The sequence below is a fragment of the Nicotiana sylvestris genome, chromosome 8, assembly GCF_000393655.2.
Source record: "Nicotiana sylvestris chromosome 8, ASM39365v2, whole genome shotgun sequence".
In the NCBI taxonomy this organism is placed as follows: domain Eukaryota; kingdom Viridiplantae; phylum Streptophyta; class Magnoliopsida; order Solanales; family Solanaceae; genus Nicotiana; species Nicotiana sylvestris.
Window position 1 is genome coordinate 173,359,155 of NC_091064.1, and position 72,089 is coordinate 173,431,243.

Consider the following 72,089-nt stretch of genomic DNA (forward strand, 5'->3'; position numbering starts at 1 on the left):
GCCACAGAATCAATTATACACCAATTAGTATAATTTTCCCTTAATTAAGGGTAATAAACTAACGGTAAAGGCAGAATATATTTAAGGAAAGAAATCAAACGAGCAATTAGGAGTAAATAGACAGAAGTTTAATTAAGGAAATGATCAGTAAAGAATCAGTGAATATCGCGGTTAATTGTATAAAAAATGTTTATGCATGCTTATAACTACATATTACTATTTTGAAAGAATATATATGTATTAAAAATATGAAGGGAAATTGGGTATCAACACCCGACCTTTGGGTCCTTTATACCGATGGCGTATCTAATGCGTCGGGGTCTGGACTAGGACTCGTAGTTGAAGTCCCAACAGGCGAAGTGATTTGCCAATCCATACGGTTCCCCTAAATGACTAAGAATGAGGCTGAGTATGAGGCCGTAATTGTAGGACTGAAACTGGCCCTCAAATATGGTGCACGAGTCATCCTCAAGTGCGACTCCCAACTCGTCGTTAACCAAGTTAATAGGACTTTCCAAATCAAGGAGCAAAGGCTACAGATATATTGGGCAAAAATCCATAAAATATTGCCAGAATTTGATGAATGCCGACTCGACCAGATACCCCGGGTGCAAAATATCGAAGCAGATGGCCTCGCTAAACTGGCAGCAGCAACCAAAAATATCATTAAGGAGAATGTGGTCACTCTCCTCCACTTGTCAATAGACCAAATTGAGGTACATTCTATAAACTTGACTTGGGATTGGCGCAACCGCATCATAACATATTTGCAAGAGGGAACACTCCCACAAGACAAAAAGGAAGCCAAAAAGCTTCAAATGCAGGCGGCTAGGTACAGCCTCAAAAATCACAACCTTTACAAAAGAACATTTGGCGGCCCCTTGGCAAAGTGCCTATAGCCAAACCAAACAAGGCGCGTGCTGAAAAAAGTACATGAGGGACACTACGGTGCACATACAGGAAACTGAGCCCTCGTCAGATGCCTCATTCGGGCAGGGTATTACTGGCCCACTATGAAAAGGGAATCCGTGGATTACGTCAAGAGATGCAAGCAGTAACATAAGTACGCACCTATGGTCACTTCACCTATGGTCACCAAGCGAGCGAACTCCTTCACTCCGTCACTTCACCATGGTCGTTCATCAAATGGGAAATGGACATTGTCGGACCCCTCCCAGCAGGGCAAGATAAGACATGTTTCGTTTTAGTTTAACTGACCACTTTTCCAAATGGGTGGAAGCAGGTGCGTTCGCCCAAATACGCGAACAGGAAGTCATCATATTCATATGGAAAAATATCGTATGCCGCTTCGACATCCCCAAAAAAATCAGCTGCGATAATGGACCTCAGTTCACTAGAAAAAAGACAACTGAGTTCTTCGAAAAATGGTGCATCAAGTGAATACTCGCCACGCCATACCATCCCGCTGGTAATGGTCAAGCCGAATCCTCAAACAAAACAATATTGAATATCCTAAAGAAAAAGCTTGAGGACGCCAAAGGGCTATGGCCGGAACTGCTACCAGAGGTATTATGGGCCTACCGCACCACGCCAAAATCAAGCACAGGCGAAACATCATATTCATTGGTCACCGAGACTGACACCATTATACCCGTTGAGGTCGAAGAACTTAGCCTGAGATACTCCAATGAAAGCGGACCAAACAACAATGATAACAGAAAACAAGACCTCGACGAAGTAGAAAAACGAAGAGACATGACTAATGTAAGGATGGAATCCCAAAAACAACAAGCGGAAAGGTACTACAATAAGAAGGCCAAAATACAACCACTTAAAGTCGGGGACTATGTCCTCAAGGCAAAAACACAAGAGACCAAAGATCCAAAAGAAGGAAAACTGGGAGCCAATTGGGACGGGCCGTACAAAATCATAGCAGCAGCAAGCAAAGGGGCATTCCAATTAGAAACAATGGAAGGAAAACTACTACAAAACAATTGGAAGGTCGGCCATCTCAAACACTTCAACTTCTGAAAAATGATGCCCCTCAAGTCGTACTCTTTTTCCCTCACCAGAATTTTGTCCCAATCGGGTTTTCTCGGGGCGGTTTTTAACGAGGCGATGAGGGGGACATATCGAAGTTCAAAGTATAAGTCATCGCCCCGCCTGCCGACGAGCTCTCTAGGTCGAACGATGAAGAGACTAGATACGGGGAAACTCCAATATATGTATGAAACCAACATGTACAATAATCCAGTAAATGAAATAAAGCAACATTTTAATCTCCATCGGTTTTCTTTTGCAATTTAATATTCGACCTTGCTCGAAATACAACGAGTTAACATTTTGACCAACTCAAAATAACACCCTTACAGCCAAAGGCCATCGCTAAATGAAAAATTTGACGTTGCTCAAATCATTTAATATTCGACCTCGCTCGAATTACAATGGGTTAACATTTCGACCAACTCAAAATAACACCCCTATGGCCAAAGGCCATTGCCAAATGAAAAATTCGACCTCGCTCGAATCATTTAATATTCGACCTTGCTCAAAATACAACGGGTTAACATTTCGACCAACTAGAAATAACACCCATACGGCCAAAGGCCATCGCCATATGAAAAATTCGACCCCGCTCGAATCATTTAATATTCGACCTCACTCGAATTACAATGAGTTAACATTTCGAGCAACTCGAAATAGCTCTCCTACGGCCAAAGGCCATCGCCAGATGAACATTTTGACCCCGCTCAAATCATTTAATATTCGACCTCGCTCGAATTACAACAGGTTAACATTTTGAGCAACTCAAAATAACTCTCCTACGGCCGAAGACCGTCGCCAAAAGAAAAAAAATTTGACCTCGGTCTAATCGTTTAATCTTCGACGTTATTTGAATTACTTGACATCCGACATCGTCCAAATTACTTTATACAACCTTGTTCGAGTTACTAAGATCTACGGTTGTCTACGACAAAACATCACACAAGGCTGAAAAACCAAAGACCCCCTCGCAACAAACAAAAATAATAATTCAGAGGTACACAACAAAAAAGTAATCGGTCCATTACAACTGGATATATTACAAAAGTTTTTCTTACAAAGGGCTCAAGGACGCCCTCACAAAAATAGCAAAGCAAAAAATGAATACAATAAAGTCCTATGCCACGTCATCCCCCGTGGCATACTCCTCATTATACCAAGAATTGGAGGCGAGCCTGTCCATATCATCATCATCAACATCGTCCCCGCTAGGCGTACCAGGGTCATAATTACAAGCCTTGTGAGTTGCGCGTGCTTTAACATACACATCCCGATGTTCTACCTCGAAAAACTTCCTATTGGCTTGCAGGGACTTGTACACGTCAAGTTGAGCCTCGGCATGGACTCACATCTCATATAATTCTCGCGACACAACGGGATCGGCCGAAGCATGAGATGTAGAGTGTTGCAACTGCCGTCGCACTTCCTCTGCCTTCAAAGCAGTAACTTGTTCATTCAACACGGACAACGCCACCTCTAAATCTTGGATACGTTCCTCAAACCTCGCTACCTTGAGCGCGGACGTCTCCATCTCATTGTCGTGTTTAGATCTACAAACGCGAACGTTGTCTTCCAAAGCTTCTACCTCAGAGATGGTATTCACCCTACCCCTTTCAACATGAGCTAATCCATCAGCCTTAACACTCAGCTCGCCCCTCATATCGACAGCCTCCGCCTCCCTTCAATCAAGATCAGCAGTTAAGGAGGTCATCCGCGCTTGAAGGTCGACATTCTCGGCCATCACCCCCTTGCTCACCTCAAACTCATCCTCCTTGGCCTTAAGAGTCTCCTCAAGTTCTCTATATCAGGCAATGGCCTTCATTAGCTCTTCGTCCCCCTCTTTCAGCTCTTCGACCTTTTGCGCCAACTCTTCTTCCTTCTACTTAAGCCCGTCACGGAATAGCTCAAAATTGCTATCCTGAGTGAAGACATCGGCCAATGCATGATGCTTAGTGCGGTACTCCTTGTATTTAGAGGACACTTTCCCAAAAACGGCCGTCCTCAGCTTATCCCTCTGATCGCGCTCGATCTCCATGATGAGAGTCAAACATGTAGAGGAAAGAAAGCCAGCTTAAGTAGATTACGTATACAATATGAATTCAAAAACAAAAAGAAGAGAGAAAAACACTTACCCACAAAGCCATGCCAGAAATACTCCACGATAGCTCTGCATCACTCATCGCCTTAAACATCGTACTCTCGGAAGCAGCAAACAAAGGGGCAAACGCCGACGATGCCTGCTTGGAATTAGCCAACAAGTCGTAATCCACGGGGATGACTATGTGTTGGTCAGGACCCTCTATCCTCACTTCCACGCGAGTATGTCGCTCTAAGAAAGCTTGCACATTTTCGGGATCGACGTCTGAACCTGAATCGTCATCCTCGGTATGCACCACTCCACCCCCTCCGATAGCAGATGACGCACCACCCTCAGCAGATCATACAGATCCATCACCTTTACATACCCCTTCGGCCCTAGGGGACCTCCCCGCCAAAATGGCGTCCACCATAAAAACGGCCTATATGCCTGACCTAGGCGAGGATGGCACTCCCAAAGCAATAACTCTTTTCTTTTCAAGATCGGTGGCGACGGCCTTCCCGAGCTCCACCATCCTCCTTTTTCTCGATGGTGATTCATCCCCGTTGGAAGGCTCATCTACAAGGTGGTAGATAGGCCGAGAAGAGATCTCATCCCGTATAACGACGTCATGAGGAGAGTCCCTTGTTGGTATAGTTTGAGTACGATCTCTTCGGACAGACTCAGCTAAGGTAAATTTCATCCCCGCCGATGCAATGGCCTGGAAAAATGCCGGGACCGGAGCCTTCTTCTTAGAATTCCTACGACCTATCACCACAAAGAGATCGTATAAATAAACGGCAAACAACCAAAGCTCAGAGCAAAAGGAACACTTACTAGACGGAACTTTTGGCCTAAAGCTTTTGAGGAAGGCGGGCCAATCTCGAGTCCCCACCACGTGAGGTAACAAGCGAGCTACCCAATCCTCAATGCCGACGACAGGGTAGGGTGCATTCCTCTCAGCTGCACAGAAAAGTCACGGGTAAATAAAAATTAGAAAGAACGAAAGTAAACAATAGGCGTATGCCACCAACACCTACGGTTATGATTCCACTGCTCTGGAAATCCAGCGGGGTCTGATACCAAGTGCTCCGTTTTGATGAAGAAATATTTATGCCAAAACTTTTTGGCTTTCCCTGTCGTCCGTTCCAACCACCAACCCCCTGGTCCCATGATGTCGCAGATGTATCATGGTACCCCTATGAAAACTCGAGGAAAATAAATGTAAAAGATGGTGAATGCCAACCTCACACCCAGCTAACTCCGCATACTTCGTCAGCACCAGAAAGATCTTATACGTATATGGAGATAGATGTGCCAGGCAAACTTTGTAGAATCGATAGAACTCCTTTACCAGCGGAAGAAGAGGGAGGGTATGACCAATCACAAAAGGATACACAGAAAAAGCACAGTATCCCGGTCTGTGGACCTCCATGGGGTCCCTCCCAACTGGAACCATCTCGACATGAGGAGGAATATTGTATGTAGACCGGAGTTTATTTATGTGAGTTGGCCCGGTCTTAGAGATCACCAGAACGAGGGAAGGAGAAGGCTCCTTGTGAAAATCTTTCCTTGACATAGGATTTCTGGGGAGTATCTCTTCTACTGTGGGGAAACTATCACCCTCCTCAACCCTACATCCTCGCTACCGGAAGGAGGGGCCATAGACAACAAAGTGGCGTTGGAAACATCATTATGTGCACGGTGGGTTCGGGGCATCTTGATAATAAAGGGTGTGCTGGTAAACCTAAAATGAGCAACGGTGACTGAACGGAAAGACAAGAAGTAGAGCTACAGGAACTAAGCTAAAGAACTGAGAAAGATAAAAAATGGAGGCAATATATACACAAGGAAGGAAATGGATAAGAGTTCCTGAAAAAACAAAACCTTCACCTATTTATAGGGTTGGATGACGTGAGAGTCGAAGCGGAAGACTGCCAATGGCCCTAAAACCAAAGCGACAAGCAATCAGACGCTATATCGGGAAGGTGCATAATGATGATGTGCGTGGGAATGACGTCACACCTTGATAAACTACATTAACCAGGATTTCGTGGAACGTGTCGCTCTCTCAGCCTTATCCAAACCAGTGCAATTCAACAGCCAAATTCTCCAACAAAAATGGATGATGTCCGCTTATCATAGACGTGCAGGGCCACGACCTCAACAAGCGGAGGGACTAACTGTATAATTCCAAATTTGATAAACATGGCAACGGATAAGCAAGACATGGGACGGGGTCACCACAACACAAGTCGTTGTGACAAAGGACGACGACCAAAAGCGGGCAGCTGAAATAAGATATCAACGGTAGTTTAAACGTAGGAAGAGAAAGGAAAAATATGCCTTTTGGATATTCCTTGTGTTGTACTTTTTAGAATTTATTGGGAAATGTCCCTTATAAATAGGAGGAGAAAGTGAACAAGAGTGGGGTCTGCCATTTCAAAGAAGAGAGAAGAACACATTGTAAAAAGAGAGGAATATACGAAAGAATTGTCTTATTCGCTTTACTCAAGCACATGTTGTTTAATTTTCATCCATAAATCTGAAGATTCCACAATCATATATGCTATATATCTTTACACGTCATCAGAAATAGTAGGCACCCAATCACACAATCATTGGGTGACAGTCCCTTGATACTATAACCATTGTCATTTCTTGCATTCATTGCATTTTTAGGATATTATATATTTTGTCAATCATAATGCATTGAACATATCACTTAACGCTCCTAAACAGTTCTCATTATATTATAATCTCGTTCCATTTGATCTAGAAATTATTAAGTTCAACTGAGATTCACTCCAGTAGTTTGTTACTAATTAGTTTAGCATTTATTTGCTCAAACAATGTTAAATATGTAATAGCCTGTTTGACCAAGCTTCTTTTTCACCAAAGCGTTTTTTATTTTATTTTCTAAATAAAGGTGCAAAGCTTTTAGAAGGAAAAAACTGCTTTTGAGCAGAAACAGTTTTCCCAAAAAAAAATTCAAATTATAATTTTGATAAAAATATACTTAGAAACATTATTTAAAAGCTTAGTTAAACATTAATTACTGCTCAAAATTATTTTTTAATTTGATTAGCCAAATACAAATCAAAAAGTACTTTTTAAAAAAATATTTTTAAAAATAAATTAATTTTAGAAGTTCGGCCAAATAGGATAGTAGTTTACAAAACGAAGAGCAAAGAGAGATAAAACAGACTTAAGACAAAGTTGAGCAATTTAATTGCAATGTTTTACGGCATAAAATTGCAGTGAGTGGTGACAAATTGCTGTTAGGCATAAAATATATCATCCATATCAAACTAAACTATAAAGCTTTTGCTAGAAACTTAACATTTCTAATTAACACTAAAGTGCTTCTTTGTTTAAACCACTATTTGGTAAATCCTAAGGAACCTTTATTGGAGTATCTCCCATTAAATCGTATTAAAAATACTCCCAAAAGGCACCTAAGATAATTTAACAATTAACCAAAAAGTAAGGATTTTTTTACATAAATAGCTGATTAAATTCACTACTTAGTTTTCTAGCCAGTATACTAGATTATACTGAAAACATTGATGCTATACGGTTATACAATTAAATAGTTTAACATGGTCCAAAAAAGAAACAGTTTAAAATTTACTCCTACTACATAAGGGCGGATTTATGTGGAGGGAGTGGGGTACATATATGTACCCATGCTTCCCTGTCTAGACTATGTATAAATAATATTAATTTTTTCAATTATATATTTAAATATATTTGTAGTCATTCATGCTAAAGTGACTACTCTAGTGCACTAGTGACTAAGTGCCTCTTTTGTCTCTCCGGTCAGGGGGTCGATCCCTATGTTCTTTTTAATTAATTTTTTTTATAATTTATAAATAAAAATATTCTTAATTTTTCATGTTCTTTTTAATTAATATAATGCTGCACTTATATTATTAAAATCCTAGATACGCATTGTTGAAAATGGCAAACTCCCACAACGGTGGGAGACTTAATTTGGGAAGAATTTCTCCCTATAAAAGAAGGCCTAATATTTAGGATTTAAATACACCTCTCATTTGCCTTCTTATCTTCTTAAGGCATTTGTATCTTCTCTATTTAGTATTATTTCACTTGTATTTTTGGAGTGGAATAAAATATTGGTTGTGTCCGAGGAAGTAGGCAAAATTGGCCGGACCTCGTAAATTCTGGTGTTTATTTTATTGTTGCTTTATTGTCTTATTTATTATTTGGTGGCTGTCATAATTTTTAGTATAGTAGTTGTGACACATTCACACTATATACATTTGGCTTCCGCAACAATTGGTATTAGAGTTAAGGTACTGTCTAAGTATGCTCTGTGGTTGCAGCATAGTCTGATCTTCCATATCAGAAAAGATTTATCTTGGTAACTGTGTTAAGGTTCTGTCTGAGTATGCTCTATGGTTGCAACTTAGTTTGATCTTCCACACCAGAAAGGAAATAATCTTGATTTGTGTCGTCAGCTATTAAATAATATTTGTGTCAAAAATGGGAGATAATAAACAAGAAGGATCTACATCAAGTGTCAACAATACGTCATCATTGGCATCTTCGCTTATGACAAGAATTGTGTCAAATGCGAAATTTGTGGTAGAAATTTTTGACGGGTCAGGACATTTTGGGATGTGGAAAGGCGAGGTTCTAGATGTCCTTTTTCAACAAGGGCTAGATCTTGCTATTGAAGAAAATAGATCAGATGTTATTGGAGAAGAAGATTGGAGAATTATCAACCATGTTGCTTGCGGTACCATTCGATCCTACCTTTCTAGAGAGCAAAAATATCCATACACAAAGGAAATTTCTACAAGTAAATTATGGAAAACACTGGAGGATAAATTTTTGAAGAAAAACAATCAAAACAAATTGTACATGAAGAAGAGACTGTTTTGCTTCACCTATGTTCCTGGCACCACGATGAATGAACATATCACCAGTTTCAATAAGTTGGTCACAGATTTGCAAAATATGGATGCAACTTTTGATGATGGTGACTTGGCGTTGATATTGTTAGGGTCACTTCCTAATGAGTACGAACACCTTGAAACTACTCTACTCCATGGAAATGACGAAATTTCTCTCAAAGGAGTTTGTTTGGCTTTGTACAGCTATGAACAAAGAAAGAGAGAAAAACAGAAGGGCGGAGAAGGAGAAGCACTGGTTGTGAGGGGTCTTCCTCAAAATCAAATGAGGACAAAGAAAGGAAGATCCAAGTCAAGATTTAGACCCAGCAAAGATGAATTTGCCTTTTGTCGAGAAAAGGGGCACTGGAAGAAAGACTGTCTGAAGTTGAAGAATAAGGCCAAACATAATAATGGAAAGGCCATTATGGATTCAAATGTAGTCGATGGTGATGATTCAGACTTCTCATTAGTTAGAATAGAGCCATCAACATTATCAGACATATGGATGATGGACTATGCTTGTAGCTATCATATGTGTCCCAACATGGACTGGTTCGTGGATTTTCAAGAAGGAGAATATGGATTCATCCACACAGCGGATAACAACCCTCTTACCTCATATGGCATTGGTTCAATACGATTAAGGAACCATGATGGAATGATCAGAACATTAACAGATGTTCGATATTTACCGGGTTTGAAGAAAAATCTTATCTCTGTGGGAGCCCTAGAATCAAAAGGGTTCAAAATCATTACAGAAAATGGAGTATTGAGAGTATGCTCCGGTGCACTAGTGGTAATGAAGGTCAATTGGAAGAACAATAACATGTACCGTTATTGCGGTAGTACAGTTATTGGGATAGCGATAGTAACATCCAGTGACAAAAAGGAGGCAAAAGCAACCAGGCTATGGCACATGCGCTTGGGACATGCTGGAGGAAAATCTTTGAAATCTTTATTAGATCAAGGATTTTTAAAAGGAGTAAAGGCTTGCAACTTGGAGTTTTGTGAGCATTGTGTCAAAGGAAATAGACAAGGGTTAAATTTGGTACAACGATCCATAATACTAAAGGCATTTTGTATTATGTACACTCTGATATTTGGGGTCCTTCCAAAACACCTTCATTGGGTGGGAAGCACTATTTTGTAACCTTTGTTGATGATTTTTCCCGAAGAGTGTGGGTGTATACAATGAAGAGCAAAGATGAAGTGTTGGGAATTTTTCTCAAATGGAAGACGATGGTGGAGAATCAAACAGGCAGGAGGATCAAGTGTATTCGCACGGACAATGGAGGTGAATACAAAAATGATCATTTCAATAAGGTCTGTGAAAATGGTGGCATCGTCCGACACTTCACTGTCATACATACACCACAACAGAATGGAGGGGCAGAACGTATGAACGGACCTTGCTGGAGAAGGTACGGTATATGTTGTCCAATGCTGGCTAGGGCAAAGAATTTTGGGTTGAGGCAGTTACATATGCATGCCACCTCATTAATCGTCTACCATCTGCTGCTATTGATGGCAAGACACCATTTGAAAAATGGTATGAAAAGCCTACTATAGATTATGACTCTTTGCACGTATTTGGCTTAACTGCATATTATCATGTGACAGAGTCAAAATTGGATCCAAGGGCAAAGAAGGCTATTTTTATGGGGTTTACTTTTGGAGTCAAAGGATATCACTTATGGTGTCCTATGACAAAGAAAGTAATATTCAGCAGGGATGTTACCTTTGATGAATCTGCTATGGTAAATAAGGTAACAGAAGATACCAAACAAAATGAGGGTGCTTCTAAGCAGGTGGAGTTTGAGGGAAAATTTATTTTTCATACACAAGAAGCAGAGGAGGAAACAAATGAAGATTATCTTCTGGAAGAAGAGCCAGTAGAGAGGGAGATTCCAACTCAGGAACCTCAACAACAACTTGAATCAATTGCAACTAGCATACCAAAAAGGACAATAACAAAACTTGTTCGTCTTATAGAGACGGTTGCTTGTGCCGCCTCAATTGTAGCTGATGATATTCCTACCACTTATAAAGACACAATCCAAAATTTAGAAGAATATAAGTGGAGGATTGCCATGAATGATGAAATACAATCCCTTCATCAGAATCATACATGGAGATTGGCCAATCTCCCGGAGGGAAAGAAAGCAATTGGGTGCAAATGGGTATTTGCAAAGAAAGAAGAATTTCCTAACCAAGAAGATGTTCACTACAAAGCAAGATTGGTGGTCAAAGGATATGCTCAAAAGGAGGAAATTGATTACAATGAAGTGTTTTCTCCAGTTGTAAAACATTCCTCCATTAGAATTATATTGGCTTTGGTAGCATAGTTGGATTTGGAACTAGTTCAGATGGATGTAAAAACTGCGTTTTTACATGAAAACTTGGAGGAGGAAATCTACATGACTCAGCCAGAAGGATTCAAAGTTGCTGGAAAAGAAAATATGGTGTGCAAACTTGAAAAATCATTGTACGGATTGAAACAATCTTCTAGAAAATAGTACAAGCGATTTGACGAGTTTATGTTGCGGCAAGGGTGCAAGAGAAGCAAATACGATCATTGTCTGTATTTGCGCAAGCTTAAAGATGATTCCTTTGTATATCTTCTCCTATATGTTGATGATATGTTGATAGCTTCCGAGAATTCGGAAGAAATTGATAAGTTGAAGATTCAACTGAAGAAGGAGTTCGAGATGAAGGATCTAGGTGAGGCAAAGAAAATTCTTGGCATAGAGATAATAAGAGATAGACGTTCAAAGAAACTCTGTTTATCTCAGAAAGAATATTTGAAGAGAGTATTGCAGCGTTTTGGCATAGATGAGAAGACTAAGCAGGTTAGTACTCCACTTTCTCCCCATTTTAAGCTAAGTACTACTATGTCGCCAAAAGATGAAGCTGAACATGAGTATATGTCAAGGGTACTATATGCAAATGTTGTTGGTAGCTTGATGTATGCAATGCTCTGTACGAGACCTGACATTTCACAAGTTGTTGGAGTTATTAGCAGATATATGCATAATCCAGGAAAGGAGCATTGGCAAGCTGTGAAGTGGATTCTACGGTATATTCACAATACTGTAGATGTTGGGTTAGTTTTTGAGCAGGAAGGAAACAGGTCTGTAGTTGGATATTGTGACTCAGATTTTGTGGGTGATCTGGACAAACGAAGATCAACTACTAGTTATGTGTTTACTTTTGCAAAGGCACCAGTTAGTTGGAAGTCTACTTTGCAGTCAACAGTTGCTTTGTCTACAACAGAGGCGGAGTACATGGCTATTACAGAGGCTGTGAAAGAGGCAATTTGGCTTCAGGGGTTGCTAAAAGAGCTTGGTGTTGAACAAAAAAGTATCACAATTTTTTGTGATAGTCAAAGTGCTATTCAATTAGCGAAGAACCAATTTTATCATGCAAGGACGAAGCACATTGATGTTCGGTATCATTTCGTACGAGAAATCATAAAAGAAGGTGGAGTCATGGTGAAGAAAATTCATACTACAGAGAATCCTACTGATATGCTGACAAAAGTGGTGACTGCGGTCAAGTTTCAACATTGTTTGGATTTGATCAACATTGTTGAACACTGAAGATTGAAGATGAAGACATAACCAAAATTTGTTACCGAGAGAAAATTGAAGATGTGGAATTTTGCCAAGGTGGAGATTTGTTGAAAATGGCAAACTCCCACATCGGTGGGAGACTTAATTTGGGAAGAATTTCTCCCTATAAAAGAAGGCCTAATGTTTAGGATTTAAATATACCTCTCATTTGTCTTCTTATCTTCTTAAGGTATTTGTATCTTCTCTCTTTAGTATTATTTCACTTGTATTTTTGGAGTGAAATAAAATATTAATTGTGTCCAAGGAAGTAGGCAAAATTGGCCGAACCTCATAAATTCTGGTATTCATTTTATTGTTGCTTTATTGTCTTATTTATTATTTAGTGGCTGTCATAATTTTTGGTATCGTAGCTGTGCCTCATTCACACTATATATAATTGGCTTCCGCAACATGCGCATTGCATTTGGGCCAATTGCTTAAGATCCTACGTAGTTTCTTTTGAAAACAAATGCCAATAGGATATGTTGCAACTTGCAAGCAAATGTAGTCCACTAGCAGTAATGATAATATAGGCTAAAAACCTAGCATAAATCAATTTTAGTTCTTCAAAATAATTCTGAACAAACAATGAATAAAACATCATGCCACATGGGAATTCACTATGTTCCACTTAGTAGTGTCCTTAAGTACAATTAATTCATTTTTAATGAAGATTAAGTAGGGATAGGATTGGTTGCAAAGCATGATGTGGGTTGGGAGGGAGGGATTTGATCATGTGTTGGTGAAAACTGCAACTTTAAACCATTGCGCGATCGTTAATTAACATACTAGTTATGCGGGGATTGTTGGATTATTATGCAGATGTTGCTTATTTTAAGGGCTCTTTGTGTTTCGTTTTTTATTCAATGGTGGTAAATAAATATATTCTTATTCTACATCCTATCCCGAATAAAAATAATACGTATATTCTCATATAAATTATGCAAGTATTAGCAATGCGAAGTTAAATAAGGCCAATCAAATATTGTATTAAGTTATGAGACAATTACTTAAAATTTTATTTATTTTTAAAATACTTCATATATATTTTATATATTATAATACCGTGATTATATGATACCTTGCATGGTACTAGTTCATATCATTTTTCTTACACAATTCCAATCAAACATTGCATAACTTGTATGAACTTTTATGTTGAGATTATTTTTGTTATAATATGATAAACCAAATGACCCCTGAGTGTCTAGAACAAACAAAGTCGAAATTATGTGGAACCCTAGAGGCCATAAAGAAATCAAAAGCTTCTACACATGAAGTCATCCCTATGAAAAGATTTAGTATAACCCACATACATGTTGAGTGCAAGGTAGCGGTAGCTGTAGCTTTCCTGGTCCTAAGCAACCTTTTTTTTTTTCTTTGGTGTCTTTAACAATTCAAGAACATTAAGTTTTATAAAAGCAATAAAGCCAAAAAAAAAGGTATAATAATGTTTTGGAACGTAAATATTAACTATCAAAATGTTCATATCTTTTTCAAAGTTACTATTCTACCCGTCACATTGTTGCTTTCGTTTATCAAGGATCCTCTTACCCAACTATGGAATTAAAACAGACAAAACCTTAGTATTAAGGGGAGGATTTTTTCCCCTCAAAGAAGAGGTGAATAAGGGGAGCCGTAGGTGTCTCAGTCGTTCGAGGGGTGCTTATCAGGCGGATCGGTCGGATATTTAGCTTAATAGTTCGGCTTATCGGTTATCGATTTAAAAATATAGTAATTCGCTAGTCAACCAATAAGACATCAGGCAGATTGATATCGGATTAACGATTATCGAACGGTTTATCAGCTATGCTATTCTACGGCTATTATGTCGAAGGAACTTTTGGCGCTAGTATCCTCTTTAATGGCCTCTTTTTCTGCGGTAAGAGAATTATCTAATATGTTCCTTTCGCCATTGTTTACCTTCTATATATTGTTTATATTACATCTCTCCCTGACTCCCTCAGCAGCAACTTTGGTTTGTTTACAACCATAAGGTTTAAAGATAATCAAACTTTTTAAGTTTACAATCACATATTCACAATCATAAGTTTGAGCAAGCTAAAGCACCCCAGTTCAATGGTTGCGTTGATCTAACAAAATTAACAAAGGGCCGACTTCATCTAACAAAACAACGTGCAGAGTTGATCAAACAAATTAACAAAGTGCATACCAAGCCTAAAAGTGTAAATATAAAAAAATTTAACGGGTTAGCAGTTTTTCTAATAAGGAAATTGAGTAATCCGTCTTCAAACCGTTAAGCCGTTAATTATAAAATTTCAATTCGTTCATCAACCATTACCCGAATAACCTGATACTAATAAGTCAATAAGACGTTTTGCGGTTCAATTAACGGTTACGGTTCGATTTTGAACTGCTGGAAGTCGTCGGAATAAGAAACACTAAAATATTTTAGCCAAACATTACGTTATTTGACTTTTGGGAAGTGATGAAAAGTGACAAATTTATCTTTGACTATCAATATTTACTTTTTTCTTAAATTCAGAACTGAATAGTACAAGTGAAAGCAAGCACCATATATGGAGGACGACAACTTGGATTTCGCGGTCAGACAGTTTTTCTACAAATATTCTGCATGAAAAGGTAAAGTAGAAACGAGTATGAAATCTGTAGTGAACTAATTTGAACACATTATATCATGTTCCAATTTGTTTCTTAAGACTCATCTTAGAACATAATATGATTATTTGAATTTTCAAAATGCATTATAAGTTGGTAGGGGTGAGGCGAATGTGGCGGAATGCAGCTCTTGAACAATGGGTTCATTCGAATCTAATTTTTTTTTATGCAGAGTATATTATATTTAAAAGTGTAACTAATTTTGAGCAAAAATATTTAAAGATTGAACCAATGGGGAAGGGAAAGGATCACAACTTCTGATGAAAATGTGATAACCAAGACTTGCCAATAAAGAAACATGGCAGTGGGGTACTAGAAAACATTAGGTTGTGATCGGTTCCCATTTCTTTTCTTGAAAAAGAATATAATAATTTTAAAATACTTGATAAAATTAATACTATAATGCATTAGACTATTCACTTTGAATGATTGAGTGCGTGTGGCACTTTAGTGGCTACTTTTTGAAAGATTCAATTGTAGATTCTCTTTGAGGTTGGGCTGTTCTAAAAGATACTTCAGAAATAAGAACAAAAGAGTGGGGCCTACAAATGAGCCAATGAGTTAGTGACACATAGGATTCCACATAGGTCAATCAGCAAAATTGGAGGGGTTATGTTGTTGTGGGAGCAGTATTTAAAGTATTATTAGTAGTGGGTGGTTGTGTTTTTTGCTATCGTATGTCATCATTCATCACTTATAGAGACCTACTATTACCCTTTTTTCCAAATCTATTTACTATTTAATTAGGTTCTCCTTTTACTCTAAATGGAAGAAAATCTTAGCACTTAGTCTTTCTCTTCATTTACCCTTTTGAGTATCAAGGGTCGAGCTAATATTGACATTATGGTTCCACCAAACCTAATAATTTTAGTTCAAATTTTATATATTTATCTGTGTACAAAATATGCCTCACGAGAGGATAAGCATATTCAATATCCTCATTTTCAACTTATGGTGAACTAGGGCAGTGGGACTTTTCCGTAAAAATAGCACGGTATAGTCAGTTTTCGGACTGGTCATTCAAAAATAGTCAGCGTTTACGAATTCAATGAAAAATAGCCACTATTTTGCTGCAACAGAGACCGGCTAGCATAATATACTGAGTTCGGTGCACCTGTGTATGAACTCAAGGATATTATGCTGGACCGGTATACTTTGTTGACTCCAGTATAATATACTGGAGACTGGAGCACTGGTGCTCCAAACTCCAGTATATTATACTAGACAACTATACTTGCTGGAACTCCAGTATATTATGCTGGAGTTCTAGTGTACTTATGCTGGAACTCCAGTATAATATACTGGCGTATTTTTCGGGTTTTGAACAGTGTTTTCGCTCAAATTTATCTTTACATGAAAAGTGGCTAAATTTCGATTACTTTTGAAACTGGGCTATTTTTGAATGACCAGTTATAAATTTGGCTATTTTTTAATCTCTCACGACTTTTCCGGGTAATAAGAAGCTTAAAAAATGAAGCCCATTTTTTTTGAAATCCCACTATATATAGTAATGCCAATAAAAATTGGAAATGAGAGACCCAAAGTAATGAGAAAATGACTTGTAACGAAAATTTCTTTTCTTAGTTTCACTTCCTTGAACTGGCTATTACCGCACAATGTTCCCTTGCTTGACAGGTCGTTAATTAATTAGTTTTAAATTAAAAAGAGGGATGGATTTCAATTAACTGTCCCGTAATAAAACCAATTATTGTTGATACCTTCTTCTCGGTTCCTTCTTCCATAACCAGAGCTTAGAGATGGGAGGGGGGAATTTTTGTTTAACATTTCCGAAAAGAGCACCTATTTGTGCGTTTACTGAATTCAGCCGACAAACGATTAAAAGAATAGTATTGTGAGATGGAGTTGAAATAATTACTAATTAATTTCACTTCGTCTAGACTTTTTGAGATTAGATATAATGCATGTCATAATATATATAGTTTGGCCCAATAAAAGAGGTCAATGAAGCTATATCAATCTAAACATTCATAAAATTTCAAATAACGATTCGTACAATCCCAATAATTATTAGATTTAATTTTTTTTCCTTCAATAAAAGACTATTGTTCATCAAGATTTCTAGCATTATGGTACCAGTAAGGACTTTTCTTTTGATATAACAATAACAACAACAATAACAACCCAGTGTAATCCCATAAGTGGGGTCTGGGGAGGGTAATATGTACGCAGACCTTACCTCTACCCGAGGGACAGAGAGGCTGTTTCCAGGAGACCCTCGGCTCAAAGAGGCAACAAGAGATCCTATCGAAAATGAGTGATCCTATCAACATCTGCTCACTATCAACTACCCTGTCGCTGTTGTCTTGCTATTAAATCAAAGCTCACTAAAGGCATGTTTGGTACAATTGAAGTCGTTCTCTAGTTATTTTCAAATATATATTTTTATTTTGAATTTCTTTTGTTTCTTGTTTTCTTTCACAAAATATCGAAAATGATCCAAACTAGAAATTCCTCGTGTTTTTGATTGGTTGACGTAGAGGCGGAGAATTTATATTTATGAGTTCTAAAGTTTATGATAGTGGCATCAGGTGTTAGCAAGTGAATTCTAAATTTAATTTTTATACATATATAATGAATTTTTTAAAATAGATATAGGGTATAGATAAAAATTATTGGGTTCGGCCAAATCGTAAGTAACATGTTGGCTCCGCCCCTAGTCGTATATTGGGCCACTTATTCTGCAATCTCTATGTCACTATACCATTCTCTTGATTGACTACAGCACCGGCCCAATAAATTGTGTTGCACTACTTTTGATCCAAAATGTCTTTGAAAGGTAGGATTTTTACACAAATAGACGGTCGATTCACTAATTACTTCTTCTGTTTGATTTACAATACGTCATTATATGTATTGTACATGAATTATGCATACATTATTAATTCCTGATTTTTTTTTTGTTTAAGATAATTGGTTAGCGAATATTTAGATTAATTCTTCTCCTTACGCTTTTGCACTCGCGTAGAAATTCAATTAATAACATTAATAATAAGGTTATTTGACAGAATTATTATTTATCTCTCTTAGTAAACACAATTAAGCATGGACCAATGATTGTTATATCATTTATTAGACAGCATATGTAACTTTGAAATATATAAAAAAAAATTAATATCTTCTTAATTTACACCTTTTAAATATTTTGAATTGTTAATACTTTTACGTAATTTTTAAATATATAGTTTTTATTTTAAAAAACTTAAATATTTTATTCTGAATTCATGGTCAAAGTTAAGAAATTTAGCTTTTAAAATTTAAAAAGGATCATCGTTTTTAGGACATATGGAGTACAACGTCTTTATTCCTTTCCATTATATTTTTAAGTTGGAATAGATAAAGAATATGAAATTTAAGGATAAAGTTGTTTTGAATTATTCAGTTTACCTCCGTTTGACTATTAAAGTTGGTATTGATTATTTAAAGTGAAGGTTGATGTTTTTTCCTATTAATACTAAAACAAATATATGCTATTTTATAAAATCATAAAGCACATGAGCTATAAAATTTAGAAGAAAAAAAACGGCATGATATTTTATTCAGTGAAGAACAAGTTTGCCAATTTTGTTAATGGGTTAACCGATAATCCAATAAGAATTAATAAAATTACGACTTTACCCTTAAGTATATACACACTTAATTCTATCATATTCTTTTTCAGTCGCACTCTTCAGTTGCTTCATTTTCATTCTTCATAGACCTTACTAGTTACTCCTAGCGTAAGTTTTTAGTCTTATACATTAGGCTTGTAATTTATATAACAAAATTCATCTTCATATAAGGATTGCTCTATGGTTTCTTTTTTCAATTAGGTATTTGACAAACAACATCCAGTTTATCTTGGACTGTTTGAGGGCATCAACTATTGTTGTTATCACATCAGAGGAGGCAGCTAATGCCTTGGAATATTTTGTGGGAATTGCTGCAGTTTGATAAGTATTTATCCACTGATTTTTTTATGAAACCTATAAGGATTGAGTAGTTGTTGTCTTGTTAACTTGAATTTGAACTATTAGTACTATATGTTTGGACTTGTTAATTTTAAGGTGAAATTGCTACTACTTTATATTATTATTAATGTATTTGGACAACTGTTGTTGAAGAATTAGTACTATTCCAGTTGTAGCCACTGGACAGAACGCAGAAATGGGTAGTATACTATATGTGAATTCTTCTCTTTTTTGCTTAACTCTAGTGAATTGTCTTCTCTTTTTTGCTTAACTCTAGATTGAGTTATTTTATCGGGTAAACCGATAACCGAACCGATAATGATCGATAACCGATTAACCGATACCCGATAACCGATATCTTGTCAGTTCTATTATCAGTTTATCAAATTTGTAAACCGATAATCGATATGCTAAACCGATAATATTCATAACCGAACCGAACCGACCGATGCCCTCCCCTAATTACTATGGTGTTATGTTGTGTATTTCAACTATTTTATTAAATACCTATTATTCTTCACAATTGCAAAAATTTATTTGCAAGTAAAAACATTACCATTTCACTTAATCTTTCTTTCCTGTAAATAAAATAAAAATGATTTTTGTTAAAATAACTTTCTACAAGTAAATAAGCTGCAAAACAAAACGAAAAAAATACTGAAATTGCTGACTATGTTAGGGGTCGTTTTGTTGGAATACGACTTATGCTGAGATAAGTTATGTTGGAATTAATTATGCTGTGATTAGTTATTTTAGTATTATTTTTTATCCACTGTTTAATATGTTGTATTAAAAATGACAATTGCAAAAATTTCTAAGAAGAAGGTATAAGTTATCCCGGCATTAATTACCTGTGACGACCCAAGGGGTCATCACCGTAATTCTTCCTTGTTCCGTGCTCCCGAGGCCTTGAAAATCTCGCTTTTAGTCGCCTCGATTGGCGTGCGCAGTTCGGGCGCGTAGCCGGAAAGTTTTTATGTTAGAATATGTGAATTATGTGAAACATTTGATGAATTTTGGTATTAATATGCATAATGTTGACTTCGGTCAACATTTTGGGTAAACGGACCCGGACCTGTGATTCGACGGTCCCGGAGGGTCCGTAGAAAAATATGGGACTTGGGCGTGTGCCCGGAATCAAATTCTGAGGTCCCAAGCCCGAGAAATGAATTTTTGAAAGAAATTGTTTTTCTGAAATTTGATATGAAAATTTGAAATGAAAAGGAGTTAGAAAATATAGGTATCGGGCTCGTATTTTGGTTCCGACGCCCGGTACAAGTCTTAAATATGTGTTAAGCACTATCGGTAAAGTTTGGCTAAAAACGAACGTCATATGACGTGTTTCGGACTTAAAATGGAGAATTTGAGTTATGAAAGTTGAAGAAAGAAAAATCATGTGTTTGAGGCTTGATCCTATGTATATGATGTTATTTTGGCGATTTGATCGCACGAGTAAGTCCGTAAGATATTTTAAGGTTGTGTGCATGTTGGGTTTAGAGCCCTGAGGTCTCGGGTGAGTTTTGAATGGGGCCCGGGAGGTCTTGGACTTAGAAAAAAATATACAGGTTCAGATGTTGCAGGCCCAGCGCGGCCGCGGCCATTTCCGCGCGGTCCGCGCTGGTAGCCACGCGGCCGCGGTGCTTTTCTGTGCGGTCCGCGTGGTGGGGTTCAGAGGGTCGATCAGCGCGGCCGCGCACCAAATCAGTGCGGTATGCGCTGGGTGGGTTCAGAGAGAGCCCACTTCTCCCCTCCCTCGGCGCAGTCGCGGTGCATTTCTGTGTGGTCCGCGCCAGCCCCTAGAAAAATGTATAAATTCGGGATTTTTAGTCATTTTTCCACTTTTCAAAAACCCAAAATCTAAGAGGCGATTTTCCAAACAACTTTTCTTCTTCAAAACGATTGGCAAGTGATTTCTAACTTAATTTCTTTATTCCTTAATATCTTTTAACATAATTTCAACTTCAAATCAAAGATTTTCATGGGGAAAATTGGGTGTTTTGGGTAGAACCTAGGTTTTCTACAAATTGAGAAGTTGGACCTCAATTTGGGGTCCCGATTTAAAAACAAATCATATATTTGGATTCATGGGGGAATGAGTAACCGGGTTTTGGTCCGAACCTCGAGTTTCGACCACGTGGGTCCGGGGGTATTTTTGACCTTTTTGGGAAAAACCTTGAAAAATCTATTTTCATGCATTGGGGATGATTCATTTAGTAATTATTAATGTGATTAAGTAACTTATGACTAGATTCGAGCGGATTGGTGGTGGAATCAAGAGGTAAAGCTATACTAGAAGCGTGAGTTGAGTTTGGAGCATTCGAGGTAAGTGTTTGTTCTAACTTTGGCTTGAGGGAATAGGATTAGGATGATATTTGCTACTTGCTAATGTGGAGTACGGTGTATAGGCATGGTGACGGTTATCTATGCACTGGAGTCTAGCATGACCGTGAGTCTTGATTGCTTTTAATTCGAATAATGTGATACAAGCTCCTTGTTTATTTGATGAGTTTCATATAATGTGAACGGTTGAGGTAAAATTGTGATTGGTGTACTTTTGGAGCGTTAGCTCGAACATGAAGGTGTTAGTTGAGGAAGAATGGATTTAAAAAGGAGAATGTATTGTGAATACTCCCTTGCCGGGATGTGTAGACTGATATATATATTCCCCCTTGTCGGGATATTTTGGGCTGTTAGTTGTACCCTTGCCGAGTTAAAGGTATTGAGTTGTCATTCTCCCCTGAAGGGATCTACTATATGAAGTCAGATATTATGAACTATATTATGGGATCGTGTGACACGTCGTCCACTTATATATGATATTATGGGATAGTGTGGCACGTCGTCCACTTAAATATGATATTATGGGATCATGTGACACGCCGTCCACTTATATATGATATTATGGGATCGTGTGGCACGTCGTCCTCTTATATATGATATTATGGGATCGTGTGGCACGCCGTCCACTTATATATGATATTATGGGATCGTGTGGCACGCCGTCCACTTATATATATATATATATATATATATATATATATATATATATATATATATATATATATATATATATCATGGGAACCGGAGTCTCTTCTGCTTATTTCCGATATTTCATTTTTATCTGTTACTCCCCGATAACATGTCCCCTCCCAGTTTTACTTTGTATTATCTTGTTATTGTTTTCTTGCACTTGTTGTATATATATCTGTACAGGTTAATTGTGGTAGGTACTGTCGAGCCTCGTCACTACTTCGCCGGGGTTAGGCCAGGCACTTACCAGCATATGGGGTCGGTTGTGCTGATGCTACACTATGTGCAAATTTTTGTGCACAGATCAGGGAGCAGCTTACGGACCACAGCAGTAGGATTTCTGGGAGCTGTCTTCAGTCCAGGGACTCTCGAGGTAGCCTAGCTGGCGTTCGCAGGCCAAAGTCCCTTTTCATGTTTTTCGTTTGTTCATCTTGTATCAGACAAACATGATGTATTTCCTTTTAGACATTGTTTGTAGTATTTTGTAGTAGTTCGTGAGCTAGTGATACCAGACCTTGGGTAGTGATGTGTATTAAACTTCCGCACTTTTGGTTTTCAGTTGCTTTAGATTTAAAGTCTCCCGCTTAAATTTTGTCTCGTTTATTATTTTGTTTGAAAGAAAGCAGGAAAGGTGTTTTAAATATTTGGCTTGCCTAGCTCCGATAGTAGGCGCCATCACGACACCCGATGGTGGGAAATATGGGTCGTGACAAGTTGGTATCAGAGCACTAGGTTACTTAGGTCTCACAACTCACGGACAAGCTCAGTAGAGTCTGAGGGATCGGTATGGAGACGTCTGTATTTATCCCGCAGAGGCTACTGAGTTAGGAAAACTTCACCTTGTTCATTCTTATCGTGCGATTTTGTTTCTCAAGTACTGATTGTCTTTCCACTCTGTTCTTTCACAGATGGCGAGGACACGTGCTTCCTCTTCTACCGCGCAATAGCCTGAGCCCCAAGCAGCAGCCCCTATTAGGGGCAGAGGGCGAGGCCGAGGCCGGGACAGAGCTCAGCCCCGAGCAGCATTTCCAGCGACGGAGCCTCAGGTCGATTTTGAGGAGGAGGTTCCGGCCCCAACTGTTCCAGTGGGCCCAGCTCAGGTCCCAGGGGGTTTTATAGCCACTCCAGTGCTTCAGGACGCTTTGGTCCGACTGGTAGGCTTCATGGAGGGCATTTCTAGAGCGGGTTTGCTTCCCGTAGCTCCAGCCACATCTCAGGCTGGGGGAGGAGTTCAGACTCTCGATACTCGTACTCCAGAGCCGATAGCTCCTCAGGCTCAGGTTCCAGCGGTTCATCCAGCCGTGGCAGTTCAACCAGCTGTGGCAGCCCAGCCAGGTATTGCGGCTTAGTCCAGCGATGGTGCGGCTATGTCCGCGGATGCTTTATGGAGGCTTGATCGTTTCACCAAGCTCTTCACAACCACATATAGTGTCACCCCCTCAGAGGATGCTCAGGATTTCATATTCAGCTGTCATGAGGTTCTACGAACTATGGGCATTGTAGAGACCAATGGGGTCGACTTCGCCACTTTTCGCCTGGCAGGATCCGCCAAGACTTGGTGGAGGGATTTCTGTTTAGCCAGGCCAGCAGGGTCGCCATCATTGACCTGGAATCAGTTTTCAGAGTTATTTCTGGGGAAGTTTCTCCTAGTTACTCAGCGAGATGCTCTTCGCAGGCAGTTTGAGCGTCTCCAGCAGGGTCCTATGACGGTTACCCAGTATGAGACCCGGTTCATTGATCTTGCTCGTCATGCCATTGTGATACTCCCTACCGATAGAGAGAGGGTGTGGAGGTTTATTGATGGGTTGGCCCAGCCGATCCGTGTTCAGATGGCCATGAGTGCCGGTAGTGAGATTTCATTTCAGGAGGCGGCAGATGGTGCCCGCCGGATAGAGATGGCACTTGCTCAGGGAGGTGGTCATGGGTCTGATAAGAGGCCCCGTCATTCGGGTAGATTCAATGGTACCTCGTCTGGAGGTAGGGATTCTTATGGTAGAGGCCATCCTTCGAGGCCCTTTCAGTCAGCTCTCCAGGTTTCTCATGGTACACCAGGTGGTCGCGGTTCTCAGCCGCAGTATTCTGACCAGTAGCTCTTCAGTTCACCATCAGCACCTATCAGTGCACCACCACTTCGTTATTCTCAGCAGCCGAGGGCTTGTTATACTTGCGGCAATGTGAGTCACATTGCCAGATATTGCCCTTGAGCTTCCAGTAGCTCGCAGCAGCAGGGTCCTTGCCCGATGATCCAGGCACCAGTTGCCCCACAGCCTGCCCAGACAGCTAGAGGCGGGGGTAGAGGACATAGAAGTGGAGGTAGAGGTCTTAGAGGTGGAGCTCAGACCGCTAGAGGTAGGGGTCAACCAGCAGCAGATCGTCCCAGGGATATGATTCAGGGAGGTGGGGCCCAGCCCCGTTGTTATGCTTTGCCAGCCAGGCCAGAGGCTGAGTATTCAGATGCTGTGATTACAGGTACTATTCTGGTCTGTGATAGGGATGCTTCTGTGCTATTTGACCCCGGATCTACGTATTCATATGTGTCGTCCTATTTTGCACCCTATTTGGTTATGCCTAGTGACTCGTTGAGTATTCCTGTTTATGTGTCAACACCGGTGGGTGATTATATTGTGGTCGACCAAGTTTATCGTTCTTGTATCGTAGTGTTTGGGGGTCTTGAGACCCGTGTTGATTTGATGCTTTTGGACATGGTCGACTTTGATGTTATATTGGGGATGGATTGGTTATCCCCGTACCATGCTATCTTGGATTGCCATGCCAAGACTGTGACCTTAGCCTTACCGGATTTACCCCGTTTAGAGTGGAGAGGGACTTCTGGTCATTGTACATGCAGTGTTATCTCGTATGTGAAAGCTCGGCGTATGGTCGAGAAGGGATGTTTGGCCTACTTGGCGTATGTTCGCGATTCTAGCGCGGAGGCCCCTTCTATTGATTCTGTGCCCGTTGTTCGGGAGTTTCCTGAGGTTTTCCCTTCAGACTTGCTGGGTATGCCGCCCGATAGGGATATCGACTTTTGTATTGATTTGGCCCCGGGCACTCAGCCCATTTCTATCCAGCCATATCGTATGGCCCCGCCGGAGTTGAAAGAGTTAAAGGAACAGCTGCAGGATTTGCTTGAGAAAGGTTTCATTAGACCCAGTGTTTCACCTTGGGGTGCGCCGGTGTTGTTTGTTAAGAAAAAGGATGGTTCGATGAGAATGTGCATCGATTACCGGCAATTGAACAAGGTTACAATTAAGAATAAGTATCCACTGCCGAGGATTGATGATTTATTCGACCAGCTTCAGGGTGCGAGGGTGTTCTCGAAGATAGACTTGAGATCTGGTTATCATCAACTGAGTATTAGGGCGTCTGATGTCTCCAAGACAACATTTCGCACTCGGTATGGGCACTATGAGTTTTTGGTCATGTCATTTGGATTGACTAATGCCCCAGCAGCGTTCATGGAGTTGATGAACCGAGTGTTCAGACCTTATTTGGACTTGTTCGTGATAGTCTTCATTGACGATATTCTTATATACTCCCGCAGTCAGGAGGAGCATGAGCAGCACCTCAGAGTGGTCCTTCAGACCCTAAAGGATAGTCAGTTGTATGCTAAGTTCTCAAAGTGCGAGTTTTGGTTGAGTTCGGTCGCATTCCTGGGTCATGTCGTATCAGCAGCAGGTATTCAGGTAGACCCGAAGAAGATAGAGGCAGTCAAGAACTGGCCTCGACCAGCTTCAGCTACGGATATTCGGAGTTTCCTGGGGTTAGCAGGTTACTACCGTCGGTTCGTGGAGGGGTTTTCATCCATTGCAGCCCCTATGTCCAGATTGACCCATAAGGGTGTCCAGTTCAGGTGGTCAGACGAGTGTGAGGCGAGCTTTCAGAAGCTCAAGATGGCTCTGACTACGGTACCAGTATTGGTTTTGCCCATAGGTTCAGGGCCATATACGGTCTATTGTGATGCGTCTCGTATTGGGCTTGGTGCAGTGTTGATGCAGGAAGGCAAAGTCATTGCCTATGCTTCGAGGCAGTTGAAGATCCACGAGAAGAATTATCCGGTTCATGATCTCGAGTTGGAAGCCATTGTTCATGCCTTGAAGATCTGGAGGCATTACTTATATGGCATGACGTGTGAGGTTTACACTGATCACAAGAGTCTTCAGTATATGTTCAAGCAGAAAGAGTTGAATTTGAGGCAGAAGAGGTGGTTAGAGTTGCTAAAGGATTATGATGTTACTATCTTATACCACCCGGGGAAGGCCAATGTGGTGGCCGATGCATTGAGCAGGAAGTCCGCCAGTATGGGTAGTCTTGCTTATATTCCAGTTAGCCAGAGATCGCTTGCTTTGGATGTTCAGGCCTTGACCAATCATCTTGTAAGGTTGGATATTTCTGAGCCTAGTAGAGTAGTAGCTTGCACGGTTGCTCGTCCCTCACTATTAGAGCGTATCCGCGAGCGGCAGTTTGAGGATCCCCATTTGTGTGTCTTGAGAGACACGGTGCAGCGTGGAGGTGCCAAGAAAGTAACCTTAGATGATGATGGTGTATTGAGATTGCAGGGGCGAGTTTGTGTGCCCAATGTTGATGGGATTCGAGAGTTGATCTTAGCGGAGGCCCACAGTTCTCGGTATTCTATTCACCCGGGCGCCGCGAAGATGTATCAGGATCTGAGGCAGCACTATTGGTGGCGTAAGATGAAGAAAGACATCGTTGCGCACGTGGCTCGGTGTTTGAATTGTCAGCAGGTTAAGTACGAGCATCAAAGACCCGGTGGTCTATTTCAGAGGATTGCACTTCCCGAGTGGAAGTGGGAGAGGATTACGATGGATTTCGTTACTGGACTTCCGATAACTCGGAAAAAGTTTGATGCAGTTTGGGTCATTGTTGATAGGCTGACCAAGTCAGCACATTTTATTCCTGTTGCAGCCACCTATTCGTCCGAAAGGTTAGCCGAGATTTATATCAGGGAGATTGTTCGCCTTCATGGGGTGCCGCTATCTATCATTTTAGATCGGGGTACGTAGTTTACCTCGCATTTCTGGAGAGCGGTTCAGCGAGAGTTGGGCACCGAGGTTGAGTTGAGTACAACATTTCATCCCCAGACGGACGGTCAGTCCGAGAGGACTATTCAGATTCTTGAGGACATGCTCCGAGCCTGTGTCATTGATTTTGGAGGCTCGTGGGACCAGTTTTTGCCTTTAGCAGAGTTCGCCTACAATAACAGCTACCAGTCCAGTATTCAGATGGCTCCGTATGAGGCGTTGTATGGTAGGCGATGTTGGTCTCCAGTTGGATGGTTTGAGCCGGGAGAGGCTCGATTATTGGGTACGGATCTAGTTCAGGAAGCCTTGGACAAGGTCAGGATTATTCAGGATAGATTTCGTACAGCTCAGTCCAGACAGAAGAGTTATGCAGACCGCAAGGTCAGAGATGTTGCTTTCATGGTTGGTGAGTGGGTATTGCTCCGTGTATCGTCTATGAAGGGCGTGATGAGATTTGGGAAGAAGGGCAAGCTCAGCCCTAGGTTCATCGGTCCTTTTGAGATTCTTGATCGTGTGGGAGAGGTGGCTTATAGACTTGCCTTGCCACCTAGCTTGTCAGTTGTGCATCCCGTGTTTCACGTATCTATGCTCCGGAAGTATCGCGGAGATCCATCGCACGTGTTAGATTTCAGCATTGTCCAATTGGACAAGGATCTGTCATATGAGGAGGAGCTGGTGGCTATTCTAGACCGGCAGGTTCGACAGTTGAGGTCGAAGAGTTTTCCTTCGGTGCGTGTTCAGTGGAGAGGTCAGCCTCCTGAGGCATCGACCTGGGAGTCCGAGTCCGATATGCGGAGCCGTTATCCTCATTTATTTCCCGACTCAGGTACTTCTTTCTTTTGTCCGTTCGAGGACGAACGGTTGTTTTAGAGGTGGAGAATGTGACGACCCAAGGGGTCATCACCGTAATTCTTCCTTGTTCCGTGCTCCTGAGGCCTTGAAAACCTCGCTTTTAGTTGCCTCGATTGGCGTGCGCAGTTCGGGCGCGTAGCCGGAAAGTTTTTATGTTAGAATATGTGAATTATGTGAAACATTTGATGAATTTTGGTATTAATATGCATAATGTTGACTTCGGTCAACATTTTGGGTAAACGGACCCGGACCTGTGATTCGACGGTCCCGGAGGGTCCGTAGAAAAATATGGGACTTGGGCGTGTGCCCGGAATCAAATTCTGAGGTCCCAAGCCCGAGAAATGAATTTTTGAAAGAAATTGTTTTTCTGAAATTTGATATGAAAATTTGAAATGAAAAGGAGTTAGAAAATATAGGTATCGGGCTCGTATTTTGGTTCCGACGCCCGGTACAAGTCTTAAATATGTGTTAAGCACTATCTGTAAAGTTTGGCTAAAAACGGACGTCATATGACGTGTTTCGGACTTAAAATGAAGAATTTGAGTTATGAAAGTTGAAGAAAGAAAAATCATGTGTTTGAGGCTTGATCCTATGTATATGATGTTATTTTGGCGATTTGATCGCACGAGTAAGTCCGTAAGATGTTTTTAAGGTTGTGTGCATGTTTGGTTTGGAGCCCCGAGGGCTCGGGTGAGTTTTGAATGGGGCCCGGGAGGTCTTAGACTTAGAAAAAAAATATACAGGTTCAGATGTTGCAGGGCCAGCGCGGCCGCGGCCATTTTCGCACGGTCCGCGCTGGTAGCCACGCGGCCGCGGTGCTTTTCTGTGCGGTCCGCGTGGTGGGGTTCAGAGGGTCGACCAGCGCAGCCGCGCACCAAATCAGTGCGGTCCGCGCTGGGTGGGTTCAGAGAGAGCCCACTTCTCCCCTCCCTCGGTGCGGCCGCGGTGCATTTCTGTGCGGTCCGCGCCAGCCCCCAGAAAAATGTATAAATTCGGGATTTTTAGTCATTTTTCCACTTTTCAAAAACCCAAAATCTAAGAGGCGATTTTCCAAACAACTTTTCTTCTTCAATTGGTAAGTGATTTCTAACTTATTTTATTTATTCCTTAATATCTTTTAACATAATTTCAACTTCAAATCAAAGATTTTCATGGGGAAAATTGGGTGTTTTGGGTAGAACCTAGGTTTTCTACAAATTGAGAAGTTGGACCTCAATTTGGGGTCCGATTTAAAAACAAATCATATATTTGGATTCATGGGGGAATGGGTAACCGGGTTTTGGTCCGAACCTCGAGTTTCGACCACGTGGGTCCGGGGGTATTTTTGACCTTTTTGGGAAAAACCTTGAAAAATCTATTTTCATGCATTGGGGATGATTCATTTAGTAATTATTAATGTGATTAAGTAACTTATGACTAGATTCGAGCGGATTGGTGGTGGAATCAAGAGGTAAAGCTATACTAGAAGCGTGAGTTGAGTTTGGAGCATTCGAGGTAAGTGTTTGTTCTAACTTTGGCTTGAGGGAATAGGATTAGGATGATATTTGCTACTTGCTAATGTGGAGTACGGTGTATAGGCATGGTGACGGTTATCTATGCACCGGAGTCTAGCATGACCGTGAGTCTTGATTGCTTTTAATTCGAATAATGTGACACAAGCTCCTTGTTTATTTGATGAGTTTCATATAATGTGAACGGTTGAGGTAAAATTGTGATTGGTGTACTTTTGGAGCGTTAGCTCGAACATGAATGTGTTAGTTGAGGAAGAATGGATTTAAAAAGGAGAATGTGTTGTGAATACTCCCTTGCCGGGATGTGTAGACTGATATATATATTCCCCCTTGTCAGGATATTTTGGGCTGTTAGCTGTACCCTTGCCGGGTTAAAGGTATTGAGTTGTCATTCTCCCCTGAAGGGGTCTACTATATGAAGTCAGATATTATGAACTATATTATGGGATCGTGTGGCACATCGTCCACTTATATATGATATTATGGGATCGTGTGGCACGCCGTCCACTTAAATATGATATTATGGGATCGTGTGGCACGCCGTCCACTTATATATGATATTATGGGATCGTGTGGCACGCCGTCCACTTATATATGATATTATGGGATCGTGTGGCACGCCGTCCACTTATATATATATATATATCATGGGAACCGGAGTCTCTTCTGCTTATTTCCGATATTTCATTTTTATCTGTTACTCCCCGATAGCATGTCCCCTCCCAGTTTTACTTTGTATTATCTTGTTATTGTTTTCTTGCACTTGTTGTATATATATCTGTACAGGTTAATTGTGGTAGGTACTGTCTAGCCTCGTCACTACTTCGCCGGGGTTAGGCCAGGCACTTACCAGCACATGGGGTCGGTTGTGCTGATGCTACACTATGTGCAAATTTTTGTGTATAGATCAGGGAGCAGCTTACGGACCACAGCAGTAGGGTTTCTGGGAGCTGTCTTCAGTCCAGGGACTCTCGAGGTAGCCTAGCTGGCGTTCGCAGGCCGAAGTCCTTTTCCATGTTTTTCGTTTGTTCATCTTGTATCAGACAAACATGATGTATTTCCTTTCAGACATTGTTTGTAATATTCTGTAGTAGTCCGTGAGCTAGTGACACCAGACCTTGGGTAGTGACGTATATTAAACTTTCGCACTTTTGGTTTTCAGTTGCTTTAAATTTAAAGTCTTCCGCTTAAATTTTGTCTCGTTTATTATTTTGTTTGAAAGAAAGCAGGAAAGGTGTTTTAAATATTTGACTTGCCTAGCTCCGATAGTAGGCGCCATCACGACACCCGATGGTGGAAAATCCGGGTCGTGACATTACCCAACCCCCTATAAGGTATAAGTTATCCCGGTACTAATTTTAATCCCGAAATAACTTATACCAGGTTTGCTAACCAAATAAAATATTAAGGTGATATTAAATTTTTATACCAGCACTATATCTACTTATACCTCGTAGCAAGCGACACCTTATATTTTCTTTTTGGAGAGCGGACTGTTATGCAGATTTACAGGATCAGTATAACTTTCACCATATACTATATAAAAAGCTGCTAAATTTCTCAGCGTTTATGTCTTGCGATTCATCATCTTTCTACTCTTATGTTTTACTACTTTTGTTTGCAGATATGTCTATTCAATTCCTTCTGTTTTCTTTATTTGTTCATCAGAGTATAATCCAAAAACATGCGTGTATGTGACAATTTGAGTTGACAGAACCTGACTTGTGTCTCGAACAATATTTTTTATGACACGTTCATGGTTATTATTATTAATAGAATAATATTTACAAACTTATAAATATCAAATTTGTCAGATTCTCCCACTTATAAATATATCGAAATTTATGCCACAAATAAATTACCTCACAAGTTACAGATCCACCTCCTTTTTCTCTCTTTTTCCCTTTTCTTTTCCTAGTCATTAAGGAATTGTTTGGTACGAGGTATAAGAAGTTATAATGCTGGTATAAAAATTTAATACCACCTTAATATTTCTTTTGGTTAGCAAATCAGGTATAAGTTATCCCAAGATTAAAATTAACAGCGGGATAATTTATACCTTATAGAGGGTGGGGTAATTAGCACCGATATAACTTATACATTCTTTTACAAATTATGCAATTGTCATATTTAATACAACATACCAAACAATGGATAAAAAACAATCTCAGTATAACTAATCGCAGCATAACTTATACCAGTATAACTTATCCCGACACAAGCCGTATTCAAACCAAACGGCCCCTAAAAGTAATCCTCCTGTGTTTTACACTATGCCATAGAATCTTGAAAATTTTGGTAAGTTTGATTTAGAACTTAGAAGATTCCTCAATTGTAGTTTATTAAGTGTTGCTCTGTGTACTGTAACACTGAATTTCGTTAGATTACGATATATTGGATTTTTATTTTTTTTTTCACTTTTCTTGAGGTTACTTTCAAAACCCAGCTTCTCAAGATTCTGATTCCTCAAACTGCAAATATAATTCTCCTCAGTGGTGGAGAAGTGGGGCCGTGGGGGGTTTGTTTCTTCCTCATGCCAAAGAACTTTTGTTTAGATATTTTGTTAACCTTTTCCCTTTTTGCTGTCAATGACGGAATCAATAATTCATTTATGAATTGATATAACTTCTTATTTCAGAGTTATATGTGCAAAAGATAAATATATAAAGTTAGATGAGTATATATTTCCGATTCATTATCTCAACTCACAAACCCCATATTCTAGCTCTAAATATGATATTTGGAGACTTACGGATTTCTCCTCGTGAAAGTAAATTTGCAGCAATTATGGTTTGAGTTATCGATCGGTAAAAATTACCACAAGACGAAATAATTCTTCCCTTGATGTAGAAAACTTAATCTAGCTGTCATTTGTTTCGCATAAAATATTAGGAAAATATAGTTTTTCTATGCTCATAATAATATATTATAGAGTATAAGTAGAATTTAGTAGGAGGATACAAATTAATGGAAAATAACACTGTATAGTCGCTATAAAAATAATAGCTGAAAAAATGTATAAAATTTATATCTATGTAAATTATGTATGTTATATACAAAAATTATATAAATTTTATACACTTTTTCGGCTACCGCCTACCAGATGTACATAGTGTCTGGCGCGTGCCAAAAATGATAATACCCCAAACTAATAGGCTAATTCGGGAGAAATTCAAAAATAGCCAGATTTACAAGTGGTCATTCAAAAATAGCCATAGTTTCAAAAGTAATCGAAACTTAGTCACTTTTCATGTAAAGATAAATGTGAACAAAAACACTGTTCAAAATTCGAAAAATACTCCACCATAATATATTGGAATTCCAGAGTTCCAGCATAAGTATACTGGAGTTCCAGTATAATACACTGGAGTTCCAGTATAATATGCTGGAAGTTCACACACAGGTGCTCCAATCTCTAGTATATTATGCTGGAACCTTCCGCGTGTTGGAGTTCCAGCATATTATGCTGGAAGTTCATACACAGGTGCATCGATCTCCAGTATATTATGCTGGAATTTTCTGTGTTGCAGTAAAATAATAACTATTTTTAATGGCTTTGCAAACGCTAATTATTTTTTATTGACCATTCCGAAAACCGGCTAATCCATACTATTTTTACGGCTAGTTCGCACCGACTATAAAGTAAAAATAGCACGGTATTGCCAGTTTTCGGACTGGTCATTCAAAAATAGCCAGCATTTACGAAGTCAATGAAAAATAGTCACTGTTTTGCTGCAACAGAGACCGGTCCAACATAATATACTGGAGTTCGGTGCACCTGTGTATGAACTCCAGCATATTATGCTGGACCGGTATACTTTGCTGACTCCAGTATAATATACTGGAGACTGGAGCACCGGTGCTCCAAACTCCAGTATATTATACTGGACAATTATACTTGCTGGAACTCCAGTATATTTATGCTGGAACTCCATCATATTATACTGGAGTTCCAGCATACTTATCTTGGAACTCCAGTATAATATGCTGGAGTTCAAGCATACTTATGCTGGAACTCCAGTATAATATACTGACGTATTATCCGGATTTTGAACAGTGTTTTCGCTCAGATTTATCTTTATATAAAAAGTGGCTAAATTTCGATTACTTTTGAAACTGAGCTATTTTTGAACGACCAGTTGTAAATCTGGCTATTTTTAAATTTCTCCCACTGTAAACGGACCCGACCCAATAGCTTTTTTCAACACAAATTATCATGAATGCGAATTTCGGTCACCAATAAATAAAGAAAACTACGTGATAGAAGGGAAAAGACGTCTGTCATCCAATGACAACAATAACAATACACGTAGAATCTTTTTAAAGCAGTGTATTTATGTCATTTGGCCATTCCCCATTTCATTTTCAATACTTCCCTACAATCTTCAATCAGCAGATAACACTTCCATAACTTTTCAAAATACTTAAAAGGCTAAAAGCACCAAAGCCAGCCAAAGCAATTGCTGCTTTGTTTTGCTTTACTCTCTTCCTTCTTTCTTTTCTTGCCCACCAATAATTTTTGAAGGTTCCCTTTTTTTCCTTTCTTCTTCTACTCCCTCTCTTCATCATTCAATTCTGTCAATATTCATTTGGGCTTTTATTCTTCTTTCTTTTTCTCACTTTTTCTTCTTCTGCTTATGGAATATTGTACTTTGAACCCTATTTTTCAGCAATTAAGTGTGGCTTAAGCAAGATAATAATTAACCCGGATTAAGGGATATAATATGTCATTCTTCCTTGCTTTCCAGCTAATCATGACTTACGTACTATTTTAAAAGTCAAAAAGATTTCATTTTGGTTTATCCGTCAAAAGACATCGTCTAGACGGAGATTAATTAATTAATCACATTGTATTAGACTATTAGCTCACATCTCAGGGACAGCTAGTACATTCTAATTCGACATTCACTATCCCTGTTAAATATGTGAATAAAACATCTACAACGTTATTCTTTAATTAATTTGACATTTGTTAATTTCTAGTTTAATACATGACAGGCAATCTACATCCACAAGTTTTATTTCCTAAAATATGATCTTATAAAATTGGTTTTTACGAAATGCAAATAAACTTATCCAGATTCTGGCTTTTTCTACTTAAAAGGCTGAAGAAAGATTGAAGATTTCACGCTAGCTAAAACACTAATCAAATGGTATTGTAAGTATGACGTATTACAACAACAATCCACTCAAATCCCACACGTACTGTGACACATATATCAGTAAAAAATTACTTGTTTGATTAAAACTGCAATTAACACAAGCGATTCCTCAAACAAAATCAAAAGTTTATCAGTCAAAATAAGAAGGTGAAAAGCAAAAGATTTAACTTTGATCCCAAGTCATTGAATATTTTTTTTAGCACTTGTAAATTATTAATTAAATAATTCAAGAATATTCCTCCTCAATGGTAGGGATATTCAAAGCAAACTAAGACTAAACTGGAAATAGTATTTAATAGCTGCCCCATTTAGTCATTTTGACGTTTCAATTAGTTTGAGGAAAAGTGAGTCCTAAAGTCCCCAATATGGAAAGAAAGAAAGAAAGAAGCAACACACCTTTTTTAAATATTAAAATACAGATATTATATAACACTTCATTACTGCACCAGAAAATAGAATAATTATCAAAGCTAATAGTAGTAATTAACTAAGAAAAGAACCAACTAATACTACTACTTAATTATTTTCTTTTCCTAAGGGAATATTTTTTTGTTTGTTTTTCACCATAATTGAATTACAAAATATAGCTTCATAAAAACACGAAATTAATTATCTTAATTTTACAATACCACATCAGTGATGACACCAACTTCCACAAGCCTCGGAACAAGACGGCCACTCAAGTGAAGTGCCACGAGGCTCTCTAACCCGCCGACACGTGTCCCGCCGATGAATACCGCCGGCGCTTCTCCGGGACCGGAACCATCGGAGATAACCTCATCGCCGGTGACGGCGGCGGTGGACGGAAGCGCGGCGATCTCATCCTCCTCTAGCTCAATCACAGTAGGGTGAACCCCTATAGCAGATAGCAATTTCTTCATGACGTGGCACATGCAGCAAGACGAACGGGTAAAGATGACGACAGGGTTTTCGGAGATGAGGCGTTGAATTCTCATCTCCGTCGACTCCGCCACGTCGATGGCGAGCGGTGAATTGGTGGTGGGAGTGAGTTCTAGCCGTACTCCGCCATCGGAAAACGGCCCGTAGAAGCTGTTGCCTCTCATGATAAAAGAGGAGGTGTAAATTGTAAGATGCAACAAACAAAGGGAGAAAGGAAAAAAGGGAAGGAATTTGGGAGATAGAGGTAAGGGAGAAGAGAGATTATATACTAAATGGAAGGGTGGCAATAATGTTACATCACAAAGTAACATACTACGTAAGTTATGCTGTGTCTATGGGGATTGCCACCTCCCACCCCTACCCCCACCAACCCTTCAATCAAGGGGTAGGTGGGGACAAGGGGGAGTATGTGAGAATCTCATATGACGCGCGAGAGTGGGAAGGGTGAATGAGGAGATAATTACGAGAGCTAGACGGCAAAAGAGAAAGATCTCAATGATCTATTTCTTGGCTTTTACATTAGTTTTTCCTTTTCTATTTTTGGGTCAAATTGTTCAGAACATTCTATATTTGAACAGGTGATTATGTACTCAACACCGAATTAAAAGCTTAATTTGGAATTCATTAGGAAGTCAGTCAGGAGCAGGGCAAGGAAAATATAACTTCTTTCTAATATCTTATTTTTGTTTTCATATTCACTATTTTCGTTGCGTAAGGTCCAATTAAAGGAGAAAATAACAAAATTTATTCTAAAAATTTGAATCTGTTATCTTTATTAAATAAGGGTAAAGAAACATTATTCATTTGACCAAACCTCTTTATGGTTATATTTTTTCAATATAGCTACATAAGCAACTCGGCAATTTTTTTTTTGTTTTTTTGTTTCCCGCCCGATATTCGATACCCATATTGGAGCCCGACTATATCCGGATTTGTGCTGTGTATGGCCCTATTCGGGAGGAAGCGCTCCTTACCAAGGATTTTTCCATACTCAAGGCTCGAACCCGAGATCTTTGGTTAAAGGAAGAACAGTCACATCAATGCACCACATCCTTTGGTGGTGGCAAAATAATAATAAAGGGGATAGTCATATATCGTTATTGGTCATATATTTTTATGTATAATAATGATATTGTCCTCAAGAACAAGTGTATCAGGTCACATTCGTCTTACTATCAATACAAAGTTTACATTAGATTCGAAATTATACTTTCTTTGAATCAAAATGGAGGAACGCTCATAGAAAACAAAGCATCCATTGGAATCGTGAGGTCGAAACCATGCGCTTCACCCAAACCATCAGTTTTTAGAGTCCATTACTCAAATGGTCATTCAACTATCCCAAATTATCACCTAAAGTCACTTTACTTTGTTTGTTACAACAAAGTCACTGAACTATACTTATTGCACTCAGTAGGTCACTCAACTAGATTTTTCAAATTTTGGATTGCCAAATACCTATTTTATCCTCTAAATTATAAACATTTATCTTCTTTTTATTTTTTCAAACTTTTTAATATTATGATTTTCTCTTTTTTAATTTATATTATGGACTTATCTATAGAATAAATAAATATTATTTATAAATTAAAAAAATAAAAAGTAAAGCATGTATAATGCTGGAATAACAAAATAACGAGCTTAGTAAAAAAAAGTTAATTAGAATAATTTGTTAATAATAATAATTTTAGTATTAACAACAAAACTTCAAAAATTTATTTACACAATTCAGAATGAAAGAAAATAAAAGTTGTAAAATATATATTCCATGCACGTAGTACAAAAATAATTATTTAAATAAAGATATTTTTATAATATACATTATATATTCTTGAAAATTATGCTCAATTATATTATTATGTTTCTATCAACTTTCCGACGACACAAAGTTATGTCACCGGAAAGTAGGGAGATTATCTGTATAGGGTAAAATATACTATGTTAAATCGTGCATGGAATATATATAATATAATTGAGCATAATTTTCAAGAATATATACATATATTATAAAAATATTTTTATTTAAATAATTATTTTTATATTACATGCATGAAATATATATTTTACAACCTTTACTTTCTTTCATTCTCAATTGTGTAAATAAATTTTTAAATTTTTGTTGTTAATACTAAATTATTGCGAACAAATTATTCTAATTAATATTACTATGCTCATTATTTTGTTATTCCAACATTATAGATTATAGATGCTTAAATACTTTTATTTTTTTAATTTATAAATAATATTTATTTATTCTATAGGTAAGTGCATAATATAAATTAAAAAGGGAAAATCATAATATTAAAAAGTTAAAAAAATAAAAGAAGATAAATATTTATAATTTAGAGGGTAAAGTAGGTATTTGGCAATCCAAAATTTAAAAAATCTAGTTGAGTGATCTTCTGAGTGCAATAGGCATAGTTCAGTGACTTTATTATTACAAACGAAAGAAAAATAACTTTAGGGGATAATTTGATAAAGTTGAGTGACCATTGACTTTCAGTTTTTACTCCACTTAATCTAAAAGCAAGTCATTCTTTTCCCTTTTTTAAAAAAAATGTGAGATATTGTGCAATAACCCAAAAGCAAAATCCAATTGAAATTTTTTGGGATGTAGTGCTTTAGTGTTTGTTTCTTTCTAACGGAGGCCAATATATTTTCACCCACAATTATTGAGTGGCTACAGAAAATTATTTGTTTAATATTAGTTACAAAATTGGCCACTTGACCCCGCGTTGCAATTTTAAACGTATCCAATCAAAAATTCCAACATATACACCTTTTATATGATATAATAAATAGTATTTGAATATAATGAAATTAATTAAATTTACATTATACAAAATTGTCAAACAAAATCTGAATAAATATATTCAATTTGTTTTATATTATATATCATGCTTTTTATATATTTTAAAAGATTATTACTTGTTTATATTGGAAAATCATTTAATTTCCTTAATCTCATGTTCTTTTCTATTTGATATATAATGTGTTGAAGCCCACGAGATAATATTGGTTCTTTGTTTATATATGTATTTAACTTTTGCATTTTCTAAAAATATATGGAGTATAAGAAAAGGAAAGAAGTGGAGGAGAGAAAACATATAGAGCGCGTGGGAGAAGTTAGAAATTAGGGGGTAGCAGGGTAGGTCGGGAATAGTGGAAAATAGTAGGGGGTACTATTGACTTTTCGAGTAAAATAGTAGGGGAAAATGGGCACAATCACATGGAGTGATGAGTGTGTGTGAATTAATTGCAAATTGACGTCATCTTGGCTTGGACGCCTTTTTTTACTCCCAATGGGTAGGCGCTCTTTGCTGACGTTATCACTTGCCCCCTTTTGCTACGTAGATTTTTAAACTTTGCTGACGTGTTCTTCTGTGGGCAATATGTCCATTGCAAGAAAGATGTATGGGTAATTTCCATATCAATTACCCTTCCTTTTTTTTTACCCCTCTCTAGGGTGTTTGTCGGTCGATATTGTACCGTATTTAAATATTTTGATTCAGTATTTTCGGTATTTGATTTTTTAAAATGCTATACTAATATTGTACCTAATTAAATTTAGTATGACTCAGTTTTTTTCTTTTCGGTTTCGATTTATTCGATTCAGTAACTTCACTTTAAATCCTAATTAGTGCGAAAAGTCATAGAATATAATATTCTTAATTAAATTAATCAAAAATACAAAACTAAAAACTGTTTGTTGACAAAAATTTTGTCCAAAACTAGCAAATATCAACCTAGAGAGAGAAAATTGTACATAAAATAATAAATTTGATCATAAGAAATGTCTTGTTACTTAGCTAGCGTTTGGCCGTAGATTCCCAAATTTGTTTTGAAAAATCTGATTTGGGTGAAGTTTGGTTTGAAATTGAAAATGTGTTTGGACATACATCTTCAAAATTGTTAGAAAACTAATTCAAAGTTGTAGTAGCAAACTTTAATTATTTAGGATTTGATCTATTTAATTCATGTCTAAATAGGATTTGCAGTTAGAATAAATATAGGAATAGACTTTCTTGTTTTTAGTTGAAATAGATTTCAAACTATTATAAAATAGGGGTGTTGATAGCTTATTTTATGTGTAGAGAAAATAAAGACTTGTAGAGATCTTTAAAGTGATTTCTAATAAAATATTTTTCCTTTATATTGGTATCAGAGCTTCTACGATCTTGTGGAGAATCAAGTAGCTTCCGCTGCCGGTGGGCTGTGCTAGGCAATGTGTGTTGCCCGTCTGGCCAAAAAATATTTTGACAAAATCATAAATAGTTATCAACAAAATTAGATTATTTGATGAAAAGTTTCAAGACAGATTCAAGAAAAAAAACAAGTTTAAAGATGTGCAAACAAATATGGCACAAGATGAAGAAACTCTTCTCTAAAAGTTAGAGAAAGGTTTAAAAAAGTTGGAAGTTGATTATGTATTTCAACAAAATTGAGTGTTGGTGACAGAGTGCATCAACGGGTGTTGAAGGCATGTGCTTCAACAAAATTGGGTGTTGGTGACAAAGTGTATCAATGGTTGGTGACAAAGTGCATCAACGTGAGTTGGAGACATGTGCTTCAACAAAATTGGGTTGGTGACAAAGTGCATCAACGAGAGTTGGAGGCAGGTGCTTCAACAAAACAGGTGTTGGTGACAAAGTGCATCAGCGGGAGTTGGGGACAGACGCTCCAATAAAATCCGGTATTGGTGACGAAGTGCATCAACGGTTGGAGACAAGTGCTTCAATAAAATTGGGTGTTGGTGACAAAGAGCATCAATGAGGGATGAAGACGTGCTTCATCAAAAGTGAAAGTTAGAGAAGTGCTCCAACATAACTGCACAACGAACAAGCCAGATTTATACAACTTTGAATTATGGGAGAATGTTGGAAAACTAATTCAAAGTTGTAGTAGGAAACCTTAATTATTTACGATTTGATTTATTTAATTCATGTCTAAAAAGGATTTACAATTAGAATAAATATAGGAATAGACTTTCATGTTTCTAGTTAAAATATGTTTCATACTATTATAAATAGGGTATAGATAGCTTATTTTATGTGTGGAGGAAATAAAGACTTGTAGAGATCTTTAGAGAGATTTCTAATAAAATATTTTTCCTTCAAAAATATATTTCCCAAAATTATTTTGGAAAAACATGTATATTATTAGTGTTTGTAAATATTTTGGCCCAAAACGAGCTATTGAGCTGGTTTTAGGATTTGGGATTTGGGACTTGGGATTTTCCAAAATATAGGCAAAATCTATGGCCAAAGATGTGTTTACCAAATAAAACCCAAATTATGGCCAAACGGGTCCTTACTTAGAGTTAATTGATGAACTTAGAAAATAAAGGAAAGCATAATTTTAATTTTTTTATTTATATTATAATTAATTATATGTGTATTATACAATATAATTTATATTTCGGTACGGTATCGGTATTTTATTTTAAAATATCAAATACCATACCTAATACAAGTTTTCTTTAAAATAATTAAACTAAATACTATGAGCACGTGATTTTTTTCCTATATGTACTACTCCAACAAATTTAAAACAAAATAATTTCTGTCAGTGTGTGCAATTTTGGGGATTTTCGTGGTATTTTCTGGTAATTGTTTGCATTTGTCTGTGCATTTTTTATTTTATTTAATTAATGAAAATTGCAAAATATATGTTGCATTTGCATTTAGGATTTAATTTTACATTTTAGGATTAATTGACAAATTAGTTATTTTATAAAATGGGAAAAATCATAAAAGAAGTTTATTTTACACTTTTAATTTTTATTTTGAATTTTGATAGTTTTTCCTTTAATTTGGTTTTTAATTATTTGTAGTAACAATTATTAGGGTTAATTAATTTAATTTGGTAGGATAATTTGGTTCAGGATTTAATTTAGGTTTTAATTTTAATTTTGGAAAAAAGAAAAAGATTTTTAAAAAAGAAAATGAATTGAAAATTAATGGAAAATTGGAAAAAGAATTGAAGAGATAGAATTGGGCTGCCTTCAGTTAAAAGTGCCCAGGCCCAAAGCCATTTTTCCCGTACCCGTCCGTTTGACACAGGCCCAGACCGTCCAACCCGGTCCAAATTCCCCAGTACCATACGACGTCGTTTTCTGGAATCCAATCTCAGCCGTTGATCCCATATGATAGGACGGCTGGGAACTGAGCCCTTACTTGATATATATATGTCCTAACGCCCTTATCCCCCCCTTCATTTCATCGTTCCAAACACCCCTATCAGAGAACCCAAGCCTAACCCTAGCTGAGCCGCCCCTAAATCCACCACCGTCCGGTGGTGACACCACCTCCAAACGCCACCAAAACAATACCCCATGACTCCCTCACTCCCCTTTTTCTAAATTCCGGACCAATTTCCTTCGAATCTGCCTGGAGCTCCGTGAATCTTGAATCTGAGGTCAACCCCAAAAGTTCAAAATCATTTTTTCTGTCAATCCTGGTAGCATGCAAGTCCGGGAAGTGCTGTTCTATCAAGCTTTGTGGTTCGGACTCGGCGAAACAGATGTCGCTCTGTTGTTCTTGACAAAGAACAAAGGATCGACATAAGTTTGGCTTAGTTCTTTGTGCCTGTCCGATTTCGAGTTCGATTGATGAGTTTCTATCCCTCTGCGTGACCAATTATGTTTTAGTTTACCTTTTCGTCCCTCTTCTTTTCTTCTCCTTTTCTCTGTTTGAAGGCTTGACCAATCTGCCGATGTTTTGAATTGTTTTCTGTTCCCTCTATTTTTTCTTTCAAGTCCCTTTAAAAAATATGTGTGTTCTTGATTTGTTGGGTTTTATTAAGGTTATAGTCAAGCCTCTGATTTTCTCCCGTTTTATGTTGGCCTCATTAGTCTAGTTTAATTAGTTTATTCTGGTCTATTCATTGGGTTATTTAATTCCTTGTTTGTTTGTACTGGTTAATCAACCAACCAGTTCAGTTTTAAGAAATCGTTTGTGTGTTATTTTTGTTGTTACAAATTTAGTTGGGTTCATTTAGCTATTTGGGCTTTGGGTCTGACCCATCTATAAAGGAAGGGCAACCCGTTCACTTGATTCAGCCGTGGGTTAATTTGACCCATGTCTCATTTGGAGTTTAAGGTAAATAACAGAGGTATGGGGGTTAGTTTGGGTAGTCTTAGTGAGGGAATCTATTTGTAACTGTCTGGGAAGCTTCTAGGAAGCTGGGGAAGGGACTACTTTGCAAAAAACTGAATTTAAATTAGGGGTGTTTAAGCTAAAATGGAAACTAAAAAGGGACTGAATGGCAAAAACGTATCTCCTTGAGTCTGCCCTATTTGCTTGCCTATAAAGGCATCTCTTCCTTGTCATTCAAGGCAGAATTAGAAGACCTAAGAGCTGAAATTCAGAAAAAAACCAAAACAGCTGAAAATCACTATTGCATTGAAATCCTGATTAGAACTTTTGGAGTTTGTTTCTTTTACTACTAAAAGAATACCTGATCCTATCTGAGGTTCAAAATGGTTTGAACATTGGGTAATGAAAGCCTTGCTTTGAGCTGAGGAATTGGTTCCTCTCTTCTGGACTGATTTCGTTGTTGTTTTGTTAAATCTGGGTGAATTCCTGTTGCTGCTGCCTACTGATCTTTACCCCTTCTCACTTTGTTCCCAGGTACTCATTCGACCTCAAATGACATGTTGAAATGGGAATGGGAATGTTGATGTTTTATGGAAGTCTATTTCTGATTATTAGGTTCTGTACTCATGTGTGCCTTGTTATAACTTGTGGCTATTTACCTCTTCCAGATTTTGGTTTAAGTGTTTGAACAAAGTCATTGCATGTTACTGTATTTTGTTAGCTGATTCGAATGGTTGTAATACTCTATTGAAGCCCCTATTTAGTTTCAATGTTGATTAGTAGTAATTCTGATTTAAAGATGTATAAGATTGGTTGTTCTTTGAGCATGAAGTGTGCTATGTTACAATACAGGAAAGTCTCTTACTTGATTTAAGTGAAATCAGCCTGTGTTTGTTTTCTTTTCCAAGTTTATAGTTAGGCAGCTCCAAGTCCATTGGTGACTTTAAATTGTTGATTAGTAATAAATGAAGTCTTCCTGAAACTTTAAATTATTTTCTTCTTGCTGGAAGTTCGATTTGGTGGTTTGCAATGATGAAATGACCTGCATATGAGCTGTTGATAATCAGGAACTGTAGCTTTATTTCAGCATGTATGTTAGCATCCAGAATGTGTTCTGTATTGGCTTAAGGACGTTGGTGTTTGCTCAAACTCTAAAATCTCCATAATAATGTATTTTATTTCAAGTCTTAGCTTCAGATCTTGAGATTGTGCTACCATCAGTGGCCCAGTCGTGATTGATTTCGCCTTCTAGACTATCGGTCTGGGCTTTAGGATTGAGCCCAGTTGTCTTGTGCTGGGCAGCCAGTCGTTGGGCTACGGCTATGCCCAGGCCTTTCAGCAATTTAGCATCGGCTTTGTCTATTGTTAGCTCATTAGCTATTAAAGTTTAACTCAAACATTGGCTTAAAATAAATAGAAACTCCCTTATGCCTTTTAATCAATTACTTACGCTCATTAATTAGTTGAGGTGTGCCAAATTAGCCAAACATACATTTTATGGCCCTCGAAAGAGTAGTTCAAACATCCTTTGAAATTAGAATCGAGGCGCACCATTTAGCGAACTTTCCATGGCCCTCGAAAAGTTAAAACACATAGTTACTTTAGGGAGCGTTATTTAATAATTTTACTTTCTTAAACTCGGGTGCGCATTTCATGTGACCCAAATCAAATCTTAAAACATTGAATGAAATATGTTTAGGATTGCGGGTGCATTTCATGTGGCGTGATCCAAAAACGTGTTTTAAATGACATTCAATCTTCTTTAAAAATTAATTAAAAGCGGTTAAAAGGTTAAATTTGCACATAGGTTCAAAATATCCTAAAATCAGATTATTAAGCCGAATATAACAGTTGAGCGACCGTGCTAGAACCACGGAACTCGGGAATGCCTAACACCTTCTCCCAGGTTAACAGAATTCCTTACTCGGATTTCTAGTTCGCGGACTGTTAAATAGAGTCATATTTTCCTCGATTCGGGATTCAACCGGTGACTTGGGACACCATAAATATCCCAAGTGGCGACTCTGAATCTTTTAATAATAAATCCCGTTTCAATTGTCCATTAATTGGAAAAACTCCCTTATATATTATACCCTTCCGGGGTGTAGGTAAAAAAGGAGGTGTGACAGCTCTGGTGACTCTGTTGGGAATCGAACCCAGAATCTCTGGTTCAGGGTTCAAGAATTCGAGCTTAGAATAATTGTTATAGTTGGCTTTATCCATTATCTGATTTTGTTACATGATTTGAGCCTAATGTGCTAATTGATTGCTTTTACCGCTTTGATATTCCGTGAACTGTATATAAACTGTTGTGAAATCCCTCTTCTCTCTGAGTCTTCTAAATCATGAAGAAGTGTGCACTTCGTGTGACTTCTTTTCTGTTAGAGTCATATCCCAAATTTAGAACGAGGTTCGGACAAGTTGCAAAACCAGTGAAGCTTCTGTATTCCCGGTACGCTGCCCCCCACCCCCCCGGCTCAAGCTGTCTACTCGGGTAAGCCAGGTCTAGAACAAATACACCCAGGTTTTAAACCTAGTATAACAATACCTCATGCCGGATCCCTAGTAGGAACGTTTGTTTGCATCATGTGCATTTTGACTTTGGAGACTCAACACAGGGGTTGGGTCTGTCTAGGACAGGTGCACCCGAAATAAAATGACCATCCTGATGCATCTTACTTGCTACTTGTGCATTCATTTGCTTCAGACTTGCATGCTGACCGGCTTATGAATATTAGGAAAAGTTGAGGAAAGAGAAATAGCAGTATGAGAGTTGATCGCCTGTTCTGAAAAAAAACCAATGTCCAAATAGTGCCGAAACTCTGCCGAATTTTCGAGAACATAAAAAAGGAAGAGAAAAAAAAGGTTTTGTTTTCAAAATAGTTTGTTTTATTTACCAATGAAATGAAAAAAAGAAGAATAAAAAAGTCGTTATTTTCAAAAAATAGTTTTCTTTGCCAATGAAATGGAAAAAAAGAAAATCTTGCTTTCAAAAATAGTTTGTTTTGCTTGCCCGAACTACGCCAGTTTGATTCTCATAGGGTATGAGATACGTAAGCAACCCCCATCGGGTCCAACTTCCTTTTGCAAAAGTAGCCAGAAAAATTTTACTTTAATTTGAAATAATTAGGGTGATGTCATTCTTGTCAAAAATAGCCGAATGTCCCTAAAAGGGCGCCAGAAGGCTGTTTTTGCAAGAACAACCACTTTTGTCACTGTTAAAGGTTTTGGCTGGTTAGCTGACACAGCCTTAAAATCTTCATTTTGAAGTGCTGAAAGGTCGTGTTGGCAAGGCCGGATGTTTTGTGGAAATTTTGAAAAAATGGTCATTTCTCTTAAGTCAAAATGGGTCATAGTTTTCTTTTAATCACCTTAATAAATGTGCAGGATGAGCACAAATCAAAATGAACCTTTCTCAGTCCGTGAAGAGATCCCTTTGGAGCTACATATGTGGTGGCACGATTTGGGGGACGACAGCAGGAAAGTTATGACAAAAGCACTGGGCGGTCTTATTGGGCTTTTGAAGGTCAAGCCCAGAAAAGATATGATTAAGGCCCTGATACCGTTTTGGGACCCAACACATAATGTGTTCCACTTTGCGGATTTCGAGCTAACTCCTACGCTAGAAGAGATAGAAGGCTATGCCGATTTCAAAGGGAATCTCAGAAGTCAATACCCGGTAGCGCCAAGAGCAGTGACTCCCCACAAATTTTTGGACTTGTTAAGCATCAGTCGGGATGTCCGAGACGGAAATCTGGCCAAAGGATTTTGTGCCTTCTACTTTCTGTATCAACGTTACGGGAATTCTCGTGGCTTCGAAACACCAGACACTGGTCTTACTCATGTTGGGAATCAAGACAAGTGGGAAGCTCGGAGAGGATTAGCTTTCATAGTGGCGTTCTTGGGTATTTTGGTTTGCCCGAGAAAAGACGGGAACATAGAGATGGGGCTAGTAGGGATAGCTGACTTTATGATGAAAAGGGCAAAAGGGACTATAGTGCCGTTGATCTTGGTAGAAATTTACCGAGCTCTTACTCGTTGTCGAGAAGGAGCGAAATTCTTTGTAGGGTGCAATATGCTGTTACAAATATGGATGGAGGAACACATTTGCCACCGTCCCGGATACTTGAATTGCGGTATGACTGGCCTCGAGTGCATTAAAAAACATGAAAAGCGAGTAATGGGTTATGAGTTTCCAGATAGTACGGAAGCATGGCATGCTCGTCTGAGATCTTTGACCGCAAATAAGATCGAATGGACATTCGGTTGGCTTTGAGTCGACGAAGTAATCTATATGTCGGCTGAGGTGTGTTTTTTGCTATTGATGGGTCTTCGGAGTATCCAGCCTTATACTCCGCATAGAGTCCTACGTCAGTTTGGCCGATACCAGACCATTCCACACAATAAAGATTTGAGTCAGCAAGTCATTGAGTTAGATCCAAAAGCTACCTTCCCAGAAGAAAAAGTGCGTCGGGTTTGGCATCAGTGCAGAATCTTAGGGCCTAACACGCAAGTATGAGACCTATCCAGAGGCGAGGTGGAGCCCAGTTATATTGCTTGGTATGGTAAAAGATCCCGAGTTCAACATGAGCCTGACAGGCCCGCAAAGAGACCCCACATCCAGCAATTCACCGACGGAGCTCAGGTACAATGGGATTGGTTGACCAAAGAAAACGAGTACAGGGCTACTATAAGCAAGTTGGAAAAGCAAGTCAGAGAACTTCAATTCGAGAGTAGCTTGCAAGTGGCGGCGGATGAAGGAGAAAAGAAAAAGCTAGCCAAAGAAAATGAGGCCCTTCGAGCTCAAATTCAGAAATTGAAAGTAGCGGCAGAAAATCCAGTCTGAAGTGACAGAGATGAAAAACTCATAGCTAACCTGAGGCAGAAAGTAAATGACTATAGTTTTGATTTGAATAAAGTAGAAAGTGAATTAGCCAAGGATCGAAAGCAATTGGCTAAAAACGCAGATGAACCAGTACGCTTGGTTAAGCAATTGAGAGAAAGGTACGACGATGAGGTCGCAGGGTTAAAGAAAAGGGTCATCGCCACGGAAAAAAAATGATCAAACAGGCAAAAGACTTCAAAGTCAAAAGGGAACATTGTTATACCGCATTGGCACAATTAGAAATAGATTTGCAACAACTTCAGGAGCAAAATCATGCGGCTGAGCAAACTTTGGAAGCCCGGGCCCAGCAGATTGGGCGTTTGTTACAAGAAAAGGGCGCCATAAGAGAGAAAATTAGAAGCATTACCGACTACATCGTTATGAAGTGCCAGATTTGTGAGGATATGACCCGCACTACCTTCTTTGCAGCAGTAATGACGTTTGTCAAATAGATAATGAATAACTTGGATCGACTTCAAAGGGAGCTTGCATATAGGCCCGCGACGAGACCGAATGATGTACCGCGGGCACTAGGAGCATTGATGTATTCATGATTTTTTCGTTTGAGTCTGCATTTCCCTTTTGTTAAGCGTCTGTCAGTCATGTTGAGTTTTCCTTCTGCTAGGGTCCGTCGAGTTGTTTTCGAGTCTGTGTTTTCGTCTGTTGGAGTATGAGGTCTATTTTCGGAGTCTGTATTTCATCTTTGCATCGCAATCGGTTAGTCTTTTGGAATTAATTTTGAGTTTGTAATAGAAGCATCCGTTGTATTTTTACTTTATTTTATGAAAATTGAAAATCCCAAAATGTTTTATTTCGCACTTATCTACAAGAACTACGCTTGGTCTGATTCATGTGGGGTCATGATACGTAGGCAATCTCCATAGGATTCGACCGCAACCAAACAAAAAAAACCAAAAAAAAAGAAGAAGAGAAGAAAAGAGGGAAAGAGAATAAGAGGAAAAACAAGAGAGTAAAGAAAAGGAAAGAGCGGAAAAACAAGAAAGAAAAAAGAGAAAATAAGAGAGAGTAAAAACAAAGAGAGAACAGAGGCCAGAATGAAAGGAAAGAAAAGAAAAGAAAAGGGGATGTTTGCAACTAAAAGAAAGAAAAGGTCGGGATGACGCATGCAACCGATCAAATACATAATAGAGATGGTTAACAGTTTAGGTGCATTCATGCCCAATGTGCGGTTACCAATCTGTTAAAGCCTAATCACTAACAAGGTTGTTTGTTTGATGTATTAAGTTCAGGCAGGTGGTTAGTTGGCTGGCATTCTGGCAACTCACTCCTACAACACCCGATCGAAAGACAGGCTGAATATGGTCGACCAGGAACCGAAAACAAGTATTGTCGACCCATCGAAAGAGGTGGAAGAAATGGACGTTAATGTGATGAGGGAAGAAATGTATAAGCTGAAGCAGCAGATGGCTGAAATGTACCAAGCTTGGGCAAAGGGGCATCCACCACCGGTTTATCCCGCCAATCCTGCTTATGTCCCACCATCAGCCCAACCTCCAGAGCCTTCCACTATGAACTCATCTCCAGCCTTTCCCCTCTACCAACAATGTCATGGCGCCACTTCCCATACTTCTCAAGCTCCACCACCCAAACAAGTTTCATACCTTCCTCCACCAATTACACCTGTTTTTGTGGCACCTCCACCTGCTACATTACACAGATCTTCCAGTGAACCCCTATTCCAAACTCACAACAACCAGTACTATCCCCCTGAACCCACCTTCAAAGTTCCAGAACCATATCCTTATACTCCTCATCTTGATATCCCGGCAAAGACCGAGAAACCGCCCAAAAATCCCGAGCATGAAGAGATGATCAGAAATGTCAAAAGCTTAGAGCAATCGTTCCGAGATATGAGGGGGTTAGGGGGCCAAGTAAGTGTTGCCTACAAAGATTTATGTCTGTTCCCAGATGTTCAGTTGCCAGCGGGTTTCAAAATGCCCAAGTTTGATCTGTACGATGGGCATGGTGACCGGTAGCATACTTAGGAGGATTCTGTAGCAAGATGAGAGGAGCAGGTGGAAGAGACGAATTGCTGATGGCATATTTTAGCCAAAGTTTGAGTGGGTCGGCACTAGAATGGTACACGAGACAAGATCATAACAGGTGGTACACATGGGACGATTTGGCCCAAGCCTTCGCTTGTCATTTTCAGTATAATCTTGAAATTATCCTAGACCGTCTGTCATTGACGAAGATTGAGAAGAAGCCCGGTGAGAGTTTCCAAGAATATGGGTTCCGTTGGAGAGAGCAAGCAGTGAGGGTTGACCCCCCAATAAAAGAGAGTGAGATGGTTTATTATTTCTTGCAGGCTTTGGAACCCACTTATTTCGGTCATTTGGTGTCAGCAGTGGCAAGTCCTTTAATGAAGTTGTGAAAATGTGAGGCATGGTTGAGGAGAGACTCAAGTCCAATAAGATCATGAGTTATTCATCAATCAAAGCAACCACTCAGGCCATTCAAAACGGTACTGGGGGTGTGCTCGGAAAGAAGAAGAAAGAGGATGTTACAACGATCGAGTCGGCAGCTTGGGGTGGATCTAGGAACCTTCCACGTCTACAACCAGCCTCGACCCTATCCCCAAACATACCCCCATATTCCATATAGCCCACCACAACACTACTACCCACCGCCAGATCCCCATCTTTCTGTCTATCACGCACAAACCTATACCCAACCTCCTGCTCACGCACAATAGCGTGCGCCAGCTCCATAGAGTCCCTACCAAGCTCCACAAAATACCCATCCACCCCTAAAAGCCTACAAAAACCCTCCTGGAATAGGTTTTCGACCCAATGAAGCCTTTAATAATGAGAGGTTGCAGAAGCAAAAGACTTTCACTCCATTGGGAGAATCATATACCAGCCTATTCCACAGACTGAGACAGTTGGGTATGTTGAGTCTGATCGAGGCCAAAATGCCGAATCCCCTTCCCAGAAATCTGGATCGCTCGGTGAGTTGTGAGTATTGTTCAGGGGCCCTGGGCCATGACACAGAGAAATGCTGAAAACTAAAATCAGTTGTACAAGAGATCATTGATACTCATCGGATCGAGGTTCAGGCCCCAGAAACACCAAATATCAACCAGAATCCGCTACCAGCTCACCATGAGACCCATATAATTGAGTTGATACACCAGGGAGGGGAGGCTAAGAAACCCTCGCAGACGGTGATGATGATCCGCTCTAGTGAAACCAATTCAAAGGAAAAGGTAACCAGTGGGGAATCAGTGGTCCAGTTGAAAGGGGTAGACAATAAGCCAGTTGTGGTAGCCGGGAAAGGGTCGTCAAGCGCTGTCACAGTGAAACCAGAAAAAGCTAAAGTGGTGGTACCTCGGGTTACAAGTAAACCTTTTGTGGTCGTGAAGGGTGCTCGCACAAAGCCTGTTATTATAAAACCAGTAACTCAGCTTCCAGTGATCAACAACAAGGCGGTCCCGTGGAATTATGAACGAATGATAGTAACTTACCAGGGGAAAGAGGTTAAAGAAGAAGTGTGTGAGACTCATGGTTTGACTCGATCGGGGAGATGCCTTTCCCCCCGAAGAGTTGAGAAAAGCTAAGACCTCAAAAGATAATCCAGTGTTGGTGAAGAAAGTAGTAACTGAGGAAGAAGCAGAAAAATTTCTGAGAAAGATGAAAGCACAAGACTATTCCATTGTGGAACAGTTAAGGAAGACACCATCTCAGATCTCGCTCTTGTCATTATTGATCCATTCAGACGAACACCATCGTGCTTTGATGAAGATATTGAACGAGGCTTACGTTCCTGACAAAATCTTAGTAAACCACTTGGAAAAGATATCTAACAAGATATTTGAGGTAAACCGAGTCACTTTTTCCGATGATGAGTTGCCCTTGGAGGGTACCGAGCATAATAGGGCCCTCTATCTGAAGGTGAAATGTGAAGACTCCGTGGTTACTCGAGTACTGGTTGACAACGGGTCTAGCGCGAACATCTGTCCTCTCTCCACATTGAACAAGCTGCAAGTGGAGGACGAAAGAATTCACAACAACAGTATTTGCGTTCGGGGATTCGACGGTGGAGGGAAAGATTCAGTCGGGGACATAGTGCTTGAGCTCACAATAGGGCCAGTTGAATTTACTATGGAATTCTAGGTGCTCGATGTGGCTGTTTCGTACAATCTGCTGTTGGGACGACCCTGAATCCAAACGGCCAAAGCAGTTCCGTCTACTCTACATCAAATGGTCAAGTTTGAATGGGATCGACAGGATATTGTTGTACATGGCGAAGATAATTTGTGTGTGCCCAATGGTGCCATCGTTCCGTTCATAGAGGTTGACGTTGACAAGGGACCATGGGTTTATCAGGTTTCCGACACAGTATCGGTAGAGAAAATTCCGGAAGGAAAGTGCGTGCCAACTCCAAAGTTGGCTGCGGCATCAGTTATGGTAGCTGTTGAAATGTAAAAAATGGTTTCGTACCGGGCAAGGGTTTAGGTGCATCTCTGCAAGGTATTGTGCCGCCAGTTTCTCTTCCAAAGAATCTGGATACTTTTGTTCTTGGGTTCAAGCCTACCGTTGCAGACGTGAGAAGATCTAGAAAAATGAAAAAGAAAGCATGGGCGTTGCCAAAGCCAATCCCGCGTCTGTCTAGGTCATTCGTCAGGCCGGGTATCAGAAAGCAACTGTTGTCAAAGGTCCCTGGACCACTGATTGGTGTCGATGGGGACTTGGAGAAGGGGTTCGAAAGGTTATTCGCTGAGGTCAATATGGTTCAGGTTGGGGAAGGGTCCAGCAAGGCAGATGTGCAATTTGTGGGACCACGTGCAAAATTCAACAACTGGGAAGCTACTCCTCTTCCTACCCTGAGGGAGTCTTGGTAGTGGGTTTTGATTTTCTTTTAGTTATCTGGATTATTCCAGGGTCTGTAATTTAGATATTATGTTCCGTCCAGTTGGATGTGTTAAAACCATGTTATCTTTATATTCAATGAAATGCAATTGTTCCTTTTCCTTTATTTCTTCTAATTTTATTTTTGTTTTCTTCTTTTGTACAGTTCTTTTTATGCTGATATCAATGACATGACATGCATGAGGAATCTTCGGCCCAGTTTTAAAAGCCAATCTAACTCTGAAATAACAATACAAGAAATTGAGTGCGATGACGAGTTGGAATTTGAGGATGATGAGGCCTATGAAGAAATTAGTAAGGAACTAAGTCATTTTGAGAAAAAGCCCAAACCTAATTTGAATGACACAAAAGCAATTAATCTAGGGGACTAAGGAAATGTCCGTGAAACTAAAATAAGTGTCCATCTGGAACCTCAACTCAGGGAAGAGATAATTAAAGCATTGTTCGAATACAAAGACATTTTTCCATCGTCCTATGACGACATGCCGAGTCTGAGAACTGATTTAGTGGTTCACAAGTTGCTCACTGACCCGGCATTCCCTCCTGTCAAATAGAAGCTGAGAAAATTCAAAACGGATATGAGTGTAAAGATCAAGGAAGAGGTCACCAAGCAGTTGGATGCCAAAGTCATTCGGATCACCCAGTATCCCACCTGGTTAGCCAATATTGTGCCTGTACCGAAGAAGGATGGCAAGGCCAGGGTGTGTGTTGACTATCGGGATCTCAACATGGCAAGTCCAAAAGACAATTTCCCGTTGCCGAACATCCATATCTTGATTGACAATTGCGCCAAACATGAGATTGGTTCTTTTGTGGATTGTTACGCGGGTTATCATTAGATCTTAATGGACGAGGAAGATGTAGAAAAGACGGCATTCATCACGCCGTGGGGAACGTACTGCTATCGGGTCATACCATTCGGTTTGAAAAATGCTGGGGCAACCTACATAAAGGCAATGACAACAATATTCCATGATATGATACACAAGGAAATCGAGGTGTACATGGATGATATGATCGTGAAGTCTAGAAAGCCGTCTGACCATGTCAGGGATCTGAAGAAGTTCTTCCGAAGGCTTCGCAGGTACAATCTCAAGCTTAATCCTGCAAAGTGTGCTTTTGGGGTGCCGTCTGGAAAGTTGTTGGGGTTCGTAGTCAGCCGCCGGGGTATTGAATTGGACCCATCAAAAATCAAGGTCATCCAGGAATTGCCACCTCCGAAGAACAAGACCGAGGTTATGAGTTTATTGGGGAGATTGAATTATATCAGCAGGTTCATCGCTCAGCTCACGACAACTTGTGAGCCTATCTTCAAGCTGTTAAAGAAAGACGCTGCGGTCAAGTGGACAGATGAATGTCAGGAGGCGTTTGATAAGATAAAGGGGTATTTGTCAAATCCACCCATGTTGGTCCCGCCAGAACCAAGGCGACCTTTGATTCTATATTTGACGGTATTAGACAATTCATTCGGCTGTGTATTGGGTCAACATGATATTACTGGCAGGAAGGAGCAGGCCATATATTATCTCAGCAAGAAATTCACACCGTACGAGGTCAAGTACACTCAGCTTGAGAGGACATGTTGCGCCCTAACCTGGGTGGCGCAGAAGCTGAAACATTATTTGTCATCTTACACTACCTATCTCATATCTCGCTTGGATCCATTGAAGTATATCTTTCAGAAGCCTATGCCCATATGGAGGCTTGCAAAGCGGCAGATCCTTCTCACAGAGTTTGACATTGTCTACGTGACTGGAACTGCAATGAAAGCACAGGCCTTGGCGGACCATTTGACCGAGAACCCGGTCGATGAAGATTATGAACCTTTGAAAACTTATTTCCCTGATGAAGAGGTGATGCACATTGATGAGTTGGAACAAGTCGAGAAGCCTGGATGGAAACTTTTCTTTGATGAAGCCGCAAACATGAAGGGCGTGGGGATATGAGCAGTACTTATTTCTAAAACAGGGCAGCACTACCCTATTACGGCTCGGCTTCGTTTTTATTGTACCAACAACATGGCTGAGTACGAGGCATGTATTCTGGATTTGAGGTTAGCCGTGGATATGGGTGTCCAGGAAGTCTTGGTCTTGGGTGACTCGGACCTCCTGGTACACCAGATTCAGGGAGAATGGGAAATACGAGATTTGAAACTCATACCGTACAGACAATGTTTGCATGATCTTTGTCAACGATTTCAGTCAATAGAGTTCAGGCATATCCCAAGAATACATAATGAAGTCGCCGATGCTTTGGCCACTCTGGCGTCAATGTTACATCATCCAGATAAGGCTTATGTGGACCCTTTGCAGATTCAGGTCCATGATCAGCATGCTTAGTGTAATATGGTAGAAGAAGAACTTGATGGGGAGCCATGGTTCCATGATATCAAAGAATACCTCCGGATGGGGGTATATCCGGTACATGCCACTGGTGATCAAAAAAGAACAATTCAATAATTGGCAAGCGGATTTTTCTTCAGTGGAGAGGTGTTATACAAAAGAACTCCAGACCTTGGATTGCTAAGATGCATAGATGCCAGACAGGCCACAGTTATCATGACTGAGGTATACTCCGGAGTTTGTGGACCGCATATGAGTGGGTACGTTCTGGCAAAGAAAATTCTCCAAGCAAGTTATTACTGGCTCACTATGGAACGGGATTGCATCAGTTTTGTGCGTAAATGTCATCAGTGCCAAGTGCATGGAGATTTGATTCATTCTCTACCATCTGAATTACATATAATGTCTGCACCATGGCCTTTTATTACTTGGGGCATGGATGTCATTGGGCCAATCGAGCCGGCAACATCGAACGGACACAGGTTTATCCTAGTAGCCATTGATTATTTCACCAAGTGGGTTGAAGCGAAAACTTTCAAATCTGTGACCAAGAAAGCAGTGGTCGATTTTGTGCATTCAAATATCATCTGTCGGTTTGGGATTCCGAAGGTAATCATCACGGACAATGGCGCTAATCTCAACAGTCATCTGATGATAGAGACATGTCAGCAGTTTAAGATTATACATCGCAATTCCACCCCATATCGCCCTAAAGCGAATGGAGCAGTCGAGGCAGCCAATAAGAATATAAAGAAGATACTTCGAAAAATGGTGGAAGGTTCTAGACAGTGGCATGAAAAGTTGCCGTTTGCATTGCTGGGTTATCGCACTACTGTCCGTACTTCAGTAGGGGCCATTCCTTATTTGTTGGTGTATGGCACGGAGGCAGTAATACCCGCAGAAATTGAAATCCCATCCCTTCGGATTGTCGCTGAGGTAGATATTGATGACGTTGAATGGGTCAAAACCCGCTTGGAGCAATTAAGTCTGATTGATGAAAAGGGATTGTCGGCAGTATGTCACGGCCAATTGTACCAACAGAGAATGGCGAGAGCATATAACAAGAAGGTACGTCCACGGAAGTTTGAAGTGGGTCAGTTAGTGTTGAGATGTATCTTGCCTCATCAGGCTGAAGCAAAAGGGAAGTTCTCCCCAAACTGGCAGGGACCATTTGTTGTATCCAGAGTATTGTCCAATGGCGCGTTGTATTTGATAGATATAGAAGGGAAATGGGTAGAAATGGCTATCAATTCCGATGTAGTCAAAAGATACTATGTATGATTTTTTCCTTCAATTGTACTTGTTTGTATTTGGCATATTTTGAAGATTGAAATGACGAAGGCGTTTTGTTCTGCTATCTAAACAATTTATCCTTCGTTACCCCCTTTTTTGAGCCTTATTTATTTTCTTTCATACCTCTCTTTCAGAATCAGTAGCGAATATCAGAAACACAAACATTAAAGAGAAAGAAAAGGAAAGAAAAGAGGAAAGCAAAAGAAGAAAAAAAAGAAGAAAAGAAGAAAAAAAAAGAAAAAAAAGAAAGAGAAAAGCAAGAGAGAATAAAAAAAAGAGAAAAGAAAAATCACAACAACAAAGTAATTCCTATGACATGAACTACGTTCGACCTGATTCCTTTTAAGGATACGTAGGCAGCCTCACGGTTCGGTCCCATCAAAACAAAATCCAAAAGTCCCCATGCAAAAAATTGGGGCAGAAGTTGTGGTTGTTGTGAGAAATCTGATTCCGAAAGTTGTAATTTTAACCCAGTTGAATTGTTTTGAGCCTTTTATACCCTTTCTTCCTAACCCTGTCCAAAAGCCTGCATTACAGTCCAAAGAAGGACCTTCTGATCAGTCTTTGAGAAATGCCAAGTCGAGCAGGTAAAATGTAATTTATGTCAGGGGCAACACTCTGGCTCAAGCAGGAAAAATAAAATGAGAGAGTCTTATTGGTGAAAACCTTCACAGGCACTGTAAGGCGACGAGAGTTGAAAGAAAAATGAGAGAGTCTTATTGGTGAAAACCCTCACGGGTACCGTAAGGCGAAAGTGATTTGAGAGATGAACGAATGAAAGAGGCCTGCTGGTGAAAACCTTTCAAGGCACTGCAGGATGGACAAGGTCAAGGTTTGGGTAAAGTAATCAGGTCATGGAAATTCGGGGGCAACGAAGTATGGCAACTGAAAGTTGATTGGTTGGACAGATTGGGCCGATTAATCCGAAATGCATGTCATGATCATTGGTACCAACTGTTCCACTCAGATAAGTTTCATTTTCTTTTTCCTTTTGTAGCCGTCATCTGGTTTTGGATTCTTCTTATCCTTATCCTGCAAAGTCATTGCATTTCATTTTCTTTTGGGTAATTATCTAAAGATGTTTCAATGTCAGCCTTGTCAAAATCAAGTGAAAAGGATTTCAAAGATCATTACCGACTTCCAAAATTGCAAAGCACATAGTGGTCAAAGCACATTAAGGATAACATGATGTAAGAGAGGGGTACAAGGAATCACCGGAAGTTTCATCGGCGGAATGGATTGGTAATGTCATGGGAGATGCAAAGGTTCAGATAAAAAGGTTAGAGGTAGAATAACAACAGGGGTATAGAACACTCGGTTCGTCAAAGGTCATGGGGTTTGAAAGTCGATCAGAAAGACAAAGCGGTTCAGGGCCAGTTCGGAGAAGCCAGCCAGAACAAAACATTGCAGCAGAAGGATCTTCAGCAAGAATGCCATCAGCTAACCACCACTTTAAACTGACAAAATTTTCTTTGATTGAAACAGGGGCAGAAAATTCGTTGTTTCAGAGAAACCCTCCATAAAGAAAGGCAGTCACCAAACAGTTTTGATTTTTAATTTTCAGGACCCTCCTGAAAAATGAGACCTAGTTTAAATGTTTAGAAATAGCATAATCTAGCATAAATGCATCCCAAAGGGATATAAGTTGGCTTAGAAGTGTGCATGTTCGAGATAGGATTCAATTAGGAGTTTCCAGGACCCTCCTGAATAATGGGACTTAGTTTAAGAGTTCAATTAGATAACAACATTTAGCATAAAGTCTGCTGTAGGGTAATATAATTCAGCCATAAAAGTTGTCACTCTTAAGATAAAATTGGAGTTTTGATTTTCAGGACCCTCCTAGATAATGGGGAGTAGTTTAAAGATCCTCTTAGATAGCAAGATTTAGCAGAAGTCACACCTATAGAAGATATAACTTAGATTTTAAATTGTCATTTAGTTAAGAGTTATCAGGACCTCCTTAAATAATGGGACCTAGCTTGCAAATCCTTAGTAATACTTGGTAATATGATTTAGTTTTACAATCACATCTGTCCCCAGCCACCAAAACTGGGGCAGAAAATTTTCTTTGTTTTTGTCTGTTTTGTTGAAGTCAGGAGACCGCCTGGAAAGCAGGGAATACATTTCAAGTTGAAGTCAGGAGCCCGCCTGGAGAGCAGGGAATACTTTCAAGTCAGCAATCAGGATCCCACCTGGAGAACAAGGGAGTACAATTTAAGTTTTAGTTTTCAAATTCTTTGCTTTGTTCATTTTGAAGTCAGGAGCCCGCCTGGAGAACAAGGGAATATATTTCAAGTTGAAGTCAGGAGCCCGCCTGGAGAGCAGGGAATACTTTCAAATGCAGCAGTCAGGAGCCCGCCTGGAGAACAAGGGAGTACAATTTAAATTTAGCTTTCAAATTCTTTGTTTTGTCCATGTTGAAGTCAGGATCCCACTTGGAGAGCAGGGAATACATTTCAAGTTGAAGTCAGGAGCCCGCCTGGAGAGCAGGGAATACTTTCAAGTCAGCAATCAGGACCCCGCCTGGAGAACAAGGGAGTACAATTTAAGTTTTAGTTTTCAAATTCTTTGCTTTGTTCATTTTGAAGTCAGGAGCCCGCCCGGAGAACAAGGGAATACATTTCAAGTTGAAGTCAGGAGCCCGCTTGGAGAGCAGGGAATACTATCAAATGCAACAGTCAGGAGCCCGCCTGGAGAGCAGGGAATACTTTCAAGCGCAACAGTCAGGAGCCCGCCTAGAGAACAAGGGAGTACAATTTAAATTTAGCTTTTAAATTCTTTGCTTTGTCTATGTTGAAGTTAGGAGCCCGCCTGGAGAGCAGGGAATACATTTCAAATGCAGCAGTCAGGAGCCCGCCTAGAGAGCAGGGAATACTTTCAAGCCAGCAATCAGGATCCCGCTTGGAGAACAAGGGAGTACAATTCAAGATTTAGCTTTCAAGTTCTTATCGATATTTGGTAATGTGGTCCATTTTACACTTACATCTGTGCCCAGCCACCAAACTGGGGCAGAAAACTTTTCCTTGTTTTGTCTATGTTGAAGTCAGGAGCCCGGCTGGAGAGCAGGAAATACATATCAGGTTTAGCAGTCAGGCACCCATCTGAAGAAGGGGAAAACATCTTAGTTTACAATTCAAGATAGCAACAAACGGATGTTTTTGAGAGAGTGGAGGATAACAAGGCAACAAGAAACGTAAGAGTAAGCTTGAAGATATAGATAGAACTTTTGTAATCCATAGATCATAGTCTAGTCTAGCTTCTTTTATTTTATCGTGGTGTAATAAGAGGGTTCAGTATGTAGTAGTAGCAGCAGCAGCGGCAACAGTGGAAGCCCAGCTTCGTGGTAGTCCCAGCTACCAAAACTTCCCGCACTACACTGACCTGATTTCTTTTTAGCCAAGGATATGAAGGCAACCTCAGAAGCAGGGTGCGGTCAAATCTTTCAAAAATGCTTCACGCAGAGTAATCAAATGGACAAAAATCGCTCGTATCCGCTCACTTATCTTTGCACGAAAACTCTTCGTGTTTCCGAGCAAAGAGGGGCAGTTGTGAGCACGTGATTTTTGCCCTATATGTACCACTCCAACAAATTCAAAACAAAATAATTTCTGTCAGTATGTGCAATTTTGAGGATTTTCGTGGCATTTTCTGGTAATTGTTTGCATTTGTCTGTGCATTTTTAATTTTATTTAATTAATGAAAATTGCAAAATATATGTTGCATTTGCATTTAGGATTTAATTTTACATTTTAGGATTAATTAACAAATTAGTTATTTTATAAAATGGGAAAAATCATAAAAGTAGTTTATTTTACACTTTTAATTTTTATTTTGAATTTTGGTAATTTTTCCTTTAATTTGGTTTTTAATTATTCGTAGTAACAATTATAAGGGTTAATTAATTTAATTTGGTAGGATAATTTGGTTCAGGATTTAATTTAGGTTTTAATTTTAATTTTGGAAAAAAGAAAACGATTTTTAAAAAAGAAAATGAATTGAAAATTAATGGAAAATCGAAAAAAGAATTAAAGAGATAGAATTGGGCTGCCTTCAGTTAAAAGTGCCCAGGCCCAAAGCCATATTCCCCGTACCCGTCCGTTTGACCCAGGCCCAGACCGTCCAACCCGGTCCAAATTCCCCAGTACCATACGACGTCAATTTCTGTAATCCAATCTCAGTCGTTGATCCCATATGATCAGACGGCTGGGAACTGAGCCCTTACTTGATATATATGTCCTAACGCCCCTACCCTGCCTTCATTTCATCATTCCAAACACCCCTATCAGAGAACCCAATCCTAACCCTAGCTGAGCCGCCCCTAAATCCACCATCGTCCGGTGGCGGCGCCACCTCCAAACGCCACCAAAACAACACCCCATGACCCCCTCACTCCACTCTTTCTAAATCCCGGACCAATTTCCTTCGAATCTGCCAGGAGCTCCGCGAATATTGAATCTGAGGTCAACCCCAAAAGTTCAAAATCATTTTTTATGTCAATCCTGGAAGCATGCATGTTCGGGAAGTGCTGTTCTATCAAGCTTTGAGGTCCAGACTCGGCAAAATAGATGTCGCTCTGTTGTTCTTGACAAAGAACAAAGGATCGACATAAGTTTGGCTTAGTTCTTTGTGCCTGCCTGATTTCGAGTTCGATTGGTGAGTTTCTATCCCTCTGCGTGACCAATTATGTTTTAGTTTACCTTTTCGTCCCTCTTCTTTTCTTCTCCTTTTCTCTGTTTGAAGGCTTGACCTATCTGCCGATGTTTTGAATTGTTTTCTGTTCCCTCTATTTTTTCTTTCAAGTCCCTTTAAAAAATATGTGTGTTCTTGATTTGTTGGGTTTTATTAAGGTTATAGTCAAGCCACTGATTTTCTCCCATTTTATGTTGGCCTCATTAGTCTAGTTTAATTAGTTTATTCTGGTCTATTCATTGGGTTAGTTAATTCCTTATTTGTTTGTACTGGTTAATCAATCAACCAGTTCAGTTTTAAGAAATCATTTGTGTGTTATTTTTGTTGTTACCAATTTAGTTGAGTTCATTTAGCTATTTGGGCTTTGGGTCTGACCCATCTATAAAGGAAGGGCAGCCCGTTCACTTGATTCAGCCGTGGGTTAATTTGACCCATGTCTCATTTGGGGTTTAAGGTAAATAACAGGGGTATGGGGGTTAGTTTGGGTAGTCTTAGTGAGGGAATCTAGTTGTAACTGTCTGGGAAGCTTCTAGGAAGTTGGGGAGGGGATTACTTTGCAAAAAATTGAATTTAAATTAGGGGTGTTTAAGCTAAAATGGAAACTAAAAAGGGACTGAATGGCAAAAACGTATCTCCTTGGGTTTGCCCTATTTGCTTGACTATAAAGGCATCTTTTCCTTGTCATTCAACGCAGAATTAGAAGACCTAAGAGCTGGAATTCAAAAAAAACCAAAACAGCTGAAAATCACTGTTGCATTGAAATCCTGATTAGAACTTTTGGAGTTTGTTTCTTTTACTGCTGAAAGAATACCTGATCCTATCTGAGGTTCAAAATGGTTTGAACATTAGGTAATGAAAGCCTTGCTTTGAGCTGAGGAATTGGTTTCTCTCTTCTGGACTGATTTCGTTGCTGTTTTGTTAAATCTGGGTGAATTCCTGTTGCTGCTGCCTACTGATCCTTACCCCTTCTTACTTTGTTCCCAGGTACTCATTCGACCTCAAATGACATGTTGAAATGGGAATGGGAATGTTGATGTTTTATGGCAGTCTATTTCTGATTATTAGGTTCTGTACTCATGTGTGCCTTGTTAATTAATTTGTGGATATTTACCTCTTCCAGATTTTGGTTTAAGTGTTTGAACAAAGTCATTGCATGTTACTGTATTTTGTTAGCTGATTCGAATGGTTGTAATACTCTATTGAAGCCCCTATTTAGTTTCAATGTTGATTAGTAGTAATTCTAATTTTAAGATGTATAAGATTGGTTGTTCTTTGAGCATGAAGTGTGCTATGTTACAATACAGGAAAGTCTCTTACTTGATTTAAGTGAAATCAGCCTGTGTTTGTTTTCTTTTCCAATTTTATAGTTAGGCAGCTCCAAGTCCATTGGTGACTTTAAATTGTTGATTAGTAATAAATGAAGTCTTCCTGAAACTTTAAATTATTTTCTTCTTGCTGGAAGTTCGATTTGGTGGTTTGCAATGATGAAACGACCTGCATATGAGCTGTTGATAATCAGGAACTGTAGCTTTATTTCAGCATATATGTTAGCATCCAGAATGTGTTCTGTATTGGCTTAAGGACGTTGGCGTTTGTTCAAACTCTAAAATCTCCATAACAATGTATTTTATTTCAAGTCTTAGCTTCAGATCTTGAGATTGGGCTACCATCAGTGGCCCAGTCATGATCGATTTCGCCTTCTAGACTATCGGTCTGGGCTTTAGGATTGAGTCCAGTTGTCTCGTGCTGGGCAGCCAGTCGTTGGGCTACGGCTATGCTCAGGCCTTTCAGCAATTTAGCATCGGCTTTGTCTATTGTTAGCTCATTAGCTATTAAAGTTTAACTCAAACATTGGCTTAAAATAAATAGAAACTCCCTTATGCCTTTTAATCAATTACTTATGCTCATTAATTAGTTGAGGTGTGCCAAATTAGCCAAACATATATTTTATGGCCCTTAAAAGAGTAGTTCAAATATCCTTTGAAATTAGAATCGAGGCGCACCATTTAGCGAACTTTTCATGGCCCTCGAAAAGTTAAAACGCATAGTTGCTTTAGGGCGCGTTATTTAATAATTTTACTTTCTTAAACTCGGGTGCGCATTTCATATGACCCAAATCAAATCTTAAAACGTTGAATGAAATATGTTTAGAATTGCGGGTGCATTTCATGTGGCGCGATCCAAAGACGTGTTTTAAACGACGTTCAATCTTCTTTAAAAATCAATTAAAAGCGGTTAAAAGGTTAAATTTGCACATAGGTTCAAAATATCCTAAAAATCAGATTATTAAGCCGAATATAACAGTTGAGCGACCGTGCTAGAACCACGGAACACGGGAATACCTAACACCTTCTCCCCGGTTAACAGAATTCCTTACTCGGATTTCTGGTTCGCGGACTGTTAAACTGAGTCATATTTTCCTCGATTCGGGATTCAACCGGTGACTTGGGACACTATAAATCTCCCAAGTGGCGACTTTGAATCTTTTAATAATAAATCCCGTTTCAATTGTCCTTTAATTGGAAAAACTCCCTTATGTATTATACCCTTCCGGGGTGTAGGTAAACAGGGAGGTGTGACAAATACCATATTGAATACCACAATATCGAATACCAAATACCAAAATTTTTGATTTCGATATAGTAATTTGTTATTTACCAAATTATGCACAGCTCTACCCTTTTCCTTTTACTCATCCGTTCTTTTTATTTTGATGTCTGTATTTGTATTAAAATCTCAATTAAGTTATATCCATATTGCATATGGTCCATTTAAAGAAAACACCTTTCTTGGGGGCATTTGCATCTATACCCAATTTTGGGATCACAATTAAATTTATATCCACTTTTCAAAAAAGTTTGCAAGTATACCCACTTTACGATCAACTTCAGACTTATCAGGTCTGAAGTTAAAAAAAAAATTAGTCTGAAGTAAAAAAATTGTACTTCAAATGCACTTAAGGCCAAATATGTCTAAAGTGCAACCAATGGTTTCATGCACTTGAGGCTAATAAGTTCGAAGAGAAAAATTGTACTTCAGATGCACTTAAGGCCAATAAGTCTGAGTGAAAAATTACACTTCAGATGCACTTAATGCCAAAAACTCTGAAGTGCAACAAATATTTTCATTCACTTAAGGCCAATAAGTCTGAAGCGAAAATTTACACTTCAGATGCACTTAAGGCCAAATAGGTCTAAAGTGTAACCAATGGTTTCATGCACTTGAGGCTAAGTCTGAAGTGAAAAATTGCACTTCGGATACACTTAAGGCCAAAAGGTCCGAAGTGCAACAAATATTTTGCTACACTTAAGGCCAATAAATCTGAAGTGAAAAATTGCATTTTAGGTGCACTTAAGGCCAAATTGTTTAAAGTGCAACAAACGTTTTGCTACACTTAAGGCCAATAAGTCTGAAGTAAAAAATTGTACTTCGAATGCACTTAAGTCCAAAAGGTCTGAAGTGCAATCAACGTTTTATGCACTTAAGGCCAAATAGGCCTGAGTGCAAATTGCCTAGAAACAGAAATTTGTTCTTCGAATTATAACAATCCAATATATGATTTAATACCTGAATCTACTCCAAATGAGTTCAAATTTGAAACATAACCTCCAAATATCATCAGGAACAAACCTCAATCATCAAATTGTCAAAAAAACAACAAATCTAATGAACCCATTTTGCAATTAAGAAAAAGAAAGAAGAAGAAACCTTAAGCAATAATAAAAAATAAAGCGTCATAATAGCTCACCATTGTAAAACATCATAAACTATATTAAAATATGTTCACAACTACCATATAAAATTATTGTCATCTGAAAAAGAAGGAGGAGGAGGAGGAGGAGGAGAAGAAGAAGAAGAAGAAGAAAAAACAGTATATTCAGTTGAATCTTCATATTCTAATAATAAGATCGAATCAATTCCTATTCGAAAAGAGGATTTCATCATACCTGGCTTTCCTAACCTTACAACTGGCACTGAGACTTTACTTTATCAAGCTGGAAATAGGGAACTCCTTTTTGGAACTGCCTTTGATCTTTCCCTTGCCGTGTAGGTAAAGCTAGAAGAGCCTCATTGGCCCGACAGCTGACAAGCAAACCTTCCATTCTTATGTTTACATCACTTCTCTCTTTCTCGCATTGACCGGACAAAGGTTTCAAATGAGCATCCCATGGGGCAGCCATAGCTTGAACCTTCCTTCTCGCAGTCAGCTATATAACTCAGGCAGCAAAGGTTCGAGCAGGATGGCGGTTAGTCTTCCTCGTCTCTTTCGGGTGGGCGGCGGGAATAACTCTTCTAGCATCAACATTTTATTTTGATTCCTCTTCAATGATCTGGAATTTCTGCGAGGAGCTCTGTTCTATGATAGCGTATGATTATTCCCATTTGTGACCGACGGTTGCTTGCAAGAGGTGGTGATCGGCAGTGTTCCAAAGCACATTTTATATACGATCTAGAGTGATAGCAAAAAAATTACGATGATATTAAAGAGTAAGGGGAAAAAGATCTAAAAAATAAGATCTTTTTCCTAAAATTCTCCTTTCCTTCACTTAGTATCATACTTCGTCTCAATGAATATTCACTTTAGATTGCTTAGTCCATCTCATTATTAATTCATTGTTAAAACAATTTGAATACCCACGTGCTGTGCATCTTTGGTGTTCTGCTCGTGGGGAGAGGAATACTTGTATAAAATCCGACAAGAGTAATGTGGTATCATGTTAAGCTTTTCACACTTCCAATAAAATTCAGTATTACATAGTACACCATTTTATTATCATTTCTATTGTTGCCATAAATAATACATGCATATATATTACGTAAAAGATTTAATTATTATTTTGAAAGTATTTTTTAAATAAACAGATAAACACGTATTTTCATCAATGCATAATAACTCATGCTGCTTATTAATCTTTACACTATAATGTCTGCATTTTTTTTGTTTCCCACCCGATATTCGGTATCCGTATTGGAGCCCAATTATATCTGGATTCGCGCCGCGTAGGGCCCCATTCGGGAGGAAACGCTTTCTATCAAGGATTTTTCCATACTAAGAGTTCGAACCCGAGACCTCTGATTAAGGGAACACATCTGTGGTACTATAATATATGCATTACTAACACATAGTACATGACAATCTCTGCATTAATAATATATATTTCAATTTGAGATCTACAATATTATGATAACTGGAATTATTATAACTATATTTTAAGAGGAATCAATTCAATTGACCAAATTTAAGACGCCTCCACCTCCAATTGGTCAGTTGAGAGTCTAAAGTCAAATTTTAAGCTTTGATGACATAGCAATTGGGTATCGTCGTTGTTCCACCGTCGTTTACTTAATATTTTCTTTTTTTTAAAAAAATAACTAAAGTACCAAAGCTTTGATGAACATAGCAATTAAAGTACCAAAGCTTTGATGAACATAGCAATTAGAATCTTCCTTGCATTCATACAGTATCATATGTCTTGTTTATAGGAAAAAAATGTTTGTTAAGAAAATGCCAAATGAGATAGAAAAAGAGAAGAATCTTCTAAATCTAAAGTAATGATAATCTATTATTTAATCGGTACTAACGCATAAATGAAAAAAATTATTGTCACCAATATTTACTCTCGTATATAAGATTTTTATTTTAGAGATAGATTGCTATTACTGGTTGCTATTAATGATAGATTTTTATTTCTAGATTGTTATTACTGTCTAATATTTGATTGCTATATGTCGCTTCGCTTTCTTAGTATCTTGTTGTTGTTACTGCATGTTGCTATGACTTTTTAATCTTTTCTTGATTTGAGATTTATTGGAAACAGCCTCTCTGCCTTCTCAGATTAAGGTGTGTCACGACCCAAAAATCACTAGCCGTGATGACACCTAACTCGATTCGCTAGGTAAGCCAACTAACAGTCAATATAATCCAAATAAGATTATAGAAAAATACTGAAGAATTATCTGAACATTTACAAATTAACCCAAGAACTGATAGCACGAATTGTGAGCTTCTAAAACTTGAAATTTACAAAGCTGATACAAATAATTACACGATCTGTTCTAAAGTTACATAAACATATTAGCAAAATCTAAAGCTACCAAGGATAAAGTGGCAGTTATATCCGGAATGTACGAATATCTTCAAAGTCAGCTCCCGACATCACCAGCAACACCGCTCCAATAATCTGCATGCAAGGTGCGAAAGTGTAATATGAGTACAACCGACCCCATGTACTCAGTAAGTATCTTGTCTAACCTCGTCGAAGTAGAGACGAGGCTTTTTAGTTAAAAGATACTCGCTAATAAAATGTCACGCCCCAAACTCGGGAGGCGCGACTGGCGCTTAATCGAGTGAACCCAACTGAGCAAGCCTTTTTAACAATTTCTACCCATCTCAATACGATCAAGAACCATGCTTTCGTTTATTTAGACAATAGCAAAGTCGTACATTCAACATTGTTAATTCATTTTCATATCACGACCCTTAAGCCGTGGTTAAGTTTCTAAGATTCACACAGTTACCATTTAGAAGAACTAGAGTTTAAAATTACTATACAACACATTGTCCCATCCTACATCCGAACACAACTCACACAAATGTCTACGGAGCCTCTAAGAATAAAAAAGATAATTATGATAACGCCGGCAACAAGGCCCCGGCTATACCTCAAAAGTAGAAGTCTTCAACAAAAGATGTACAACATACGCCCTTGGAGGAGAAAGGAGGGCTCACCAAGACATTGAGAGGAGGATATCGCTACGCGTAATTGACATTGTCCGCTATGGAGCCACCGACATTCATTCAAAAATGTAGCGCCCCCGGCAAAAGGGACGTTAGTACCATGGAATAGTACTAGTATGTATAACGAAATACCATCCGGTTAGAAAGAACAACCATACAAGAGTAAAAAGAAATCATAAGGACTACAAAGCTTCAAACAAAACCACGTCAGCAATATAAAAGGTTCACATAGTTTTCACATAGTTCTCGAAATTTTAGGTTATGGCATTTCATATTGTCGCATCATCGACCACAATACCACCGCTTCCTTGAGCGGAGTCCGATCACAGCCCGATCGGCTAAGCCGTCTTACCAAGACGTTACCCTTGTTTCATTCTCACTTTCTAGTTTCAATTATCAATACATTACCACCATGTGTGTATAACATGGCATCCAATAACTGCATGATCGGCTAAGCCGTCTCACCAAGACATTACCCTTTTCCGGTAATCATCTCACTTCAATCTTTGGTTTCACGTGTATTAGTTCATCGATACTTGGGGCCACAATTACCACATTCCATAATTCACGTTTCACATTATTCCCATTTTCAACATTAACCTTTCCATTTAAGATCATAGGCACATACAGAAGCAATTTAGGTTATAAGCACAGAGAGGAATTCATCTAGTTCGGCATATTAATCACAATGTAACCTTGACTTGACATTTAGCCATTTAACACATAGCTCATGTTCTCCACACATCCTCAATTTACAAAGAATAACACATTAAACACATGGAGAAGCACCTTCCACATAGATTTTCATAACATCAATTCATTTGACATAACAAGTACTACATCAATCAAATTTCGGACTTACAACATTTGCACGGGCACCATGGAGGCTCAATTTCTAAGAGGAGAGGGTTTTAGCCATACATACCTCAATAGAGCTTTCCTTAAATCCTTATAATAAATTCCGGAATTTCCTAGCAACTTCGATCTATTTTATGAAAATTACAAATTGAACCAAGAATTAGAGACATGAATAATATTCTAGCTCATTTAAGTAAATTATCAAGTACTAAGTGTGCACAGTGATTTTAGGACTCTTTTATGAGAGATTTCAATCATTTTACACCCCAATTGCTATCTTTTTAGTTAACAACCTACCCATACCCTATTATCTTCTATGCATGCAAGAAAATCCATTGTTATACCCATGAACCCCCAAGCTAATTACTCATTCTAGTGCGAATTTCGAAACCAAAGGTTAGGGCTCAAGTTCTTACCTCTTGGGGTGAAGGCCTAGCAAATTTTATTTGATAATATTCAAGGGTGTAGGCAAGAATTGAGTGGGGATTTGATGAAGATCACCCTCTCTCTCTAGAGCTTCCCCGCTCACTCTTTTTACAGAAGAATATCTTAAAAGGGGTATAAAGGAGTGTTTTTAATGGGATGAGGTCGGGTTTTAAATGTTAGAAAATAGGAGCCCCAACACTATCTGCAATCACATAATGGACATGCGGCCCGCAGAATGGACCGCAAAAATGTCCCCAAAACCTAAACAAACTACTCGGGTATGCGATAGAAATGCGGCCCGCACACCTGTTCTACGGTCGCATAATGCACCATAGAACTGCCCCTCACAAAATTTCCAAGGGGATTATGCGACGACTATGCGGACCGCATATTGATTATGCGATCGCATAATTGGCCGCATAGTTGTCCTCAAATTAACTATCAAACTGCTTGACTCTACGGCGACTATGCGGTCCGCATAACTATTCTGCGATCGCATAATGGACTGCAGAAATGCAGTTTTCTGGAAAACGTTGTTCCTTAACTTTTAATGCACAGATCAATCCAAAGGGTCTGAACCGCGGCGAGCTTGCTAGCACATATACCTAACTTTGCACTACGAGCTTTCGGGTTTTGAGTAGAAATATTTACGAGGCCTTACATAAAACCTGCACCGTACACCAACAATAGAGCTATACTACGATATAACAGAAAGGAATACATGAAACAAATATGAAAAACAATAACTGAGTGCTAGCAAAGATCACAATTTAGCAACTTCCAATACCTTGACCAATCTTTCCCTTAGAACGAAAACCAATAAACCATAATAGTCACTCTATAACTTTCATAGCATGAGGAATGTACTCAGATATCAAGTTAATTACACGCAACACCCTTTCGTGTTTTTATCCCATCCTCCCCCAATATAGATATAATAGTACCAACCGAATGACAGAAATAATGATAACAGGAATTACAAAGTAGGAAATACACAAGTAGTAATAATAAATGAGGATATACATGTGGGCAACGGTAATAGACTATGCAGAAGGCATATGAGTAATGACAGCAATTGGAAGACACGGAATATCAACTTCAACTAACTCGCATGGTGGAACCTAGATATAGGCATAAAAAATAGGAAGGGAACACATAATCTTTATAAGTTAACAAGTAGAGGCATGAATGGCTAGCATGGTAGAGGGCTTGTACTAAAGTGCAACAAAATAGATACGACATGAGTGTAATTATAACAGCAGAAAATAGGCATTGTATTTGCATGTTAAACAAGTAGAAGGTATGAGCAATACAACAACAATTGAGATAGAGATTAAAGACAGGACAATAACAACAAGTAACATCAGATCTATAATTACGACAATAACATCTCAAGGTAAAGGCATGAACGTATACACGGGGAACAAATATCACAACATAATGCATGTCCATCATCCTCGCTTGCACGGAAACACCCATCGTGCCATGAACTCGTGATAATATAAAGACATGACAATATAAATGAAATGGCACAGAATCACCCTTCGTGCTTTACACTCGCATAACATGGCACGACATCACCATTCGTGCTTTACACTCTCATAACATGGCACGACATCACCCTTCGTATTTTTACTCTCAAATGATATGGCACGGCATCATCCTTCATACTTTACACTCACATAACATGGATTTTACTCTCAAATGATATGGCACGGCATCATCCTTCGTACTTTACACTCACTTAACATGACACGACATAACCCTTAGTTACACTATCATAACATGACATGACATTACCCTTCATGCATTACACTCTTCCTTACCAAGTATATGTATATAAATAGCAAACATTGTAGGAAGCATAAATAACATCAAAGAGATTGTTCAAATGAATATTCCAAATGAATCTCAATCACAACTTTCCAAGCCAACAATAGTTCAATAAACCCTCAAGAACCGTATTATTCAGGTGGTTCAACAAATCTCATGAATGATTTACAACACGAGTATAGAATCTAGTATCTCAAGAATATCGGCTGTAGCAATATATTAATGATTATGCATAGTGATGACCAAATTAGACACATCAATGTATTCTCAGAATTCCATCAAATTTGATCAAGTTATAACAAGTTAAGTCTTGTTTTCTAACATTTAATATTATGTTCTTAGTATCTAGGAGTCTAGTAAGGCATGAAGCAAGAAGGTCATGTAATTCTACAAGACACAAATTATAATGTAATCTACCCCCGAGTATAGTTAACCCTGGCACATGCATATATGCTCGCCACCTCATATATGTATCACCCCCGCATGTAGCAAATAATGTCAAATAATAGAAAAAAAATCCCTCAACAAAATTAGGCAAGACACTTACCTCATTCGCTAATTCAATGCTCAATTTAGATTTTTTCCTTTACAAATTCACCTCCGCTCGGCTTAATCTAACCAAAGATGACTTAAATACATCACACAATGCAAGAGACAACAGTTTCAATTAATAAAGTAGTGATTTTTATATGATTCTCAAAAAGTCAACAAAAGTCAACATCGAAGACCGCCCGGTCAAAACCCGGGTCCAAGGGTAGGTCTTGCTACCCATAGCCTCCCGAGTCCAAATACGAGTTTTATTTCCAAATCTGAGTCCTATTCGGCGCTGAAATCCCAAATTTTTATTTTTTAAAACTTTGACAAAATCCCCAAATTTTTCCCTAGATTCTCATGAATTTATTGTTAAATTTTATATATAATCATGAAATATAATTGAGAATTGATTAGAGGTACTTACCCAATGATTTGGTATGAAAATCCCTTCACAAAATCGCCTCCCATTGAAGCTAGGGTTCAAAATAGAGGTATTTAACGGGCGGGCTGGAACGGGCTGAACAAAAAAAAAACAACCCGTTCGTTAACGGACCGGGTTAGTAGCGGGCTGGGGATAGCAGGCTGATAGCGGGTTGGGAATTTGCGGGTTTTTGTGGGCTCGTCCGGGTTCGGGCGAGCTGTGCCAATATTTTTTAATTAAATTTTTTTAGCAACGGTACACAAATTAAAAAAAATTAATTTTTTTTAACCCATTACTGGCTGAACTAGGTTGCAGCCCGTTAACGGGTTAGCGGGTTCCGGTGCACCGGTATCCAAAATGG

At 38.9% G+C, this 72,089-nt stretch overlaps 1 protein-coding gene across 1 annotated transcript; it reads right to left on the reverse strand.

Moving 5' to 3' along the window:
- Nucleotides 1-35,199: 35,199 nt before the first annotated feature.
- Nucleotides 35,200-36,018, reverse strand: LOC104213621 (glutaredoxin-C6). The gene has a single exon (XM_009763156.2). The coding sequence runs from the start codon at nt 35,881-35,883 to the stop codon at nt 35,440-35,442; it is 444 nt and encodes a 147-aa protein (XP_009761458.1). The 5' UTR covers nt 35,884-36,018; the 3' UTR covers nt 35,200-35,439.
- Between the last annotated feature and the right edge of the window lie 36,071 nt (nt 36,019-72,089).

Bases quoted from the DNA above. Each gene is read 5' to 3' on its own strand.
- LOC104213621 (XM_009763156.2), bottom strand. From the start codon at position 35,883: ATGAGAGGCAACAGCTTCTACGGGCCGTTTTCCGATGGCGGAGTACGG.